The sequence below is a fragment of the Ovis aries genome, chromosome 16 (assembly GCF_016772045.2).
Source record: "Ovis aries strain OAR_USU_Benz2616 breed Rambouillet chromosome 16, ARS-UI_Ramb_v3.0, whole genome shotgun sequence".
NCBI classification, from domain to species: Eukaryota; Metazoa; Chordata; class Mammalia; order Artiodactyla; family Bovidae; genus Ovis; species Ovis aries.
Window position 1 is genome coordinate 46,060,290 of NC_056069.1, and position 72,089 is coordinate 46,132,378.

Genomic DNA, 72,089 nt, shown 5'->3' on the forward strand with positions numbered 1-72,089 from the left:
GAAGTAGTATCTCTTATTAAGAACTCTTTTGTTATTTTGAAAACTTACTGCAGGGTAGAATTGATCATATTTGGGGATTTAAATCCTAATTTTGGTGAAAGTATTGGATACCTTTCATGCAGATGATCAGGTTAGATATAGGTATATCTAACAGCATTTTTTGGAGAAGGCAATGGCACCCCACTCCAGTACTCTTGCCTGGAAAATCCCATGGACGGAGGAGCCTGGTAGGCTGCAGTCCATGTGGTCACTAAGAGTCCGACACAACTGAGCGACTTCACTTTCACTTTTCACTTTCATGCATTGGAGAAGGAAATGGCAACCCACTCCAGTGTTCTTGCCTGGAGAATCCCAGGGACGGAGGAGCCTGGTGGGCTGCTGTCTATGGGGTCACACAGAGTCAGACACGACTGAAGCGACTTAGCAGCAGTAGCAGCAATAGCATTTTTAAATGACAATATTTTTGAGTGAAATCATATGTGGTATGAACACAGAACATTTTAAACTGCATCTCTACGTGGGAAGTGAATATTGTATATTATTTTACTTATTCTATATATGCTGCAAACTGTGAAGGATTACTCTAGACTAGGTTAAAAAGTGGGTCCTTATTTTATATATATATATATATATATATATATATATTTATTTATTTATTTATTTATTTATAAACCTGTGGATATTTCTTTTAGGAATAATATGAGATTGGGGATTTTTTTTTTTACTTTTCCTCAGACTTTGATTTTGTGGTAAGACAATCACAATGAATTAAAGAGCCAGAGTTGAATTTGTTGTGGTAGTTGTTCAGTCACTAGGTCATGTCTGACTCTTTGCAACCCCATGGACTGCAGCATGCCTGGCTTCCCTGTCCGTCACCATCTCCCAGAGTTTGCTCAAACTCATGTCCATTGAATCAGTGATGCCTTCCAACCATCTCGTCCTCTGTTGCCCCCTTCTCCTCCTGCAATCTTTCGCAGCATTAAGGTCTTTGCCAATGAATCAGATAGATATGAATTGAGACCTCCAGATACTGATGCTTATGAAAGACTTTTAATATTCATGGGAGTAGCAGGGATGGTGGAAATTGTGATCAGATAACAGTCTCTGCTGGTGATCCTACATCTTCTTATACTCGTAAATCAAAATCAACTGAAGGGCTGCATATCAAAAATTATTGAGTCAGTGTCATGGGGTTTAGTGTCTCTTTTGTTGCTGTGATAATTGCTATACTCCCACATTTTACTGGCTTATGTTAAGAGATATGAAACCTTTTAACTAGTGGAATTAAGTAGGTACCCTCAGCAACAGCAGAAAAAAAAGTGCACTGCTTTATTCTGACTCATTAAGAACTGATTTTACTGAATTTTAACTGGAAGTTAGTTTTAATAATGGTGTAATTCTCTTTTTCCTATGGAATAAATTTGATTTCATTATCATCATGAATTATTTAACAGACATCTTTGTGTTATATGCCATATTCTTTGCATTACATTTGAGATTGGTCTGAGATCATTTTTAGCCCTCTATTAGTAGTAAATGTGGCAAATAAATTTTGGCTAAAGCATGTATATTGTGCTCCACTGGCATTGCCTTTTTCACTGATTTTTTTTTTCTTCATGTCACTCTTTTTTCCAAATAATTTTTTCAACACCTCTTTTTATACTGCATGTACTTAAACCACTTTAAATCATTTCTGAAACAAAGTGACACATCTATAAAAGTGTTTAAAAGTACAAAATATAAATTAAAAATCTTGAAGGAAACATATCATTTCTAACTCCAAATGATGAATACTTGACAAAAGTGTAGGGAACTGATTCCCATCCTTTTTTTTTTTTTCCCCTCTCTAGGAGTTACTCTGTCAGTAAGCACTGCTGAGTATTTTGCTTGCGTTCTAATTCTACATAAAATACTTACATTTGCCCATCTACTGCTAGTATCAACTTGTTTCCACTTGAAAAATTATCCATGCATGTTTTATATGTATATTTTAATAATTAATTGGATATATAATTTAATTTTATCTGTGGAAACATTTTAAATCTCCATTCTTTGGAAAGTTATCTATTTTCAGTGTTGGATTTAGGAAGGTGATGGGGATCTGAGAGTCAATGCATCAAGTCAAATGGCAAAAGACTCTGAAAGTAATGGAAACAGCAACAGAAGGAAAAATGATTTTCCTTCAGCACAACAATTTAAATAAATTGAATACGCTATCAGCAAGGCAGTGTGCTATTTTCGGGAGTTAGAAATTGTCAGAACAGCCCTTTCTAGATTTGCTTCAAGCTGCTGGCAGTCTCATTCCATCCCCCCATTAGGCTGAGGATAAAAAGCAAGCCAGGTGGTTTATGTATGCATTCAAAACCAAAATTGTTTTATCCAAATGTGAGAATGGACAAGAAACAAAAATAGTTCTGTGATCTACAAATGAGAATAGGACTATTTTTCAAAAGATTTCTCATGCTGAAAAAATCTTGAAAACTACAGAATTTTTTGCTGGCAAACATTTTGGCAGAAAAAGAACCTACTTGCCTGCACTGCCTTTTTAAGCTTTTGAAAGCTGAAACATGTAGACTGGACTAAAAAGTATACAGAAGTAACATTTTAAATACTTGCTAACTAACTTTCATTGTGTCCTCATGTGTGTCCATAGGAGGCAAAAGAACAATTACATCCAAATAAAATATATTTCCTGCTACCAATAACCATAACTATAAAAAGAGAGTGAACTGTGGAATTATATTAACTGTGATATGGACACTGCTAATGAGGTTAAATACTGGAAGTCATTCTTTTCCTTCACAATTTTACAAAACAAGAACTTGTCAACTATCTGGATTTTAGAAGACATTTTCACTACGAAAATATTTCATTTAAAGGCTTGTGCTTTTTGGCAACAATAGCACAGTTGAATTGTGACTGTCTTCCTTTCAAAAAGTTTATATACTGCTTGGTGTAAAAGATCACAGTGAAAATCAGGGAGGAAACTGTAGATCTAATGCCTAACTCATAAAACATAAAATGAGTTGCTCTTACAGATGTACACTTTGCAGTCCTCCCACCCTTTCCCCTGTTATACGGGCCTCAGTTATTCTTTCCAGACAGGAAATGTTCATGGCTGGTCCTCCAGGAGATGTGAGGACATATTTAATAATGTGTGGCCATCAACAAAGGGAAAAAAAGTATGCTAAACAAGAGAAAGGTGAAGAAAAAGCCAGAGGATTTGCAAACAGGAAATAATTTGTTCTGTTCACAGTTTTAGCCTTGTAAATATAAGTCACATTTGGCATTACAGCTCAGACTTTCAGTATCATCTTTGAAGGAGAGAAAAAAATTCACAGAATCTATCTCATAATATTACGTAATATTTCATATTTCATAATATTTCACAGTTGTAGAAACAAATTAAGAAGCTGAACATTTCTCTAAGAGGGCAAAATTAAACACTAGGGTTAGGTGCATTGGCATTTTAGTTGTTACAAAGTTAAATACTTAGTTGTGGGTGTGTATCTAATTCCAGGTCTGCATTGTGCAAGACATTTTATATGTCTTCTCCTGTCAGTCTTTGCCTTTTGATCTTTGATTTGCCTATCTAATTCTTGGTCAAAATAAATGCAATACCAAATAATTAGCATTGAATTGTTCAGAATTTCTATTTCCTAATGTATTATTATACATATTATGTAAAGTTTATTTCACCTCAGATTACACCACCTCATGCAGGGGGGAAGTAGAAACCCTTTATGTTTCACTGTTCTTTTCATGTCATAAAAAGGACTTGAATTTGTTTTAATTTTTTTTTTTTTTTCTGGAGTGCAGTTGCTTATTTCTACTGAATAGCAAAGTGAATCAGCTATACATATAACTTTCTGATGACACTGGAAAGTGCTGAATGTAGCATCCAGTATCCCTGGGTTTGCCTTTTAAATTTTCTCCATTAGTTTTTACCACCTTTCTAAGGCATAACCAACAAAGGTCCATATAGTCAAAGCTATGTTTTTTTCTAGTAATCACATATGAATATGAGACTTGCACCATATTGAGTGCTGAAGAATTGATGCTTTTGTGTTGTGGTGCTGGAGAAGACCTTTCAGAGTCCTTTGGACAGCAAGGAAATGAAACCAGTCAATCCTAAAGGAAATCAACCCTGAATATTCACTGGAATGACTGAGGCTGGAGCTGAAGCTCCAATACTTTGGTCACCTGATGTGAAGAGCTAATCCATTGGAAAAGACCCTGATGCTGGGAAAAATTGAGGGCAGGAGAAGGAGCTGATACAGGATGAGATGGTTGGATGGCATCGCCGACTCAATGGACATAAGTTTGAACAAACTCTGGATGATAGTAGAGGATAGAGAAGCCTGGTGTGCCATAGTCCATGGGGTCGCAAAGAGCTGGACATGAGTTGGCGACTGAACAACAACAAGGTATACCCAGGAATCAAGAATCATGTCATCACAGATGGTGGAAGTCACAGTTCATAGTCTTTTTCCTAATACTGGGAATTTCTCTTTTTGTAGTAACTTCCCCTAAACAGCCTGCTCCTCTACTCTAGGACAGCTTTCATTATTTCTGCACAGAGCTGGACATTCATAAAAAGCATTCATTTAATGTGAGCCTCTTCAAACTCTGTGACACAAAGAATTGCAAATCCCCGCTACCTGTTTAAAATGAAAAAGAGAAACTTATGAAAAAGTCAAAAATAGTTTAATATTTTAAGTAAGCCTGACACGAATATATTGCATTTTGAAAATAAGATTTTACTCTGCAGCCAAAAATTGCCACACCTCATGTTTGAAGTTTTATAGAATTATTTAGCTCTAAGAAAACTTGAAGATGCATGAATTTTACTCATTTTACTCAGAGATTTCATGAAGAAACAAAAAATGATTAAACAATATTAGTAGTAGAACCTGACTTATGTCATAACCATTGCTTTTTTCCCTACTTTTTTCTTTTTAATTTTTATATACTTTACTTCCCATGTGGTGCTAGTGGTAAAGAACCTGCCTGCCAATGCAGGAGACATGAGAGACTCCAGTTTGATCTCTGGGTCAGGAAGATTCCCTGGAGGAGGGCATGGCCACCCACTCTAGTACTCCTGCCTACAGAATCCCATGGACAAAGGAGATTGGCAGGCTGTAGTCCACAGGGTCGCACAGAGTCAGACGTGACTGAAGTGACTAAGCAGCAGCAGCAGCATACTTAACTTAAAATATTATATTAATGTCAAGTTTACAACATACTGATTCAGCATTTATATACACTACAAAATGATCACTACTGTGAGTCTAGTTAATATTTGTTGCCATTCAAAAATATCACAAAATTATTACTGTATTCTCTAAACTATAAATTACAGCCCCATGACTTATTTTAAAACTGGAATTTTTTACCTCTTAACTCCTTTCAGCTGTTTCACACAACTCCCACATTGTTTGCTGCTATTATTCATTAGTTTGCTCTTTGTATCTATGAATATGTTTCTGTTTGGTTTCATTTGTTTTGTTTTCTATGTTCTATTGTTGTTTAGTCAGTAAGTCACATCTGACTCTTTGGGACCCCATGGACTGTAGCCCATCAGGCTCCTCTGCCCATGGGATTTCCCAGGCAGAATACTGAAGTGGGTTTCCATTTCCTTCTCTGGGGATCTTTCCTACCAGGGGTCAAACCTGCAGCTCCTGCATTGGTAGATGGATTCTTTACCACTAAGCCATTAAGTGAAATCATATGACATTTGTCTTTCTCAGCAAAATACGGTCTAGACCCATTCATGTTGTTCCAGATGCCAAGACTTCATTCTTTTTTGAGTAATATTCCACTGTGAAAATGAAAGTAGCTCAATTGTGTTTGACTCTTTGTGACCCCATGGACAAAATTTCCAGGCCAGAATACTGGAGTGGGTAGCCTTGCCCTTCTCCAGGGGATCTTCCCAACCCAGGAATCAAACCCAGGTCTCCTACATGGCAGGCAGATTTTTTACCAGCTGAGCCTCAAGACGGCAGCCATGAAATTAAAAGATGTTTGCTCCTCGGAAGAAAATCTATGATCAATCTAGAGAGCAGAGACATTACTTTGCCAACAGAGGTCCATATAGTCAAAGCAACAGTTTTTTCAATAGTCATGTATGGATGTGAGAGTTGGACTATAAAGAAAGCTGACCACTGAAAAATTGATGCTTTTGAACTGTGGTGTTGGAGAAGACTCTTGAGAGTCCCTTGGACTATAGGGAGATCTAACCAGTCAGTCCTAAAGGAAATCAGTCCTGAATATTCATTGGAAGGACTGATGCTGAAGCTGAAATTCCAATATTTTGGCCACCTGATATGAAGAACTGACTTATTGGAAAAGACCCTGATGCTGGGAAAGATTGAAGGCAGAAGAAGGGGATGACAGAGGATGAGATGGTTTGATGGCATCACTGACTAGATGAACATGAGTTTGAGAAACTTCTGGGAGTTGGTGATGGACAGGGAATCCTGGTGTGCTGCAGTCTCTGGGGTCGCAAAACTGAAAGTGAAAAGTAAAAGTGAAGTCGCTCAGTCGTGTCCGAGTCTTTGCAACCCCATGGACTGTAGCCTATCAGGCTCCTCCGTCCATGAGACTTTCCAGGCAAGAGTGCTGGAGTGGATTGCCATTTCCTTCTCCAGGGGATCTTCCCGACCAAGGGATCGAACCCAGGTCTCCCACATTGCAGGCAGACAATTTACTGTCTGAGCCACCAGGGAAGCCCCATAATTAGGATTAGTGAAAGTAACTCAGTCATGTCTGACTATTTAAAAACCCATGGACTGTACAGTCCATGAATTCTCCAGGCCAGAATACTGGAATGGGTAGCCTTTCCCTTCTCCAGGGTATCTTCCCAACCCAGGGATCAAACTCAGGTCTCCCACATTGCAGTCAGATTCTCTACCAGCTGAGCCATAAGTGGCTCACACAGTTGGCCTGAAGAATTCCATCAACAGAGGTGACTGGCAGGCTACAGTCCATGGGGTTGCAAAGAGTTGGACTGAACTTAACTGACTGAATATTCCATTATGTGTGTGTGTGTATTTATAACTTCTTTATCCACTCACTTATGAGTGAGTACTTAAGCTATCTTGGCTATTGTAAATAACACTGCAATGAACATGAGGATGCATATATATCTTTTCAAAGTAGTGTTTCTGTTTTTTTTTTTTTTAATAAATATTCAGAAGTAGAATGACCTTAAGAACTGCTGAAACTTATGGTCATTCTATTTTTTTATTATTAAGGAATCCTCATGCTGTTTTCCATAGTGACTGAACCAATTTACATTTCCACCTTCAGGTGCATGGAGATCTCCTTTTCTCCACATCCTTGCCAACTTTTCTTATTTCTTGTCTTTTTGATAATACCCATTTTCACTGGTGTGGGGTGATATCTCACTGTAGTTTTGATCTCATTGTAGGATGATATATTTGATTAATTATGTTGAACATATTTTCATATGCATATTGTCATATATATGTCTTCATTAAAAAACATTTATTTAGGTCTTCTAAGTATTTTTATTCAGTTTAATATTGAGTTGTGTGGATGTTTACATATTTTAACTATCAACCTGTTAAAAGTCATATCATTTGCAAATATTTTCTCCCATTCAGTAGGTTGTCTTTTCATTTTGTCAGTGGTTTCCTGTGCTATGAAAAAGCTTTTACATTTTATTTGGCTTCATTCATATATTTTTGCCATAGCTTCTTTTGCTTTGCAACAGATCCCTCCATATGTTGCTATGATCTATGGCAAAGAGAATTCTGCCTTTGCTTTCTTCTAGAAGGTATACATTTCAAATCTTATGTCAAATCTTATGTTTAAGTCTTCTAGTTTGAGTTTATTTTTGTATAAGATATAAGAAATGGTCTAGTTTTATTCTCTTACATGCATTTGTCCAATTTTCCTAACACCATTTGCAAAAGAGATTCTCTTTTACCAACTGTACATTCTTTCCCTCTTTGTCACAGATTAATTGACCATATGTGCAAGGGTTTATCTTTGGAATCTCTGTTCTATTCCATTGGTCTACATGTATTTATTTTTGTGACAGTGGCACCTTGTTTGGATTACTATAGCTTTGCAGTATACTTTAAAATTAAAGAAGAAAATATTCATATTTTTGTTTTCTTTCTCAAGATTGTTTTGCCTATTTAATCTTCTGTGGATCCATATATATTTGTTATTTTTCTAGTTTTATGAAAAATGTTATGTATATTTTGACATCTATTCCATTAAATCTGTACATTGCTCTGAGTAGTATGAGCACTTTACTAGTAGCTCTTCTGATCCATTAGCAATGTGTACCTTTACATTTATTTCTCTTTTCTTAAATTTCTTTCAACAATATCTTATAGCTTCAATGCATTTAAAAAGTTAAAACTGTCATAATTTCTATCTCACTACAATAAATATGCAGATATAGAGGCCATGAAATAAATTGAACAAAACCAGCATCATTGTTTTCAGATAACTTTGATTATTCTCTTCATTTTTTGGTTTATTTAGGGAGCTTTTCAGGTTTTAAATTAGTTTAAAAGGCCCCTAATGCTGTGATTACATATATAAGAAAAACAAAATCTAGGCAACCACATCATTGTTTGGTTGAATAAATTATTAAAATTTTAATATACCTTGACTTATCTTGATTAATCTTTCTTATGAATTGATTTGTTTTACAAAGAACTAATTTTCCTCTTTGAAAAATTCATCCCATTATATTTTATGTTCATTTTGAAAACTTTTTCATATGCTGGCAAATTTTAAATGTATTAGTGTAAATTATCAAGAAAATGAAGATCATATTTTACTGAATGTTATATTCAAAAACATTTCTCTGATAATATTAATTGAAAGGGATTATTTATGGAAAATATTCCAGAATATCCTGATTATAATTTAAATCGATTGTTTAGCTTAGCTTGATAAGAAGGTGAAAATGCAGCTGTCTGACTGTTTGCATGCAGATCTACAAAATGATAAATCCTCAGTAGCATTTTTATTTCTGGCAGCATGTCTATTGTCAGTGATTAAAAAAAAATAGTTACAATTAAAGATGTAAATAGAATTAATAATCTGATAATTTTAGTGCTGTGATTTAAAAAAAAATACTAACAGTTGACAAAATCATGTCAGTTTAATTAATGCCATCAGGGGAAAAAAAAAGTCATGAGTCTCATTGGAATGAATACTGCTCAGTTACTATGGATAGATAGCAGAATAGAGATGGACCATTATTTATCCTGGTTCCATTCATTCTAGTTCTATTGCAATACGAATGTCCATCCAAAGTGATTTTAAATTTTCTGAGACTATTTAATTTACTGTCCTTGGATTTAGTATACAAACTGCCAGATCAGGCTCTAACCCTTCTAGCAAAGAAGGGATTTACTAGTTTAAAAGTTTGGCTATTATCAGCCATAGAGCTAAGAAAAGAATGTTTTGTATGCTCTAGGCTTTTCTTTCATTTACTGTTACTTTTTGAAGTTGATGGCTTTGTAGAATCTAAAAATAAAGAATCATCAGAATATTCAAGTAAAACTATAACTCATAGATTCATAAGGAATGAAGGAAATGTAAACATTTTCTTTTTCCTCAGTGATCAATCGAAACTAACTCCATTCTACAAACAGATATGATAAAATCCTTAAACAACTTTTTAAACACATCTGTTTGAGTGGTCAAAAACATAGTTACCTAAGTGTTCTCCACCTTGAGAATGTACAGAATAAGTATTCAAATGTGAGGATGCTTTGATAGCATCTCTGGTACACAAATTTGAATATGACTCACTTGAATCTAAGACCTCTAGATCTAGTTCATTGAAGATCATTGAACAGTAATTTCAAATGACAGGTATTGAGATGCCCCTCTTCCATTGTCTCGCTTACCATCTCCATTGTCTCATTCAGTGTTCAGCTGGTCATCAGGCCTCCAACTGGTTCCTTTACAACTGGTTCCTTTCACCAACTCTACTGACAGTGTCATTCATCAGGAGCTACCAGAGGACATTAATCAGCCAATTGACCTCATTGTACCCAGTCATCCCCATTTCAGCCCGCTCTCCATGCCATTAACCTTTGGAAATAGAAATCATATCATGCAATTCTTGACAATGGTCAGGAGGCCTTGAAAAGTTTTACTGGCTAATTGCCTAAAGGAAATGTTCAAATACCTTTAGCAGTGTCTAGAATCAACATATCTTTACTGGCTATGGATCTGTTTATCTCTATTTACCTTCATTCCAAAGTGGTTCTAAGCAGAGTCAATTTCTTTTCCTTCACATTCCACACAAAATTGCATGTCTTTTGAATTTCTAATTTCTGTGTTCAGAATAGTCTACTATTCATTCTTTAAGATCCAGATCAAATGTCACCTACTCAGTGAAGCTCTTCATTAAAGCACCCCCATAAATTAACTAATTTCAAATATGCCACTTAGGCCTTAAAAAAAAAAAAAAAAACTATGGTTAGAGTCCTTACAAGAAAATAATGATCCATTTTGATACTTTCCATGCCTTCCTTATGTCTTTTAAGACAATAGAAGTTTGGATAATTTAGTACTAAACTCCACTTTACTTTATGATCTTTTCTTCTGTAAGTCATATTTCCTTTAAAGTAATGACTACTCTATATTGTTTCTAGCTTTTTAAGATCTTCCTGAAGAACTCAAGGGATATTCATATCCTTTTAAACTTAAACATTCAGACAGGATTAATACAGTGAATTTTCTAATTGAGCTATAAATAAGAACCATGTAAACATTTATGTAAAGGTGAGAATGGATGTATGGAAGACTTGGTTAAACATCCAAGAAAAACTAACGCAGACTGCATGTGAAAACATTTGCTTAGCATATTATAATAAAAGAAGATAATTACGCACACGCACGAGTTCGTACACATGCACACTAAATGGCCCCAGAAAACCTGCTCTACTTTTTTGAACAATCTCCCACTATTTAAGGCCTATTTTACATCATTTATTTCCTGAAACCTTCACCAGCTCCTTTTGTAACATTCCTCTCAGCTGAATACCTTATTTCCAATCTCAATAGGAATCATAAGAGAGCTGCCAATTATTCCATCTCCATGCCAATTTACCTTTCTTGCTAACCACATGCTCAGTCCTCTGTCCTCTTCTCACAGATAAATGTTTGGGATTCTGCCTAAATCCACCAATTGTGTTTACATTTGAATGCCTCTCCTCAAGTTAACTCAAGCCTATCTCTTCAATAATTACCCCTCTCTCCTCTGCACCAGTTTCTCCTCTCCACTAGATCATCCCTTTCAGCATGCACATCTATTCCAATGCCTTCCATTTTAAAACAAAAAAAAAATCTCCTTTATTCTATTTATTTCTACATTTGAAAGTTGACTGAATGGACATGAGTTTGAGCAAACTCAGGGAGATAGTGAAGGACAGGGAAACCAGGTATGCTGCAGTCCATGGGGTTGAAAAGAGTCAGACACGCTGAGTGAGTGAACAACAACTCTACATTTACTCTTACCCCAATGCACCCTCACTTGTTTATAACAAGACTTTTCAAATGAATGTTCAAATCCCCTGTGCTGATTTCCTTTCTTTAATTCTGTTTGGAACACACTGTAATGGATGCGCATAACAGCAATCCACTTAGACATCAAACTGGATCACAGATAGCCTCCAAAGTCCTAAATAAATTCTATACCTTTTATTTTTCCATCTCCTATTAATGATATTTTCGCAACTTCTTCACATGTTCCCCTTACATCACCTGCAATTGGTTAACTCTTATCTCACTGAAGACTCTCTGTTTCCTAACCTGCGTCCTGCTTATCTAACTTCTTAATATTTAAATACTCATATCAGTCATACTCATTTGATGATTAATGTATGTGCTGATGACTCTACAATGGGTAAGTCCACTCAGGACTTTTCCTACTGTACTCTAAACTCATAGGCTCAAATCCATATTGGATCACTATTTCAACGTCTCAAATGTATCAGGTCCAAAACTCGATTTATACCTTCTCAACCCCCAAACTGGGCTTCCCTGATAGCTCAGTTGGTAAAGAATCCACCTGCAATGCAGAAGACCTCAGTTAGATTTCTGGGTCTGGAAGATTCTTTGGAGAAGATATAGGCTACCCACTCCAGTATTCTTGGGCTTCCCTTATGACTCAGATGATAAAGAATCTGCCTGTAATGCAGGAGATCGTGGTTCAATCCTTGAGTTGGGAAGATTCCCTGGAGAAGGGAAAGGCTACCCACTCCAGTATTCTGGCTTGGAGAACTCCAGGGACTGTATAGTCCATGGGGTCACAAGGAGTTGGACAAGACTGAGTGACTTTCACTTCCAACCAAAAACTATTACCTCTGTGTCTTTCTTAACTTAGTACACAACAACTCCAAGGAATATTTATATTCATTCAAAATTAAACTTTCAGACTTGAAATTAATATGGTAAATTTTCTAACTGAGCTATATTTGAGGACCACCTAAACACAGATGACATCACCCTTATGGCAGAAAGTGAAGAGAAACTAAAAAGCCTCTTGATGAAAGTGAAAGAGTAGAGTGAAAAAGATGGCTTAAAGCTCAACATTCAGAAAACGAAGATCATGGCATCTGGTCCCATCACTTCATGGGAAATAGATGGGGAAACAGTGGAAACAGTGTCAGACTTTTTATTTTGGGGGCTCCAAAATCACTGCAGATGGTGATTGTAGCCATGAAATTACAAGATGCTTACTCCTTGGAAGGAAAGTTATGACCAATCTAGATAGCATATCCAAAAGCAGAGACATTACGTCAAGGACTAAGGTCTGTCTAGTCAAGGCTGTGGTTTTTCCATTGGTCATGTATGGATGTGAGAGTTGGACTGTGAAGAAAGCTGAGGGCCGAAGTTTGAACTGTGGTGTTGGAGAAGACTCCTGAGAGTCCCTTGGACTGCAGGAGATCCAACCAGTCCATTCTGAAGATCAGCCCTGGGATTTCTTTGGAAGGAATGATGCTAAAGCTGAAACTCCAGTACTTTGGCCACTTCATGCGAAGAGTTGACTCATCGGAAAAGACTCTGATGCTGGGAGGGATTGGGGGCAGGAGGAGAAGGGGACGACAGAGGATGAGATGGCTGGATGGCATCACTGACTCGATGGACGTGAGTCTGAGTGAACTCCTGGAGTTGGTGATGGACAGGGAGGCCTGGCATGCTGCGATTCATGGGGTCGCAAAAAGTCGGGCATGACTAAGTGACTGAACTGAGCTGAAACATTTATATAATAGTGTGGATTTTGTAAGGACTAAAGCAAATACGTGTAAACATCTTGACTATTCTCTTTGCCTTTATTCCACATTAACAAATTCTTTAAGACTTAAGGCTTTATCTTTAAAACTTACCCAGAATTCAGCCAGTTCTCACCAATATCCAGTACTATGAAAGTCCGCAACTGCATAGTGTTTTTGAATTACTGATAAAGTTGCTACAGAATTCTCTTGTTCCCTCTCCATCCCCATCCCCCCCCCCCAACCCCTAGCCTCTTTTCTTAAAGTAACCCATTTAAAACAGTGTATATTTACTAGTGGTCATTTTGTCTCCCCTGGGGAATGTCTGAAAATGACTCTGGAGTCAAAACCGGGTTGGAGGCGGGGACTACTGACATCTAGTGGACAGAGGCCAGAGATCCTGCTATCAATATATCAATATAATCATAGGAAAGCTACCTTCAACAAAGACAGACAGCACCACAGTCACAGACTCTATTTTAAAATATATAAACAGTATATGCAACTTAGCTAAACATCTTTAAAAAACAACCCAATCACAAATAAATGGGAAGAAGACCTAAATAAGCATTTCTCCAAAGAAGAAATACAGATAGCCCCTTCCCCCCCAAAAAAAAACATGTTGAAAGATACTCAACATTACTAATTATCAGAGAAATTCAAAGAAATTCAAATTGAAACTACAATGAGATATCGCCTCACACCAGTCCTAATGGCCATCATTCAAAATCTACAAATGATAAAAATGCTGGAGAAGGTGTGGAGAAAAAAGAATCCTCCTACACTATTGGTAGGAATGTGAATTGGTATAGCTATTTTGGAAAACAGTATAGAGGTTCCCCATACTGGAACAGAGGTCCCCCAAATAAAAATAAAGCTACCATATCATCCAGCAAGTCCACTCCTGGGCATATATTCAGAGAAGATTGTAATTTATAAAGATACATGGACCTCACAGAAGCAATCAAAGTGTACATAGACAGATGAATGGATGAAGAAGACGTGGTATATACACAAAATGAAATATTACTCAACCTTAAAAATGAATGAAATAATGCCATTTGCAGTGACATGAATGTACCTAGAGATGGTCTAGGTCACATAGTGAGTGAAGTAAGTCAGACAAAGACAAGTAATATATGATACCATTTATATGTGGAATATTAAAAATACAGTGCAAATGAACTTGTTTACAAAATAGAAATAGACTCATAGATGTAGAAAACAAACACATGGTTACCAAAGAGAACTAAAGTTGGGATGGATAAATTAAGAAACTAAGACTAACATATACACAATACTATAAGGAAAATAGATAACTAATAAGAATCTACTATATAGTAGTTTTTTTTATATAGTAGTTTTTAAGAATCTATTGTATCATGAGAAATGTTGGGCTGTATGAAGCACAAGTCGAATCAAGATTGTCGGGAGAAATATCAATAATCTCATATATACAGATGACACCACCCTTATGGCAGAAAGCAAAGAACTAAAGAGCCTCTTGATGAAAGTGAAAGAGAAGAGTGAAAAAGTTGGCTTAAACTCAACATTCAGAAAACTAAGATCATGGCATATGATCCCATAACTTCATGGCAAACAGATGGGGAAACAATGGAAACAGTGTCAGACTTTATTTTCTGGGGCTCCAAAATCACTGCAGGTGGTGACTGCAGCCATGAAGTTAAAAGACACTTGCTCTTTGCAAGAAAAGTTATGACCAACCTGGACAGCATATTAAAAAGTAGAGATGTTACTTTGCCAACAATGGTCTGTCTAGTCAAAGCTATGGGTTTTCCAGTTGTCATGTATGAATGTGAGAGTTGGACTATAAAGAAAGCTGAGCACAGAAGAATTGATGCTTTGAACTGTGGTGTTGGAGAAGACTCTTGAGAGTCCCTTGGACAGCAAGGAGATCCAACCAGTCCATGCTAAAGGAGATCAGTCCTGAATATTCATTGGAAGGAGTAAAAAATGCTGAAGCTGAAACTCCAATACTTTGGCCACCTGGTGTGAAGAACTGACTTATTGGAAAAGACCCTGATGCTCGGAAAGATTGAGGACGTGATGAAAAGGGGACGACAGAGGATGAGATGGTTGGATGGCATCACAGACTCAACAGACATGACTTTAAGTAAACTCCAGGAGTTGGTGATGGACAGGGAGGCCTGGCGTGCTGTAGTCCATGGAGTCACAAAGAGTCGGACATGACTGAGCCTTACTGAACTGATTGTTTAGCACAGGGATTCCCTGGTGGCTCAAATGGTGAGGAATCAGCCTTCAATGCAGGACACCTGGATTTGAAGATCCCCTGGAGAAGGTATCTACCCACTCCAGTATTCTTGCCTGAAGAATTCCACGGACAGAGAAGCCTGCTGGGCTCCCATCCATGGGATCACAAAGAGTGGGACACAACTGAGTGACTAACACTTTCACTTTCACTGTATAGCACAGATAACTCTACTCAATACTCTTTAATGACCTTTATGGGAACGGAATATAAAAAAGTGGATATATTCATATGTATAACAGATTCACTTCCCCGTAGAGCAGAAACAAACACCAGATTATAAATCAATGATACCCCAATAAAAATTAACTTAAAAAAAAGTCTCACTCTCCTCAAAACTTTCCAATGGATTCTCATCTCACTGAGTGAAAATATTCTTGAAATTAATTGCCTACAAGGTCCCACAATACCCAGATCCCTGATATTTCTCTAATATCACTCCCTCTTATAACATCTCACTTATTTCCAACAACATTGGCCTCCTCAGAATATCTCAAGTATGTTTCTGTATCAGGGCCTTAGCATTTGCTTCTCTTCTTGAAATATACTTTAAATATATATTTTTATAATTTACCCTTTCACTTCTTTTAGATGTCTAATCAATGATGCTTTAATTGTGAGGCCTTCTCTGACCATCATTTATAAAATATAACCCCTCAATATGACATACGCATAGATAGCTAGCCTTTCCTATTCCCTTTCTATGTTTTGCTATTCTCTATAACTTCTAACTTCTTAATATAATTACTTGCATTTCAATTTCTCTTCTACAGTGTAAGTTCAATGAGGTCAGGAACAAATTTTTTTTTTCTACTTTGTTTACTTCTTGAATACTTAGAAGCCTGGGACAGAAATGGGTGTTTGATAAATATTTGTTGTATGAAGGAACTGAAAATTCTTGGTTATTTATCTATTGAAATAGCATTACATTAAACTTTGCTTAACTTGAATCAAGGGAATAAAACATACCAATTTTTAACTAAAGAGTTTTGATTCCTTTCACATTTTATGTTGATTACATGAAAGCAGAATATCTTATAAGCTCCTTCTCAGTCCAAGGAAACAGGATCACATCAGTAAGACAGAGATGAAAGGGCATGGAGACTAAGAGGAGAATTAAATGTTCTTTTATTTTCTCTCTTACTTTCAACTGATAAGTAATTATGGGTGTAAGTCTTCAGTTCTTTGATTTGCTTTAAACCAATTCAAAAAAGAACAAATTACCTGAAACCTTAAAAGACAACTTCAGTTAATCAGCAAAGTACAGTTCATAAATTCCCTATGCACATCTATGCACTGCAAAGAGCTAATTCCAGTGAGAAAGTAAATTCAGAATTATCGTTAGCTTGCTCAGGCTAACTTATCCCTTAACTCACTACAGCCTTATTTCTTGACTCACAGTGCAGGGGATATGGAGAAAGCAGGTCAGTGATTGCATTTTAGTTTGACATTAATTACATCTTGGTATTTTAGCCATGTGAATTGAGAAGAACCTAGTTTTAAAAATGTAAATATGAGTAATGAATGATAAAGCATATTTTGCTGTATCCTCCATCCAAGCCCTCTGGCAAACTGCTAAATTCATTTAAACTCAGTTTTCTCAATAAGGAATAAAATATGAAACTCTGAGTATTTTCCCATTGCATGTAAAATGCTTAGTATGATGTCTGAAGACTGCATATAATCAATGATTCTCAAACTGATCGTTTTTGCTCCTGTTATTACTGTTACCATTGCTATTATTATTTTAAAATCCCTACCATTTAGAATAGTGCTAAGACATTGTCAGACCCCAGCAAATGTGCTTTAAATGCATAAATGAATTATTTTATAGAAACAGAAGAAAAGTATTCAGTCTATAACTTGTTTTAGAATTTAGATGAAAGAAGAGAAAAACTGTTTAATCTAACCCATCCAGAAAACCATTGCCACAAATAAAGCATTTATTTATTCAATGTCCTGGCATAAGATTTCTGATTTCTAGAAATCATACATATCAGATGTACTAGTCCATGAAGTGTGAATTGTAGGAAAAAGGTTAACACAGGTCCCCAGAGAAATAAAGCTTAATAGGACCTCTATCTTATACTACTCACAAAAGTTAACACAAAATGGATTGAATACTTAAATAAAAGACCTGTAACTGTAAGTCCAAAAGAAAACCTGGGAAACATATCTTTGATAATGGTCTTGGCAAAAATTTCTTGGATAAGTCACCAAGAGCACAGGAAAAAACAGGCTAAAAAACAAGAAGAAAAAGAAGGTTACATCAAAAGATAAAAGCTTCCACACAGCACAAGAAATAATTAATAAATGGAAAAGATAACCTACAGAAAGAGAGAAGGCATTTCCAAATAATATATCTGATAAGCAGATAATATCCAAAATAATAAAGAACTCATACAACTGGATAGAAAAAAAAAAGAAAATATTTCAATTAAACATGAACAACAGACCTGAACAGGCATTTTCCTACAGAAAATGTACGATTGATCACTCAGTTCAGTTCAGTTCAGTTCAGTTGCTCAGTCGTGTCCAACTTTTTGTGACCCCATGAATCACAGCACGCCAGGCCTCCCTGTCCATCACCAACTCCCGGAGTTCACTCAAACTTACGTCCATCGAGTCAGTGATGCCATCCAGCCACCTCATCCTCTGTCGTCCCCTTCTCCTCCTGTCCCCAGTCCCTTCCAGCATCAGAGTCTTTTCCAATGAGTCAACTCTTCGCATGAGGTGGCCAAAGTACTGGAGTTTCAGCTTCACCATCATTCCTTCCAAAGAACACCCAGGGCTGATCTCCTTTAGAATGGACTGGTTGGATCTCCTTGCAGTCCAAGGGACTCTCAGAGTCTTCTCCAACACCACAGTTCAAAAGCATCAATTCTTCAGTGCTCAGCTTTCTTCACATCCCAACTCTCACATCTATACATGACCACTGGAAAGACCATAGCCTTGACTAGATGGACTTTTGTTGGCAAAGTAATGTCTCTGCTTTTCAATATGCTATCTAGGTTGGTCACAACTTTTCTTTCAAGGAGTAAGCATCTTTTAATTTCATGGCTGCAGTCACCATCGGCAGTGATTTTGGAGCCCAAAAAATAAAGTCTGACACTGTTTCCACTGTTTCCCTATCTATTGATGAGACCAGATGCCATGATCTTTGTTTTCTGAATGTTGAGCTTTAAGCCAACTTTTTCACTCTCCTCTTTCACTTTCATCAAGAGGCTTTTTAGTTCCTCTTCACTTTCTGCCATAAGGGTGGTGTCATCTGCATATCTGAGGTTATTGATATTTCTCCCAGCAATTTTGATTCCAGCTTGTGCTTCTTCTAGCCCAGCGTTTCTCATGATACACTCTACATATAAGTTAAATAAGCAGGGTTCCAATATACAGCCTTGACGTACTCCTTTTCCTATTTGGAATCACTCTGTTGTTCACGAGGTATATAAAAAAGTCATCAACTTCACTAATCATCAGGGAACCCTAAGCCTGTGAGCCTGCAGGACAAGTCTTACAAGGCCCCAAACAGAGACTAGTCAGGGCGACTCTAAGTAGAGAACCCGTTTGAGCTTTTCTATACTTCTGAGTTAAGAACTCTGAGATATGAAATAGGCTTTGTTTTAATTTTTTAACTCTATAGTAACTTGTTACTCAACAGAAAACGAATACATCTGAGTTCAGCAATGAAGTGATTTCTCACCATTCACAACAGAAGATAGGGGTTTATATTTTGGAAGAAAAAAATGTTGAACTCATGGAAATGGACTAAATAAGTGAACTTGGACGTATTAAATAGTTTAGATACCAACTCCCTCATAATATTCCATGACCAAAATTTAATCACATAGCTAAGTATATTCTGCCATAATGGGATGAGGAAAAGAAGGAAAACATATATTTGGGTGCCTCAGGGTGAAATGATTATATTGCTCCCTCATTACCACAAAGTGAGTCTCACAATTCAGCAAAACTGGTCAACTCACAGAGGAAATTTTTATTGGGAAATGAGGTCTTTTCCACTCAAGCTCAAGACTTATAGTCTACTACCAATTCTGGTTGGGCAGGAGTGCATTTGTTCCTTACCCTTGGCTTCGTTCCACTTGGAGAGAACACTGGTACACCAACCGTCTTCCCCTCTGTCCTCTTGTTTGCTCATTCATCTCTGAGTACATGACATGATTTATTCTCAACTATAGATTTAGAAGAAATGGTGTGTGAGTCTCATTTTTCCTCTTTGGGAATCACACTGCCAATGTATTAGGAATCATGCAACTCTGTCTTGTCAACTTCAAAGAGTCAACCACCAGGGAGGGGACCTGGGGCTTTCTTAGCAGACTGCCTGGGCCTGAGGATGATATGTGAAATGGGAGGGGGGAATCTTTCCAAATACAAAATTTACTCTTAGGAAGCCCATTGGAAAGGGATGTAAGACCCAGTTTCTTCAGTTAAACTTCAGTAAATAGGAAATTTGGGCTTCCCTAGTGGCTCAGCCATAAAGAATCCACCTGCAATGTAGGAGACGCAGGAGATGCAGCTTTGATCTCCGAGTTGGGAAGATCCCCTGGAGGAGGGCATGACAACCCACTCCAGTATTCTTGCCTGGAGAATCCCATGGACAGAGGAGCCTGGAGGGCTACAGTTCATAGAGCTGCAAAGTGTCTGACATGACAGGATAGACTGAGCACACACACACTGCACAAGTAGAATATTTAGATCCTCCAAGTGTTGCCTCCAAGTGTTAAATCTGAGTAAATTTTAAATGATTTCAGCACTAAGTGTGAAAATGAATATTATTTAGTTACATGAAGCCACTAATGAGTAATCTACAAACTTAATTAACTATGTATGTAGACCAAAGAATCAGACAAAACTTGAAGAAAAGAAATAGCATGAAATAGGAGAAAATTGCAATATTTATAATTTTACTTGTACCTGATCATCATATACTACCCTTATATTTCAATTTCATTATTATGAACTCCCTTTGTTTTATTGCTTATTTTTAGTACTTAAAAATATATATTACTTATTACTTATTTTTTCTATTCTTATTTTTTAAATTGTTTATCTCAAAGTATTCTTGGAAGATCATTTGGGCTCTGTCAAGGAAAAAACTCTCAGATAAGAGAAGGTGAAAGCAAGCAAATTATTCAAACTACCATAGTAGGAAACAACCAAGAGTGATTTCCTGAGAAAATTTAAATTTCTTTTTTACCGGGCATGGTGCAAGATAAACTTATATTGAGAGTAATCTTGCTGGTTCAGAGAGCGTCATTTACAACTTATTTCAACATGCCTGTGATTTTCGTGATCAGTCTAAAGAAGCCCACAAAATCTGCTTTTAGCTATCTGCTCCTTAGAACTAATTGCTGCATTTTTCTTGCTAAAAACCAATGGAACAAAATATGGGCTTGCCTAAATTTTTGACAAGTGATGTTATATCAACAGAAAACATAAAACAGATACTTTGTTTCAAGTTAAGCAATAGATATAAAATTAAGATCATATTAAGCAAAAGAAATAAGTAATAGAAAGATCATATTAAGCAATAGAAATAAAACAGCACTATTTTGTCCATTATATGATATGTATATATCAGAAAGGTAAAATCACAAGTTATTTCTAAAATAAATCAACACAAATAGCATTTACTGATGTTTCATTCACGTCAGTCACTCAGTCCTGTCCGACTCTAGGAGATCCCATGGACTGCAGCACGCCATCCTTGTCCATCACCAACCCCCAGAGTTTACTCAAACTCAGGTCCCTTTGTCAGTGATGTCATCCAACCATCTCATCCTCTGTCATCCCCTTTTCATCCCACCCTCAATCTTTCCTAGTATCAGGGTCTTTTCAAGAGTCAGTTATTTGCATAAGGTAGTCAAAGTATTGGAGTTTCAACTTCAGGATCAGTCCTTCTGATGAACATTCAGGACTGATTTCCTTTAGGATGGACTGGTTGGATCTCCTTGCTGTCCAAGGGACTCTCAAGAGTCTTCTCCAACACCACAATTCAAAAGCGCCAATATTTCAGCTCTCAGTTTTCTTTATAGTACAACTCTCACATCCATACATGACTACTGGACAAACCATAGCTTTGATGAGACGGACATTTGTTGGCAAAGTAATGTCTCTGTTTTTCAATATGCTATCTAGGTGGGTCATAACTTTTCTTCCAAGGAGCAAGCGTCTTTTAATTTCATGGCTGCAGTCACAGTCTCCAGTGATTTTGGAGCCCCCCCAAATAAATTCTGTCACTGTTTCCCCATCTGTTTGCCATGAAATGATGGGATCAGATGCCATGATCTTAGTTTTCTGAATGTTGAGTTCTAAGTCAACTTTTTCACTCTCCTGTTTCACTTTCATCAAGAGGCTCTTTAGTTCTTTGCTTTCTGCCATAAGGGTGGTGTCATCTGCATATCTGAGGTTATTGATATTTCTCCCAGCAGTCTTGATTCCAGCTTATGTTTCTTCCAGTTCAGTGTTTCTCATGATGTACTCCGCATATAAGTTAAATAAATAGGGTGGCAATATACAGCCTTGATGGACTCCTTTTCCTATTTGGAACCAGTCTGTTATTTCATGTCCAGTTCTAACTGTTGCTTCCTGACCTGCATACATATTTCTCAAGAGGCAGGTTAGGTGGTCTGGTATTACCATCTCTTTTAGAATTTTCCACAGTTTGTTGTGATCCATATAGTCAAAGGCTTTGGCATAGCCAACAAAGCAGAAATAGATGTTTTTCTGGAACTCTCGTGCTTTTTCAATGATCCATCGAATGCTAGAAATTTGATCTCTGTTTCCTCTACCTTTTATAAATCCAGCTTGAACATCAGGAAGTTCACGGTCCACGTACTGTTGAATTCTTGCTTGGAGAATTTTGAGCATTACTTTTTAGTGCGTGAAATGAGTGCAATTGTTTGGTAGTTTGAACATTCTTTGGTATTGTCTCTTTGAAATTGAGATGAAAACTGACCTTTTCCAGTCCTGTGGCCACTGCTGAGTTTGCCAAATTTGCTAGCATATTGAGTGCAGCACTTTCACAGCATCATCTTTTAGGATTTGAAACGGTTCAGCTGGAATCCATTACCTCCACTAGTTTTGTTAGTAGTGATGCTTCCTAAGGCCCACTTGATTTTACATTCCAGGATGTCTGGCTCTAGGTGAGTGATCACACCATCATGATTATGTGGGTTGTGAAGATCTTTTTGGTATAGTTTTTGTGGGTTTTCTTCCTACCTCTTCTGCTTCTGTTAGGTCCATAACATTTCTATTCTTTATTGAGCCCATCTTTGCCTGAAATGTTCCCTTTGTATCTTTAATTTTCTTGAGGAGATCTCTAGTTTTTCCTATTCTATTGTTTTCTTCTATTTCTTTGCATTGATCACTGAGGAAGGCTTTCCTATCTCTCTTTTGTCTTCTTTGGAATTCTGTATTCACATGGGTATATCTTTCCTTTTATCCTTGCATTTTGCTTCTCTTATTTTCACAGATATTTGTAAGGCCTCCTCAGACAACCGTTTTGCCTTTTTTGCATTTTTTTTTTCCCTTGGGGATGGTCTTGATCCCTGCCTTCTGAACAGTGTCATGAACCTCTGCCCATAGTTCTTCAGGCAGTTTATCAGATCTAATCCCTTGGATCTTTCTCACTTCCACTGTATAATTGTAAGGGATTTTATTTAGGTCATACCTGAATGGTCTAATGGTTTTTCCTACTTTCTTCAAGTTAAGTCTGAATTTGGCAATAAGGAGTTCATGATCTGAGCCACTGTCAGCTCCTGGTCTTGTTTTTGTTGACTGTATAGATATTCTCCATCTTTGGCTGCAAAGAATATAATCAATCTGATTTCGGTATTAACCATTTGCAGATATCCATGTGTAGACTCTTCTCTTGTGTTTTTGTAAGAGGGTGTTTGCTAGGACCAGTGCATTCTCTTGGCAAAATTCTATTCGCCTTTGCCCTGCTTCATGCTATACTCCAAGGCTGAATTAGCATGTAACTCTAGGTATTTCTAGACTTCCTACCTTTGCATTTCAGTCCCTTAATGATGAAAAGGACATATTTTGGGGGTGTTATTTCTAGATGGTTTTGTAGGTCTTCATAGAACCATTCAACTTCAGCTTCTTCAGCATTACTGATTGGATCATAGACTTGGATTACTGTGATATTTCATGGTTTATCTTGGAAATGAACAGAGATCATTCTGTCATTTTTGAGATTGCATCCAAGTACTGCATTTTGGACTCATTTTTTGAGTACAATGACTATTCCATTTCTTCTAAGGGATTCTTGCCCACAGTAGTAGATGTAATGTCCATCTGAGTTCAGTTCACCCATTCCAGTCCATTTTACTTCGCTGATTCCTAAAATGTCTATGTTCACTCTTGCCATCACCTGTATGACCACTTCCAATTTGCCTCGATTCATGGACCTAACATTCCAGGTTCCTATGCAATATTGCTCTTTATAGCATCGGACTTTACTTCCACCACCAGTCACAGCCACAACTGGGTGCTGTTTTTGCTTTGGATCCAACTCTTCCCTCTTTCTGGAGTTATTTCTCCACTGATCTCCAGTAGCATAGTGGGCACCTACCAATCTGGTAAGTTCATCTTTCAGTGTCCTTTTGCCTTTTCATACTGTTTATGAGGTTCTCAAAAGAATACTGAGGTGGTTTGCCATTCCCTTCTCCAGCGGGATGTTTCACTACCTTAGTTCAAGTACAGAAAACAATTCAATGCAGATATGATAGTAAACACCTAGGAAACAGTTCCAGCCCCAAGAGCTCACTTTGTTCCAAATAGCTATGTTGGATTTTATTATGTATTTTATATAGTTTAGTTAGACTCTTTTCAGTTTTTAGTATGATGGATCTTTTGTGTTATTTGCCACATTTCTCTACTGTGATTGAGATTTTACAGCCAGTGATTGTCATTCATAATCATGTTCTCATGTGATTCTAGTGATAACTCTGTAATTTTATCTTGTTATCCCCATTTTATAGATGAAGAAACTTAAATCGCAAGACTTTAAGTAGCTTGCCTAGAATCTCTTAGCTTGAAAATTATTGAATTAGGGTTTTAAATTGGTGGCTCAGACGGTAAAGAGTCTGTCTACAATGCAGGAGACCTGGGTTCGATCCCTGGGTAAGGAAGATCCCCTGGAGAAGGAAATGGCAATCCACTCCAGTACTATTGCCTGGAAAATCCCATAGACAGAGGAGCCAGGAAGGCTACAGTCCATAAGGTCGCAAAGACTCGGACACAACTGAGTAACTTCACTTTCACTTTTCACTTTTATTTAACTTAAACCCTCAAGAACTTTCCTTTCTACTATGTTCAAGAAATCAGAATCCTACTTTCCCTTTAAACAATTTCACAAGTTCTACCTACACTAAAGTTTTAAAGATTTCAGATCACGAGAAACATAAAGCACAAGAAATAGGATTCCTTATGAAAGTACTCATCTAATCCACTTTAACCAGTGTTTAAGAACATTCCTCCACGCAATATTTGGAGAAATAGTCAATTAGTCTCTCACTCATCAATTTAAATTATAGGTTTCTCAAATTATTACTTCTAAGAACAACTCAATATAATCTTGTTACTAGAATGTTTATTTCAAAACAAATTATCGATAGAAATTTTGCATTGTACTTCTTAGGATCGAAGATATTATGTCTCAATAGTCTAAATAGCTTTTATTTCAACTTTCTTCTTAATATATTGAGTGTGTACATGTTCAGTTGCTCAGTTATATCTGACTCATTGTGACTCCATTGATTGCAACCCACCAGGCTCCTCTGCCCATGAGATTCTTAAGGCAATACTGAAGTGGGTTGCCATTTTCTACTCCAGGGGATCTTTCCAACCCAGAGACCAAACCAGCAACTCTTTCATCTCCTGAATTGGCAGACAAATTTTTACCTCTGAGCCACTTGGGAAACATTCTAAATATATCAGGCCCCATTTAAATTAGTGAGAACCTTTGTTGTGCAGAAGCTTTTAAGTTTAATTAGGTCCCATTTGTTTATTTTTGCTACAGCAAAAGAGACACAGATGTATAGAACAGCCTTTTGGACTCTGTGGGAGAGGGAGAGGATGGGATGATCTGGGAAAATGGCATTGAAACATGTATAATATCATATATGAAACAAACCACCAGTCCAGGTTCGATGCATGATACTGGATGCTTGGGGCTGGTGCACTGAGACGACCCAGAGGGATAGTAAGGGGAGGGAGGAGGGAGGGGTGTTCAGGATGGGGACACGTGTATACCTGTGGCAGATTCATGTTGATGTATGGCAACACCAATACAATATTGTAAAATAATCAACCTCCAATTAAAATAAATAAATTTGTATTAAAAAAAGAAAAAAAATTAAATGAGAACCAAAAAATTTGATTCTTTAAAATTTTTGTTTGTGACTTCCTGAGATTTAATGAAAATCTAGAGAGAATCCAGGGAGCTCAAGTGTTCCAGAGGTTGCTCTGGGTAATAAAAATGTTTCTGGTTCCTATGGCTAGTTGAAGCTCTAAGATGAACCCAAGAACTGTACCATTATTTCAGGCCATTTTCATGGTTTGATTGAAACTGCACTGAAACAATAAGATCAGTATAGTCTTCTGTTTTAAAAATATACCTAAAGGGACTCTCAGAGAAGGCAATGGCACCCCACTCCGGTACTCCTGCCTGGAAAATCCCATGGATCGAGGAGCCTGGTAGGCTGCAGTCCATGGGGTAGCACAGAGTCGGACACGACTGAAGTGACTTAGCAGCAGCAGCAGCAACAAAGGGACTCTGGGACCATCTCACTGCCTTGTGAACATTCAAGATGAAATTCCCAAGAAGAACATGTTTCCTGACCTTGCTTATTCATACTTGTGTCTTTCTCAATATTACCCCCAAATAAGAGCATTATCCTGGTCCCTAGAGAAGTGGCTAGGTGGATGAGTGGGGTCCTAATGACATTTTATTACAATTTGAATTCTTATAATGTTTTACTCTACTTTAGACATGATATGGCTAGCACAAGATGATGGTCAACTGCCTATCCATCCTTAATGTACATGAAATAATTAGTAATTTTTTTATCTTATAATGATAATCCATAGTAATGGTTCAATTAAATGACTGTTCTATTCAGATTTTTCTAATATTCCTTTATATTATTATTTATATTACAATGATATCAAGGATGTCAGTTAATATATTTCATTCAAATAAAGTACATGATTTTACTTAGAAATAAAACAAAATAAATGGATTTATTTCTCTTAAAAATCTTGATTTAGCCTGTCATCAAAATATTTTTGGATTCTGAAAAATTTTAATTTATACTCTCTACATATTTCATTTACTTTATTTTTTGGTATACATTTATTTATTTTAATTGGAGGTTAATTACTTTACAATATTGTATTGGTTTTGCCGTACATCAACATGAATCCACCACAGATATACACGTGTTCCCCATCCTGAACCCTCCTCCCTCCTCCCTCCCCATATCATCCTTCTAGGTCATCTCAGTGCACTAGCTCCAAGCATCCAGTATCATGCATCGAACCTGGACTGGTGGTTCGTTTCATATATGATATTACACATGTTTCAATGCCATTCTCCCAGATCATCCCACCCTCTTCCTCTCCCACAGAGTCCAAAAGACTGTTCTATACATCTGTGTTTCTTTTGCTGTCTCACATTCATTTACTTAAGAAAATTTAAATTTATTCAGTAAATTTCCTCACAAAGGAAAATTTGCAAAACATATTCATGGAAATTTTTACAAAAGAAAAGAAGCAGTTGATCAACAGAAAGGCCGCTGTGCAACATTCACTCACAGATCAAAAAAACTGGATCAGTAGATTTAAATTTAAAGCTGGTGGGAGAGTCCCAAGTATATAGATTTGCTCTGGTATGGCCCAATAAGTTGGATAGAGACAAAGAAACAGCAATGGTCAGCAATAGGTACTGAACACAGAACATATGGCAGAAATTCCTCCAACAACAACAGCAAAAATTATAGATAATGTCAGTTTCACACTTTTCTTTTTTTTTTTTTTTTTTTCTTCTTAAAAATTGCAATGCAAAATACACCAGAAAACTGCTATTCTATAGTCTGGTTAGCAGGTCAGCTGTACTGTAAGCTCACTGTTTGTCAAAGGCCATTCATTTTCTATAGCACTTTCCAGTCAATCCTAAAGGAAATCAACCCTGAGTATTCATTGGAAAGAATGATGTTGAAGCTGAAGCTCCAGTATTTTGGCTACCTGATGCGAAGAACTGACTCACTGGAAAAGACCTTGATGCTGGGGAAAAAATTGAAGGCAAAAAGAGAAGGCGGTGGCAGAGGATGAGATGGTTGATAACATCGCCAACTCAATGAACATAAATTTTAGCAAACTCCAGGAGACAGTGGAGGACAAAGGAGCCAAGTGTGCTGCATTTCATGTGATCTCAAAGAATCAGATAAGACCAAGCAACTGAACAGCAACAACAACACAGCATTCTTCAATTATACAGTATACTTTTAGCTGACCTGTAGCATGCATAGAAGCTGATACTACTGCATCAAACAGCCTAATTTGAAGGAAACACATGTTGCTTTGATGGCCAATCCATGTTTATTTCACAGTCTGTTTATGAGATGGACACATTTTAAATATATTGATCTTCAGTAGACTAGCGTCTGTAAATATATCTTTGGATATCTCAACATATCATATTCAAATTAATAATCTACTTTTAAAATTTACATTTTTATGTAGGTTAATTTTCATTACTGGGAGTTCAAAATAGTTTTTAGTAAGTTATTAAAATATGAATTTATTCCTAGCCACTATTTTTTAATAGATTGTTTATTTATTAATAGATTGTTAGGAAATGGATTCTTTTCCATGAAGTTTGAAGTTCCAGAATACTGGGCACATAAATTTTCTGATTAAATGTTTGGTCTGGGCTGTGTGGTGGATGGGCAGTGCAGTTTCCAAGCAGCTTTTGAATTTTCCACTTGGTGTATTCCTGATGCATATGCGTGCGTGCTAAGTTGTGTCCAAATCTTTTGTGATCCAAAGGACTGCAGCTCAGCAGACTCCTCTGCCTATGGAATTTTTCAGGTAAGAATATTGGAGTAGGTTTCCATTTCCTACTCCAGGGATTCTTCCAGAACCAGGGATCGAACCCACATCTCCGGCATTGGCAGGTGGATTCTTTACCACTGCATCACCTGGGAAGCCTATATTTTTGATGCTTGCTCCTAAATTTGCCCTACACATGTGACCTTTCCCACTCTACAATTTTCCTTCTCCTACCAAGCAGCTTTATAAGATCTATTTGGACTCAGGGTGTTATAGACCTTATGATGACTGAAACAAATCAACTTTTTTATTAAACCCATTTGCATCACTGATTATCAAGAAAGATATGAAACAATGATATGAAAACAATTACCAAACAATGATATGAAAACAAAGATATGAAAACAATTACCTCCCACATGTTATACTTTAGCATGGACACAAACCCATACACACACACACACATAATTATTATGTATACAAGTGTACTGATTTCCTATTGCTTCACAATCACCATAACACAAACTTGGTGGCTTAGAACAACACAAGGTTTCTGTTTCATGGTGGTTCAGGAGTCCCGGCACAGCTTTTGTAGGCACTCAGCTAAGGATCTCACAAAGCAACTGAGCTATGTTTTCAACCATAGGCTTGACTAGGAAAGAGTTTGCCTCCAAGCTTATTCAAATTCCTGGCACAACCCATTTACCTGTGGCTGAATGACACAGAGCCTTGAATTGTACTGGCTGCTGACTGGAGGTCACCTTCAGGTCCCAGAGACTGCTCAGAAGTCCTTGCAGCCAACTTTCTTCTTGTGTGACCTTCATCAACATGGCCTTTTCCTTCATTAACCCAGCAAGAAGAATATTCCATTATGGTCACTGAGATGGAGTCTTATTTATAACATAATGAAATTATAGGCATGCATGCATGCTAAGTTGCTTCAGTCATGTCCCACTCTTTGTCATCCTATGGACTGTGGCCCACCACATTCCTCTGTCCATGTGATTCTCCATGCAATAATACTGGAGTGGGTTGTCATGACCTCATCCAAGGGACCTTCCCAAGGGTCGAACTTGTGTCTCTTACATCTCTTGCCCTGGCAGTCAGATTCTTTACCACTGGCACCACCTGAGAAGCCCTAGTTTCTTTGTTATATAATGTAAAATCAAATTGAAGGACTCTAGAAGGAAGTGATTTTGCTCATAACCCAGAGGATGAAATTACACAAAGGGTGGATGCTAGAAGATGGGACATTCAAGATCACTTTGGATTCTGGGCACCACGACATGTGATAGAATTATTTTACTAACTCAGTTAGTGTTGCTATTTTTTTTTTTTTAACCAGCTCTTGCCCATGAAAAAAACTACAGAAAGATTATGAATCAACCAATTCCAGGAAGTGTGCCATCTTCTGCTATGTCAACCTTTTGATAATTTCTTGTGAGTTTCCAATACCACAAAAAGATGAGAGTCAAGAACCATCATAACAAAAATGTCCTTAACTGCAGTACCCTCATTCTTTGTAGATTTATAGACATGCACTGGCTTCCTTGGTGGCTCAGAGGGTAAAGAATCTGCCTGCAATGCACGAGACCCGGGTTCGATCCCTGGGTTGGGAAGATCCCCTGGAGAAGGAAATGGCAACCACTCCAGTATTCTTGCCTGGAGAATCCCATGGACAGAGGAGCCTGGCGGGCTACAGTCCATGGGGTCGCAAAGAGTCAGACAGGACTGAGCGACTTCATACACACACACACACACACACACACACACACACACACACACACACACACACTGACCACTTTACAGAAGTGCAGAAATAGCTTTGCCGCAAAAATATGGATGTCATTATTAGTTTAGTCAAATTTTATTCAAATATAAGGTACTATCATGGTCAGAGAAATGTGAGCAAACTTTTGAATAAACTTTTACATGCTGGTATTTCCTTTGTACTAAAAGAAGACACACTGCATATTTTTTTATGCAATTGGACCTATTTCAAGGTATCTACAAACCTCAAAACAACAAAAGGTAAACAATAAAAAAGTATTTTTCATTTCAGAAGACATTTCATTGAACTTAATTTTGTGATTCACCATAAATTTGGAGATATGATTATGTAGAAATAACATAATTGAGATAATGATGATGGATACACTTAAATAACACAAATTGCTATTGAAAATAATGTCAGAAGTGTAACACCAATTAGTTATTCTCAGCGCTCTTAGTAGTTCATATTTTTCCCTAGAGTTTTTATTTTATGTAAAGCCATACTTTTTATTCTAGCTGTCTGAAATTGAATTAATTCATTGATTACAAATTCATTTGTTAACATAATTAGAATAATGCACCTCTACACTTATTGCTCAGTTCGACTCATAAACATGTTCCCTTAAGAAGTTTAGGTCAGCCAGCCTTTGAAATTCTAAATATAGAAAAAGGTTTTAGCAGAAAAATGCACTTAGCAAAACCAGACAAAAATCTATGTAATTGCTCTTAATTGAGACCAGGGATGCTTACCTCTTTACAGATACAAGTGTGAATACATAAAGCGTTAAAGTACTAATGAGCAATCAGAAAGCAGGGGAGAAGAAAATGAGACAGGTTTCCTTTCTATGTGCTCCTGACAGAGAGTAATATTCAAATGACCACTCTGCAAATCTGAAAAGGCATTTGCACATGTGCTTGAAGGTGACTGAGTACAGTAAATAGATGGCTATAGCCATCTATATGACTATAGCCTTCTCAAACTAGGCATATCACATTTTCAGATAGAAATAGTCTTTCAAAAAAACATTCCTTCAATTTAAAATATGACCAATTATAAATTACCCTCACAGTGTTACTCAGATGAGAGAGAAGGACTTTCCCAATGGTATCAGATCATGTGTGAAAAATCTCTTATTTACCCATCAAGGATAAATAAATATTTGTCTAAATGTGCCCATGTTCCAGCATCACAGAAAACCTCCACAAATGATCCAGTGAAGTTAAGCATATAGGATTTTCTCCATAGTTGGTAAAGGTAACAATTGAATATAAAGTTTCCATGCTTTGACTGCCTTCTCTACAGGCTTTATGGTCTTGCTTTCAATTTTCTTAAATTGTTTCATTCAGCCTTAGTAAGTCCAATCAGTGTATAACCTTTGACTAGATGCTATTTTGAGTTTATGCATCATTTGAATTCCCATATCCTTTTTCTCCTTCCTGCGAACTTCCCTCCTGTCTGAACTCCCCCAATATATACTCATCAAAGATCTACTTCTAGCTAATTAGAAGCGTCTAGAATTGCCTTGTCTGCTTACTCAGTAAGATATTTCTAAGAGGTCACAAGGAATATCAAAAGATATAGACAATAACCCTAGAACAGGTTGAATAAAATGTTGCTGAGATGAAACTATCTGGATACATTTCCATTATCTTTAACAAATTCATTACCAAACCATAGAGAAGGCTTGGAGTTTGTGAGAATTTTTGACCTGTGATGGGAGGTTTCATTTAATAGAAGAGTCAGTGAAAGCAATGTTTAAGGAGACAGAATAATAACTCAAATGGTTCTATATCTGTGGTTCAGAATCATCATCACTATATTCTAAAACAATACTAAATTTCTAAATAATGCACAAGTTCTTATTCCTTATACATATGGAAAGAATATATTATGGCCTTACTTTAGATAAGCAAAATGTAGCACAAGACTCCCACTTTTGTGCTGAATGTGATCTTTAACCTGTATTCACTCAACAATATGCATCTGACATTTATTGACCTTCCTTATGCAAAATACTTTATCTATTGTTCCTGAGAATACAAGGATGAATACATTATTACACTAAACTAAATCATCTCACAAACTTACATGGGTATAGAAAATTATATAAAGAACTATTGCATTAAACAAAATTCATTAAGTATACAGCACTGCATGCTTTGGGAGTCTAAATGAGGCAGTGAAACTTTAGCCTGTAATTGTTAAGACAGACTTATGGAGAAACTGATGCTTGCTTTTATTCCAGATAATCAGTTTTAACTGTTTAATAATCACTTTCAACTGATAGTGGAAGGTTAAATATGAATACAAAATGAAATACTAGCTTAGATCTTTAAAGAAGGAAATTTACTAGCCTATTTATGTGTATCCTCCCTATGTAAATGGTCTTAAAGGTAAGCTATGGTTAAAGGGATAACAGTCAATTATTACAGACATTTTTGCTGTGGGTCTGAGCAAGGTTTTAACTTTATTTCTTTTCCTAAATGTTGTCTTTAACAACAACAACAACAAAGAGCTAGTGACAAGAGAATTGAAAGATACTCAAAGCATTATAATGCTCGGTTAGCCCTGAATATTGATATACTTAATAGACTTTGGCTCTGAAATTTTATATCAGGACAATTGTTTTAGGTATTTTTTATTACTTGATTTGCTATGAAGTTAACAACAAATGAAGGTTCGAAACAAATGATGTATGACTGTGTGTGTCAAAGTACTTTTTCCGAATTTTTCTTCATTTTGGAAAAACCCACGAACCACTGTTATGAATTAATCTGAATAAAATTATCTTCATATTAATACTCTGAAACATTACAAACATAAAAGAAAAAAAAAAAGCTAAGATGCTCATACATTTTGGGTTTCCAGGGATGATTCTGATTTAGGACTGTGATTTATGAGTAATGGTTAACCATATCCATTTCACTCCTTGAAGTGGCCTAGTTTGGACAATAAATTATTTGATCAGCCTAAATAAAATGAATGTATATTCAGTTAATGGATAACCATACAGTTAATGATAAACATTAGAAATACCTTGGTCACTCTCAAATCCTAACTTCCTCTCTTTTCTAAATTTGGAGTTTATACATGTTATTGTAGACTCAGTTGTGTCCCTCAAAATTGATACAGGAACCTCCTTTTCCCGTGAATGAGACCTTTTGGGGAAATAAGGTCTTTGAGATGTTTGAATCAAGTTAATACGAGATTAGGGTGGACTGTAAATGTAATGACTTGTTCCTTTTAAAGAGAAAAACACACACAAACATACAAATACAACAGACCATGTGATGATCAAGGCAGAAACTGGTGTGATGCAGTTCCAATAAATGTCAAGGACTGCGTTCAATGACCAGAAGATAGAAGACATGAAGTATTCCTCTCTAGAGTTTGCGGAAGGGACATAGCCTGCTAACAACTTGAGTTTGGAGTTCTAGTTATCACTTTTGCAAGAGAATAATTTTTTGTTATTTTATCTCAGTTTGTGATACTTTGCTGCAGCATCCCTAGGAATATAAAAAAGAGATTATTTCCATGAATTTCTTTATAGTCTGACATATGTATATATTGATCAGATAGAATAGATTATTAGTATTTTTCATATATTAATACTTTATATAAATGGAATCAGGAGCAAAAATGTTTCTATATTTAAGCTATTCATTTCTCTAAATACATTGTAGATTTCTTTTAGCTTGACTGTGGAATACTATCCCATTCCAAATACACATGCATACAGCTGTATATATATAGCTTCCGTTGTTAATGGACATTAATGTTGTTTGCAATTTTCAACTATTACAAATGTATCTTGTACTTGCCTTTTCGTATGTGAGAGTGTTAGTCTATCAGTCGTGTCTGACTCTTTGTGACCCCATGAACTTCAGCCCACAAGGCTCCTCTCTCCATGGTATTCTCCAGGCAAGAATACTAGAGTGGGTTGCCATTCCTATCTCCAGAGAATCTTCTTGACCCAGGGATCAAACCCAGGTCTCCTGCATTGCAGGCAGATTATCATTTGAGCCACCAGGGAAGCCTAAATGAGTAGGTAATACAATTCTCCAACTTAATGTGGTATTGTTAAGTTCTCCTCGAATTAGTAATTTTCAAACTCATCAGGAATGCATAGAAAGTCACTTTGCTTCTTGTTACTGCCACAGTTAGTATTAGTAAAGCAACATTTCTGTTGTCAACTTTTTTGTTGTTGGTGGGTGGTTGATTGTTTTTGCTAATCAGTTAAGTGAGAAATTATACTTCTTCCTGTTTTAATTTGCAATTCCCTGATTACTAGGGAAGTTCATTTATTCCTATGTTCACTGGGATTTCAGATATTCTCTCCTGTGCATTATGTGATCATAATTTTTGCCCTGTAGGTGGGTTTATTTGTTTCTCCTCAGTAATATGTAGTAGATATTATTAGTTTTTGGATCATGGTTCTTGATTGATTTTACATGGTTTAAATATCTTTTTTCCAGATAGAGGCTTCTATGCACTGAAAAATATAATTTGTTAAGGCAAAGTTATTTTTTGTCCTCTTTAGGCTACCCTTATTATCATGAATATCACAATGTTTTATGACTTGATTGTATATATGATTTCCTATGAAATTTTGAGTTCTTTACCAACAGGAACAGTGTTTCTTCTCATCTCTAGCTAATGACACACATAAGACACTACAACAATAAGCATTAAGTGATAATAAAATAATTTTAGTCTTGAGAAGTAGTTAAACCCATTACCAGAGAGCACCAGACAATCACTGCTGGTAAAAGTTTAGAAATACAGTACATATAATATGACTCTTGAGACTACAGGATTAAAGAAACAAATTGATGGAAAAGATTTCTTGGTTATTTATTCCCTCCAATCATCTAACACACAATACAGCCAGGCTATATTTTCTTTATTTGATTGCCCATAGTGTGTCCAAATACACTATACAATGAAGAAAATTATTTGAGGCAACAAATATAAGAACATGAAATTACCAAAAAAATCTATGATACTCTGAGCTAGGAGAAACACTGACTATATATATTCTGATCAAGAAGCCCACCAAGTCTTACTACTAAATTTTGAAGCACATTTAAATCTCATTAACATAGAAATTATATTTATTTTTATTATTTTCTTTTAAGCATCCTCATAATCTCCCATATTATGGTTCAGTTTTCTTTCTTATATATCACGAGTATATTAACATATAAGCCTAAATATGCTAATGAGCAAAATTTATAAAGATGCTCACATAAGAGCTGAGGATTGTAATTTAGCCTTTCCAATCCAAATTAATGTGTTGATGTAGAATAGAAGCTACTTTGTATTTATTTATAAATTTAAGTTGCACAATTCCTCCAAGAACATTGGAATTATTATTAACCCTAGTCTTTCTTAATTAGCCTCTTTATATCTTTTAATGACTAGCCCATGTAGCAATCAGAGACAATAGATTATGCCTTACTACTTAATTCTACATTTTGAAATGCATTCATGGTTCTTGTCATTCATATTATGTGAGTGTCACTTCCTTGGCAACATGCTGACAACATGTCAATAAGACTGAAGATGCAGGATTAATTCCCAAGAGTGATGATCTGAACAGATTCATTTATCTACAAACAAGTAAATATTTCACCCTTTCTTTTAAGTTTCTATGTGACAGCATCATTGTCATACATGACTTTTATAATATAAAAATTAAAAATAACTTATCTGAACACACTTAAATATAATGAAATATTTTAAAATAATTCAATTAAAATAATATATTATATATATATATATGCTGAGTAAAGGAAATTGTAAATAATTTATATGAGTGGTTAGTTTGAAACATTACTGCAGATAGAGACTAGCTGTCTTTATGTTGGGTGAGTCACTTATGTTGACAATCAGTTGCAAGTGACTTTTAGAAACAGTTTAAATGTGAAACAACAACAACAACAACAACAAAAACCCACTATGTTCAACTAGAGATCAAAGTTCCCTGAGGAACCAAGAAAAAATATTCAAATCATGTGCTCATCGATACATCTGTTGGGTGATCTTTAAAGTTCTACTTTCTCCTGTAATATTATTTTGCTTTTTGCCTACATACCTATTTGCAAATAGGATGAGCATATGCTTCACATTTACCAGGATACTCCCATTTAACTACTGTCTATTTGGTGTATGTTTTATCAACCTCATCTCCCTCTCAAAAGAACCTTGGCTTAGGCAACAAATTATGTACTTACCCTACAAATACTTTCCACTTTTAGTCATTTTTTATAGCAATCAAAGGGAACTTTCTGTATCTTCTGCATGTGAACAATATCGAAAGCAGTTTACTAACCCTGAAATTTCACTAAAAAAGAAAAGTTCTCATTTATAGTATATGACAAGAAATTGTTCGAAGGATGTATATTTTCCAACATATTATAGTTTGGTTAACAAACAAAAATAAAAGTCAAGGAATTTCAAGCACATCTAATGTTTTTGAATGTCTTCTGTTATATATCACATGAGGGATAAAATGGATTAGCCCTTGAGAGGTGCTGAAGTGTGATACAGAACTAATATTTTGGAAATGAAACAGTTTGGGAGAAATCAAGTGACACATCCGGCCAGTTGTACCAATGAAGATTAGAAGTCAATTAACTTGAACTGGTCAATTTACTTTTACTACAGCACACAGCCTTTAATTATTAGAGTAGCTGGGCCATAGCTATTTGCATAGTTTCAGGATATAAAATCTATATTCTCCAAAAGTGTTAAAGATAAGCAAAAGAAGTAATCAAAATTAAATTCAAAGTTAAAATAAAGGAATTAAAGGGATGTATATCTATATCTGTCTATATATATATACACGTATGTATGTATCAATATACATGTGTGCATGCTAAGTCACTCCAATAGTGTCTGATCTGCAACGCTATGGACTGTAGCTTGCCAGGCTCCTCTGTCCATAGGAATCGCCAGGCAAGAATGCTGGGGTGAGTGGTCATGCCCTCCTTCAGGGGATCTTTTTGTATGTAGCATGGTAACCTATAGCCCACAATTTAGAAAGAATACAAATTAGTCTTTTTTCTTCCTAAATGTAATTACTTCTAAATACTATTCTTTCTTGCTGCTGCTGCTGCTGCTAAGTCGCTTTAGTTGTGTCCGACTCTGTGCGACCCCATAGACGCCAGCCCACCAGGCTTCCCTGTCCCTGGGATTCTCCAGGCAAGAACAGTGGAGTGGGTTGCCATTTCCTTCTCCAATGCGTGAAAGTGAAAAGCGAAAGTGAAGTCGGTCAGTAGTGTCTGACTCTAGCGACCCCATGAACTGCAGCCTACCAGGCTCCTCCATCCATGGGATTTTCCAGGTAAAAGTACTGAAGTGGGATGCCATTGCCTTTCTTAGGAAGCTGTATAATTTTGATATGTGTTTTAATTTAAATTACTCCCAATCTGCTTCTAATTACTTTTAAATGTTGTATTGAGAATAACTTCAGTGGTATTAATGTATATAATTTAAATAAAAACATGAAATTAAATTACCATTGGCTTATGCAACATTTAAGAAAATCAGCTTAAATGGGGGAATAGTGGAATTAAGTACTGCGTATTATTGAATGTATAAGTTAATGCTTTCCTATTGTGTTAAGTAAAGGGATTGGCACAGAATCTTTAGTTGTGAATTAAAGTGCTGGGACAGAGGTGTTACATCAGTAGCAACATGAATGAGCAAGGAAGGATTGCCACAGAAAAGAAACAACAGCTGTTCTTTAGGGAGCTCTAAATAAGGTTTAGTAAGTACAATCAAATTTTTCCTGTTCCTTTCCTATTATATTTTACTGCTTGCTATTTTATTTTTATAGCAATTATATTTACCTATTTCTCCTTGTATATAAAAGAGCATATTTTTTCTTTTATGTAGAATGATAAAATGGTGCCAATTTGATTTAGTGAAGTGACTTTCTTTGGATTCTATTGAAATAATCTTTGAATAAAATCCAGTGGTAAGAAAAGGTTTAAATTAATAGCAAGGCCACACAAGTGAAATGTCCAGAATAGGCAAATCCATAGACAGAAGGGCTTCCCAGTTGGCGCCACCAGTAAAGAACCTGCCTGTGAATGCAGAAGACATAGAGACTAGGATTCAATCTCTGGATTGGGAAGATCCCCTGGTGTAGGAAATGGCAACCCACTCCAGTAGTCTTCCCTGGAGAACCCCATGGACAGAGGAGCCTGGTGGGCTACAGTCCATGGATTAGCAAAGATTTGGATATGACTGAAGCAACTTTGCAGCAGCAGCATACACATACAAACAGTTCATAGAACACAGTATTAAAAAAAAAAAAAAAGATAAAATGCACAGAAGACCTAAAGGTCATTTTCCCAAAGAAAACATACAGATGGCTAACAGGAACATGATAAGGTATTCAATGTTGCTAATTTTTAGCAAAATGCAAATCAAAATCACAATGGGCTATCATTTCACACCAGTCATGATGACCATGATCATATAGTTCATAAATAAAAAAAATATTAAGGGTGTAGAGAAAAGGGAACCCTCCAACCCTGTTGGTGGGAATATCAATTGTTGTAACCACTCTGAATAATATAGAGATTCATTAAACAACTAAAAATAGAACTACCATATGACACAGTAATCTCACTCCTGGACATATGCCCAGAAAAAAAAAATTAATTCAAAAAGATACATGCATCTAAATGTAAAATTAACAATAGCCAAGACATGGAAAGCACTGAAGTGCAGATCAATAGACAATTGGCTTAAAATGATGATGTGGTATATATACAGACACAGACAAACACATACCCACACACAATGGAACATCACTTAGCCATAAGAAAGAATGAAATATTGCCATTTGCAGCAACATGAATAGACCTAGGCAATATTACACTTGGTGAAATGAAAATCAAATACTATATGATATGATTCTTATGTGGAATCTAAGAAGCTAATACAAACAAATCTATATACAAAACAGAAATAGACTCGCAGACATAAAAATCAAAATTATGGTTACCAAAGAGGAGAGGGAGGTAAAGGGACAAATTAAGAGTATAGTATTAATATATATAAACTTTGGCCACCTCATGCGAAGAGTTGACTCATTGGACAAGACCCTGATGCTTGGAGGGATTGGGGGCAGGAGGAGAAGGGGACGACAGAGGATGAGATGGCTGGATGGCATCACCGACTCGATGGCCATGAGTTTGAGTGAACTCTGGGAGTTAGTGATGTACAGGAAGGCCTGGCAGGCTGCAATTCATGGGGTCGCAAAGAGTCGGACATGACTGAGAGACTGAACTGAACTAAACCGATAAATAAAACAGATCAGCAACAAGGATGTACTGCATAGAGCATGGCATTATATTCAATATCTAATAACCTATCATGGAATGTAATCTGAAAAGGAAAAAAAGAACTTAATCACCAATTCCTGTACTTAAAACTAACATAGTATTGTAAATCAACTCACTTCAATAAGAAAAAAAAAAAAGTAGCTTGTAAGTACAAAGATAAATATGGAAGTGTTTAAGAAGAGACAGATATAAAGGTGTGCTTCCAATAATCTCATATAGGGTAGCATCTAAGAGTAGAGAAATCCTATGTTAATATTTGTCTTCCTTATTTCTCTAGTAAGCCTGCTTTTTTCTGTAATTTCCTATCCTTTTTGGTAATAGCAATGAAAGCAAAAAACTGTACTTGCTAGTTAAGACACAATCTGTGTATAAAACACAATGTGTGTGCGCATGCTCAGCCTCTAAGTCATGTCTGACTCTTTGCGACCCAATGATACTGTAGCCTGCCAGGCTCCTCTGTCCATGGGATTTTCCAGGCAAGAATACTAGAGTGGGTAGACATTTCCTTGTTCAGGGTATCTTCCCAACCCAGGTATCCAACCCGTGTCTCCTGCGGGAGACACATCTTGCATTGCATAAAACTTTGGGCCTTTAACAATTCACACAATAATTTAAATGAAATAGCAATCTTTTGGAAAAGCACTTAGTATATGGAGAGAAAAATTAAAATATCTGTCATATTTATAAAATGTAGATATTCTGTTACCTTTGATGTAAATGCCTGAAATCATATTGATCTTGATAATCACAAACTCATGGCATTATTGTCAAATCAGTCTCAATCCAACTTTAAGATGTGATGTCTATTGCTCTGTTATCCATAATATTTGGTACCCGGCAAAGTATATCATTTTCTTTCCCTTCTTTCTGCCAGTGTTTACCTTTTTCACTCCACTGGTAAATTCTCCAAGACATAGTGGCAAGGTAGTCTGAAATCTAATTTTCTTGAGTTTTTACTTCAACTCATACAGCTTGGATAAGTCATTTAATCTTTCAAAGATTAGAATTCTCATGTACATAAAGGGAATAAAAACAGTAATAACACAGGTACCACCAAAATAATATAAAATATTTGGTAAAAGACCCTGATGCTGGGAAAGATTGAAGCAGGAGATAAAGGGAACAACAGAGGATGAGATGGTTGGATGGCATCATCGACTCAATAGACATGAGTTTGAGCATGGGAGTTGGTGATGGGCAGGGAAGCCTAGCATTCTGCAGTCCATGAGGTCACAAATAGTCAGATAAGACAGAAGGACTGAACTGCAGGATTCAATAAATACTAGATAGACATTGTTACTTTTTTATTTTTTTACTAAAATCTTACCTGGAATATATCCTTCAATCCCTTTTAGAGTTGGATACATATTTTATCTCCTTAGATCTCCAAATCAAACTGCACTTTTAAAAAATAGTTTATTTTTACCTTCCATCTCTAATACCTAATTCATTGCTAATGTTCATTTATTCTATATGATTTATTTACTTTTTTTCATAAATTCAAGTAGTGTAGTTATCAGTAGCATTTTCTGGTGAATGAAACCTATCCAGAACATACTAAATAAACTGTAATATTCACTTAAACTACAAAGTTAACAATTTGAGAGAGTGGGGAAAAGTTGTTATTCAACAATGAGAGACGGGACTTTGAAAGTAATTCAAGTATGACCCAGTGGTGGCCTTTGTTCAGATGCTCTCTCCTGACAGTCAGAGATGTGTTGTTGATCAACCTAGAATACTAATGCCAGAATGTTGAAATCAAGATACCTGCCTCTCATGGTATAAATTCAAAGAGAGATTGCAAGCCATATCAAGGTTTGCAAAATGAACCTAAACACATTTGCCAATCATGGGAAAAAGTAACACTAGGTACTCCTACAAAGCCATCATGTTTGTAAAAAAGATTAAAGTAATAACCAGAGAACAGAGAACAGGGAGATTTGGCAAAGAGATCGGCCTCTGGATCACAAATCTTTCTTTTTTTTCTCTTGAAACCATAAATGATCTTTTATACTTGACACATTTTTCAAGTTGACCTCTAAAACTTTTATCATTGATGAAAATAGTACCAACAATGTATCTCCCACCACATTTTAAATTATTTGAGTTTTATGTCCCGCCTAAACATATTGAATTTACTCAAATAATTTTGAGTCTGTAATCACTCATTGAAAGAATAAATAAACTTTTTAAAAGTCATATACTTTGCATTTTTTCCTTTGAACTTCAATTTCAATTCCACTTCTCCAAAGAATTCCTACAATAAATATTTTTATACGTAAGTTTATATACATATTTCAAACAAAGCATACTGTGTATATTTAGATTGTTTATAATTTACATATAATTTAAAACATATTTCCTTTGCCAGTTAGGCTTTACTTTATTAAAACATTTATTCTAGCCTGAGAGCATTTCATTTATTAGTGGTTCGTTGTCGGCCATAATAACATTATATATTACAACTTTTAAAAATGTTTAATTATAAAATAAATTTTATTGAAATTGCAGTTAATTAAGATGTGTGGCATGGTTATAAAGCTTATATAAGGATGTCCTTAGATATTATATTTATAATTACCTTCTTGCTTAATGGTCCTGAGATTTTTACATTATAGGGCAATGCATCTTATTGGGATGTAAGGTGCACTTATTCTTATGAAAATGAGAAGCATAATTGTGAAGGAGGAGGTTAGAAAAAGAAAATAGTTGTCAAGAAGGTCATGCTAGGAAAAAAGTTTAGACAGAGGTAAAGGATCTGGAAAAATAATCCACTGAAAGAATCTGTGCATGAGTTTTTAAAAAGTTTTCCTGTGATGCCAAATGTACACATATCACAGGATAGAAACCATATGATCTGTGAGATTTTCCTCAATTCATTCATGAGGGTTAGCCAGCTCACATTAGAGGAACATAGGAGTATGGGATGGAAACTGAAAGAACACAAATGCAAAGGTATGCATTAGATGCTGTAGGCAATCAATGATCACCCTCCCCATTTTGACTCAAGAGGCCTCTGGTTTCCATGTGAAGGAGTCCCTCCACACTCTGCTCCTTGCTGGATTCAGAAGTGTAGGCATACTAATGAACATGCCCTTTGTGGATACACTTTAATTACGTAAGTTCATTTCTTAAAATTTCCTGGATAATCTTGGAAATCATAATTAACTAAGACACTCCAGTGTCATTTAATGAAGAACTGTCTTTGGTCACTATGGTCAGACTTTCGCAGCAACTTCAGTTCAGTTCAGTTCAGTCGCTCAATCTTGTCTGACTCTTTGCGACCCCATGAATCACAGTACGCCAGTCCTCCTTGTCCATCACCAACTCCCAGAGTTCGCTCAGACTCACTTCCATCGAGTCAGTGATGCCATCCAGCCAGCTCATCCTCTGTCGTCCCCTTCTCCTCCTGCCCGCAATCCCTCCCAGCATCAGTCTTTTCCAATGAGTCAACCCTTCGCATGAGGTGGCCAAAGTACTGGAGTTTCAGCTTTAGCATCATTCCTTCCAAAGAAATCCCAGGGCTGATCTCCTTCAGAATGGACTGGTTGGATCTCCTTGCAGTCCAAGGGACTCTCAAGAGTCTTCTCCAACACCAGTTTGAAACTTAGTATGTTTCAAAAGTAATGGGAAAATTTAAATACTTCATGGATAATTATATGCCACAGATAATAACTTACACTTTAACTCTTTCAGTATATTTAGCTTTAATTTAAAAAAATAAAGTGTTTGGTCCATTTATTTATTTTTTATATTGTAGGTTCTTGGACTGTGTAATTGTTTGGAGAGTTTATACTAATCATTGTAGACATTTCCAAAAACAGAAATGAGTACAAAACTGGGCTTCTAAAAATACTGAATATGCTCTGAAGTAAGAATCCTTGTCTGGCTCAACAGTTTACTGAAAACATAGGGACATTGTACTCTAAAAATCAAACTTCTTATTCATGTAAGCATTATTCATTGGGGTTGTTGGGTCTTCCAAAACATTCTTTCTTATACTTTATAGATCATCCATTTTAAAAACATCTTTTTTCATATTCCACCAGACTCCAGTTGGTAATACTGAATGAAAATTCTCTAAAATATCACTTTTACTTAGAGTGCTGATGTCAAACATTCAAGCAAACAAGGCTATCAGGTTGGTTGTCTTCTAATTAAACTCAAGGAGATTTTAGAAATTGAACACAATCACTTTTGTATGTAGCACACAGAAAGTAAATGTGTTTCTTTTTTATGTTTATTTTTATTGGAGCATAATTGCTTCACCAGAAAGTAAATTTGAATAGAAATCTTACTTTTCTGTCCCAATAATATATTCTTTAGAATATTCTACTAGTGTCTTACCTAAAATCTTCCAACCATTTGAAATTGTATTCTATAGTATCATTCTTTTAAAGAGTATATAGAACCCTTAGGATTTAAACTCAATGTAATTTACTTACTTTTTAAGAAAAATGACACTGTGGAAAAATAGTATTTTCATTAATATGAACAATGCCAATTTGTTAATTTCAAAATCAAAATATTTATCTCAATTATCTCTATTACTTCATTTATAATTACTTTAAGGACATTTTCCTCACTAGATATTATTATAAAGTTTTATCACTAAAAATACTGAGTTATCAGAGAAATAAGAAAGTATACTTGAGATGACAGAAAATTTTAAAGTTTCATCCTCACTTTGCATACTTAATCCTAAGTGAAGAAAAACTGAATGGAAAAAACAAACAAACAAAGGGATAGACTCTGCCTTATCTGCTGTGATATATTCCATTTCCCTAAATATGACCTATGTCTTGAATAGCATAGGTTTAATGGGTTTAGTGATGAATATCACCTCTGACTGTTTAAATTTTGTTTCCTCAATCTTCACAAAATTTATTTATGGTTTTATTTTCTTTTATTATGAATAAGTCTCTACAATTTCTGTAAATCAATTATGAAAATCAGTGCTTAAGAGAAAAAAGAAGCAAAAGGGATGTGAAGGATGGAGCATTTTACTTGGAGTGTCTGAATAAGGACCACCGAAATGTTGGTGGCGTGGATCAAAATGGCACTGTGATTTGAGGAAAGTAGTAGGTTATATTTTTGTTGAAACAGATGACTGATGCAATGAAATTAAAAGGCTTTCTTTTTTCTTGGAAGGAAAGCTATGAGACAGCATATTAAAAACCAGAGACATTACTTTGCCAACAAAAGTCCATCTAGTAAAAGTTATGGTTTTTCCATCAGTTATGTACAGATGTGAGAGTTGGACCAAAGGCTGAGAGCTGAAGAATTATGCTTTTGAATTGCAGAGCTGGAGAAGACTCTTGAGAGTCCCTTGGACAACAAGGAAATCACACCAGTCAATCCTAAAGGGAATCAATCCTGACTATTCGTTGGAAAGACTGATGCTGAAGCTGAAGCTCCAATACTTTGGGCAACTGAGGCAAAGAGCTGACTCACTGGGAAAAAACCTTGATGATGGGAAAGACTGAAGGCAAAAGGAAAAGAGGGTGGCAGAGGGTGAATTGGTTAGATAGCAACACTGACTCAATGGACAATTTGAGCAAACTGTGGGAGATAGTGAAGAACAAGGAAGCCTGGCGTGGTGCAGTCCATGGGCTAGCAATGACAGAAACAATGGAGTGATAGAACAACAATAAAGGCAGAAGTAGTTCCAACATAACTTAAAAACTGTGACTTTAGAATCAGAAAGACTAGGGATAAATATTAAGAATCAAATTTCAATATCAATAAGAGCTAAATTCCTACAAGAAAAGAAGTATAAGGAAATAGTTTAGAGTATAATTAGGAACAGAGGACCACCCAGATATACATGGACCAAACCTTGAAGCGGCAATCATACTCCAAATCTATTTTCTTATTCCAGTTAAAATAATTCAGTCACATGGTCATACTAACATCAAAGGATGCTGCAAAATCTAATCTGGTTACGTTCTAGTTAGAAAAGGAAATCAGGGAGGCCAATTCCAATAGAGTATGTCTATCATTTAGCTTTAGTTTCCTCTGTTCCACTGTATAATCTCTTCTGATTATACAGTGGAAGTGAGAAATAGATTTAAGGGACTAGATTTGATAGAATGTCTGATGAACTATGGATGGAGCTTTGAGATATTGTACAGGAGACAGGGATCAAGACCATCCCCATGGAAAAGGAATGCAAAAAAGCAAAATGGCTGTCTGACGAGAGCTCACAAATAGCTGTGAAAAAAGGAGAAGTGAAAAGCAAAGGAGAAAAGGAAACATGTACCCATGTGAATGCAGAGTTCCAAAGAATAGCAAGGAGAGACAAGAAACCCTTCCTCAGCAATCAATGCAAAGAAATACAGGAAAACAATAGAATGGAAAAAACTAGAGATCTCTTCAAGAAAATTAGAGATACCAAGGGAACATTTCATGCAAAGATGGGCTTGATGAAGGACAGAAATGGTATGGACTTTATAGAAGCAGAAGAGATTAAGAAGAGGTGGCAGAAATACACATAACTGTACAAAAAAGATCTTCATGATCCAGATAATCACGATGGTGTGATCACTCACCTAGAGCCGGACATCTTGGAATGTGAAGTCAAGCAGGCATTAGGAAGCATCACTACGAACAAAGATAGTGGAGGTGATGAAATTCCAGTGGAGTTATTTCAAATCCTCAAAAATGATACTGTAAAAGTGCTGCACTCAATATGCCAGCAAATTTGGGAAACTCAGCATTGGTCACAAGACTGGAAAAGGTCAGTTTTCAATCCAATTCCAAAGAAATGCAATGCCAAAAAATGCTCAAACTACCATACAATTGCACTCATCTCACATGCTAGTAAAGTAATCCTCAAAATTCTCCAAGCCAGGCTTCAGCAATACATGAACCGTGAACTTCCAGATGTTAAGATGGCTTTAGAAAAGGCAGAGGAACCAGAGATCAAATTGCCAACATCTGCTGGATTATCAAAAAAGCAAGAGAGTTCCAGAAAAACATCTATTTCTGATTTATTGACTATGCCAAAGCCTTTGACTGTGTGGATCACAATAAACTGTGGAAAATTCTGAAAGAGATGGGCATACCAGAACAACCTGACCTGCCTCTTGAGAAACATATATGCAGGTCAGGAAGCAACAGTTACAACTGGACATGGAACAACAGACTGGTTCCAAATAGGAAAAGGAACACGTGAAGGCTGTACATTGTCACCCTGCTTATTTAACTTCTATGCAGAGTACATAGTGAAAAACGCTGGACTGGAAGAAGCACAAGCTGGAATCAAGATTGCCAGGAGAAATATCAGTAAGCTCAGATATGCAGATGACACCACCCTTATGGCAGAAAGTAAAGAGGAACTAAAAATCCTTGTGATGAAAGTGAAAGAGGAGAATGAAAAGTTGGCTTAAAGCTCAACATTCAGAAAACAAAGGTCGTGGCATCCGGTCCCATCACTTCATGGCAGATAGACGGGGAAACAGTGGAAACAGCGATGAACTTTATTTTTGGGGCTCCAAAATCACTGCAGATGGTGATTGCAGCCATGAAATTAAAAGACACTTACTCCTTGGATGAAAACTTATGACCAATTTAGATAGCATATTAAGAAGCAGAGACATATTACCTTATCAATGAAAGTCCATCTAGTCAAGGCTATGGTTTTTCCAGTAGTCATGTGTGGATGTCAGAGTTGGACCATAAAGAAAACTGAGCACTGAAGAACTGGTGCTTTTGAACTGCGGTATTGGAGAAGACCCTTGAGAGTCCCCTGGACTTCAAGGAGATCCAACCAGTCCATCCTAAAGGCGATCAGTCCTGCGTGTTCGTTGGAATGGAAGAACTGACATTGAAGCTGAATCTCCTATACTTTGGCCACCTGATGTGGAAAGCTGACTCATTTGAAAAGGCCCTGATGCCTGAGAGATTGAGGGCAGGAGGAGAAGGGGACAACAGAGGATGAGACAGTTGGATAGAATCACCGACTCAATGGACATTGGTTTGGGTAGACTCTGCCAGTTGGTGATGGACAGGGAGGCTTGGCTTGCTGTGGTTCATGGGGTCACAAAGAGTCAGACATGACTGAGCGACTAAACTGAACTGATGTCGGGGAGTTGGTGATGGACAGGGAAGCCTGACGTGCTGCAGTTCATGGGGTCACAAAGAGTCAGACACGCCTGAAGGACTGAACTGACTGAACTTAAGTCTTATTGGTGACTTATGTATCCCCACTCAGAGAGCAAATTCCAAGTGTGAAAAGAAATTGCAATGGAAATCCAACTCACTAGATTTGAGAAGAAAGAGATTTTTCTTCTGAACATTTGCTCCAGGATTGGAGAAGATTTGGACTCAGCATTGCAAAAGCTTTTTTCTATGCACTGTCTTAATCTTTTCCCACTCCAACATCATATTTCTTTCCATATTCATGCTCTGGAGAGAGATACAAGATCAACTGAACTGACTTTTCAACATTATTTTGAACATTTTCCCAAGAAACAAGAGCTTTACACTCTAGTATCTGATAGCTGTTATGATTTCTATTTAAGGAAGGTAATAATCTGGATTCTTTATTTAACATCCTTGATAGTGGATTTTTGAATTTTTTTTAATAAGTAAGATGTCAATTTCAGAATTCAAACTAGCTATAAATTTCACATTTCATGGAAAGAACTCAGCTCACTAACCATCTTTATGATACCTATGGCAACTCCACACATGCCAAAAATAAACAAGATTATAAGGACCAATTTATTATCAGTGTTCTTAACAGTTAACGAAACATAGAAAGTAAGGTGCCTAGGACACAAATTGAAGGAGGTATTCACCTTCACTCTAACCTTCATTTTTTTTTATTGCTTTCCAATTTAAAAATAAGTACCATCACCTCACAGACAACAAAGTTAGAAGTACTGTCCAAGACACATGCCTATTATTCCCCCATCCACGTATTAATGATGCTACAATAGTCAAATTTCCTGATCTCATTCATAAATGCACCCTTCCCTCAATCCACAGTGTTTCAGCATGATTATTCCTTATACTATTCAGTTCAGTCGCTCAGTAGTGTCCAGCTCTTTGCCACCCCATGAATCGCAGCACGTCAGGCCTCCCTGTCCATCACCAACTCCCAGAGTTCACTCAAACTTAGGTCCATCGAGTCGGTGATGCCAACTAGCCATCTCATCCTCTGTCATCCCCTTCTCCTCCTGCCTATAATCCCTTCCAGCATCAGAGTCTTTTCCAATGAGTCAGCTCTTCCCATGAGGTGGCCAAAGTACTGGAGTTTCAGCTTTAGCATCATTCCTTCCAAAGAAATCCCAGGGCTGATCTCCTTCAGAATGGACTGGTTGGATCTCCTTGCAGTCCAAGGGACTCTCAAGAGTCTTCTCCAACACCACAGTTCAAAAGCATCAATTGTTCGGTGCTCAGCTTTCTTCACAGTCCAACTCTCACATCCATACATGACCACAGGAAAAACCATAGCCTTGACTAGACGAACCTTTGTTGGCAAAATCATGTCTCTGCTTTTGAATATGTTATCTAGGTTGGTCATAACTTTCCTTCCAAGGAGTAAGCATCTTTTAATTTCATGGCTGCAGTCACCAACTGCAGTGATTTTGGAGCCCAAAAAAATAAAGTCTATCCCAGAACGGGCAGGTCATGATGGAAACGTCTGACAGAATGTGGTCCACTGGAGAAGGGAATGGCAAACCACTTCAGTATTCTTGCCTTGAGAACCCCATGAACAGTATGAAAAGGCAAAATGATAGGATACTGAAAGAGGAACTCCCCAGGTCAGTAGGTGCCCAATATGCTACTGGAGATCAGTGGCATAGATCCAGAAAGAATGAAGGGATGGAGCCAAAGCAAAAACAATACCCAGCTGTGGATGTGACTGGTGATAGAAGCAAGGTCTGATGCTGTAAAGTGCAATATTTCTTATACAGACTACATTAAATCATCTCTTAATTTATCTTACTATATTAAATCATTCTGCTAAAATTAGCTATACTTACTCCTTCCTCCTGGTCTGATCTTTCTAAAATTCAAAACTAGTTTTTCTGTGCCTGTGTTCAAATAGCTCATTGTTGCTCAGTCAAGAAATGACATTCACACTATAATCTACTACTATTTACATCTACTACCTTATGTCTCTCAGCCTATCTGGGAAGTTTTCAAATGCATCATAATGTTTTGTTAGTACATATATTTGTTCTCTTACTAGACCTTGTCTGACATTCAATTCTTTTTGGAAGGAACTCCCTAATGTCTCGAGCCCAGGCCAAGCATTATTTATTTTATGAAGATTTCTCTCACCTTTCCCAAGGACAACTGAAACACTTTCATTTATTCCATAGCTTGTACAAATGTCTGCTATAGCATTTGCTATGGCATTTATTTTAAAACTCAAAGCTTGGAGTCAGTATATACATGCTCCTACTCTCTATTCACAGTTCTGATAGAAGAATTAAACATATGGCACTTTTTTAGTACATGTATTTTGAATGAATAAAGCCATAAAATATAATTCATCTACCCATCACATGTTCAGTCATGCCCAGTTCTTTGCAACTCCATGTACTGTAGCTCACCAGAATTCTCTATCCATGGGATTCCCTGAGCAAGAATACTGGAGTGGGTTGTCATTTCCTCCTCCAGGGGATCTCCTTAACCCTGGGGTTGAACCTGCATCTCCTGCCCCTCATGCATTGCAGGTGGACATTTTATTGCTTGGGCCATCAGGGAAGCCCAAACAATATAATAAGAACAATGAAAAGTACATCCTTCCATTTATAAAAATTTTAATTCATTCTTCATTCTTCCAGAATCTCCTAAACATTAAAAACTTAACATAAGCTCTGACACTCTAAAGTTAGGATCAGAAGAACACAGTGTAGTGTAACAAATTCTTTCTTCCCAAAAGGTGTCTAAATATTTGCAATCCTGACTTCAATTCCCAAGGGTCCTTTTAGCTCCTTAAGATGAATATCTCACTTCAAGCCCATGAGATGCAACATGGGCTTGAAGGTCACATCTGAAATCACCTCTGCTCATGACTCAGCTCGGCTGAAGGCTAACAGTTTTCCCAAAGATAGCTGTAAACCCAGTTCCCAAGATAGGTTTGAAGACTTACCAGAACTGTTTCCATTTTTCTTGCTTCTCCTTCTGTGTCTACATAAATTCTATAGCGAGCATCGTAAATTTTAAATTATATAATTTCTTGATTTCAGCTTAGAGTGAAATTTAGAGAACGTTGGCTTTTTATATGCAAGGGTCTCCCCTATTCCAATTCAATCCCTCTACAATTCAGTGGCATGTGCTTAAAACAATCAAAACTGAGGATACATGACTAAAATTTACTCCTGAACAACTTACAGTCAAATTAACCTGAAACATTCAATTATACAGATATAACTGCTTTTCCATTTCAAGGTAATCAGGAATAAACAGCAAGCTATTTTCACAAATGACAATGATGCTATTTTAAATCAACAAAAATGACTTCTTTCTCAATATAGTATTGCTCTTTTATCTATAATTAACATCTATAGCAGATACTCCTTGGAGAAATATAGCATTTAGTTAACATCCAAATGATTAAACATCAACACACATTACGCAGATACAGATAAAAACACATACACATATTGAAAAGTAATACCCACTGCCTGACATAATGTTGAATTTGCCTTGTTCTGGCAGACTTACAATGTCAACAGGGAAATAGACAAAATAGACTAAGAAACACATTTTTTAAAAGAAATGTACATTTTGTTTGGCAAAGACATGCATTTCTGTTTGACAAAAGTCTGCTAGAGGTAGTTGTAGTAAAATGAAAGTCTGAAGCTGGTAGAAACCAACTTTACAGCTGAATATTTTTAGGGTGAAAGAAATAAGGTGGGCTTGCTTCAAGTAGAAGAAAAAGATTGAGATATAAAAGAATAGCAAAGAAGGATTGAGAAAATAAGTAGTATAATGAGGTTGAGAAGACAAGATAAAAGTTGCAGGCAAATCTGAAAATGGGATGAAGACCTCAAGATTCAAAGGGAAACAAACAAACAAACAAAAAAATAAAACTGAGTTAGCAAGTAACTAATAAGCTAATACAAATCCAACTCCACCACAGATACATAACATTAAATAATAAATATTTTATCTGTGTACAGAGAAGGATGCTTTAATACACAAGTGTAAGCTTTCTATCAGTGGGTTATGGTAGAAGTGCAGAGATGACAAGTTTCTGCTGGCATCTAGAGTCAAAGGAAGGAGATTATACCCCCTTCTTTGTTGGCCACATTGCATGCAGACCCTGCTAAATAGGGATTGAATGATGCCTTGACTGAATGAGGAAAGTTTCAGCAATCCACATAATGCAAATTATCATTAAATGAGAAGCAGATTCTACTAAGAGATTTATTTCCCTTCCAAATTTAATGTTATCTTTATAGTATCATCGACTTCTCAAAATGATTTTAATCATTAAAAAAATAAGAATGTTACATTGTTTCTGATTTCTTTTTGTTTTCCTTCCTTCCCTAGAAGCAAATTTTATTATAAAGTGATATTCCATTCCTATTAAATAAATTTTAAAAAATTTCACAGAAAAGTGGACAGATATCTAAATATAGAGAAAATGTATTTAAAATATTTCATAGATTTGTCCAATGAATGCATGTATGCTTGACTCACTCAGTTGTGTCCAACTCATTGTGACTTCAAGGACTGTAGCCCACCAGGCTTCTCGGTCCATGGAATTTCCCAGGTAAGAATACAACAGTGGGTTGTCATTTCCTCCTCCAAAGATCTTCCCAATCCAGGGATCAAACCCGTGTCTTATTTCCTATGTCTCCTGCATTGGCATGAGGGTTCCATTTTTTCAAAAAGGCATAGTGGAGTATTTTTTAAAATTAAAACCTGGTACATATAAACTTAGCAAAATTATTTAAAATCATATGAGATAGAGCTGGATAATCCTTTCACTTAAGGTATAAAAGTAGAAATTATACCCAAATACTCACCAATTAAGATACAAATGTCATGCTGAATTACCACTCATATGTGTGTATATATGTTAGTTGCTTAGTTGTGTAGGACTCTTTGCTACTCCATGGACTGTAGTCTGCCATGGAACTACTCATCTGTCCATGAAATTTTCCGGACAAGAATACTGGTGCCATTTCCTTCTCCATGTCACTCATATACTTTTAAATTAATTTTTAAACACTATTGTATACAATGATTTTAACTATATGGTATAATTAAATGGAACAATGGAACAAACATTTCAGGCACAAATAAGATGTATCTAATGAAGAAGTTTTATTTTTCATTTAAATATATTATATCAACTGTTAAAGAAAATATAATTTCTGGATAATTTCTTAGCCTCCTATTTCAATCTTCCTCTGCATACAAAGCCATGATGTTAAAAACACTTTCTCAAACTTTTTAAGTTGCCACCAATCTTTGATTAACAGAAGTAATGGAACTTGGAAAAGACTATTTATTGAATGATACTAGAATACTTGGTAATCCACATAAGAAAATAATTTAACATTATCTTACCTCACAAACAGAAGCCAGTTCTAAGTATATTAAGAACTTCAGTAAAGAAGGCAAAACACCAAGGAAACCAAAATTGAAAGAGACACGTGTACCCCAATGTTCATCTCAGCAGAGTTTATAATAGCCAGAAAATGGAAGCAACCTAGATATCCATCAGCAGATGAATGGATAAGAATGCTGTGGTACATATATACAATGGAGTGTTACTAAGCCATTAAAAAGAATACATTTGAATCAGTTCTAATGAGGTGGATGAAACTGGAGCCTATTATACAGAGAAGTAAGCCAGAAAGAAAAAACACCAATACAGTATACTAGCCCATATATATGGAATTTAGAAAGATGGTAATGATAACCCTGTATGCAAGACAGAAAAAGAGATACAGATGCATAGAACAGTCATTTGGACTCTGTAGGAGAGGGAGAGGGAGAGGGTGGGATTATTTGGGAGAATGGCATTGAAGCATGTATAATATCATGTAAGAAAAGAATCGCCAGTCTAGGTTCGACGCAGGATACAGGATGCTTGGTGCTGGTGCACTGGGATGACCCAGAGAGATGGTATGGGGAGGGAGGTGGGAGGAGGGTTCAGGATTGGGAATACGTGTACACCCATGGCCGATTCATAATGATGTATGGCAAAACCAATACAATATTGTAAAGTAATTCAGTTCAGTTCAGTTCAGTAGCTCAGTCGTGTCCGACTCTTTGCAACCCCATGAATCACAGCACGCCAGGCCTCCCTGTCCATCACTAACTCCTGGAGTTCACTCAGACTCATGTCCATCGAGTCAGTGATGCCATCCAGCCAGCTCATCCTCTGTTGTCCCCTTCTCCTCCTGCCCCCAATCCCTCCCAGCATCAGAGTCTTTTCCAATGAGTCAACTCTTTGCATGAGGTGGCCAAAGTACTGGAGATTCAGCTTTAGCATCATTCCTTCCAAAGAAATCCCAGGGCTGATCTCCTTCAGAATGGACTGGTTGGATCTCCTTGCAATCCAAGGGACTCCCAAGAGTCTTCTCCAACACCACAGTTCAAAAGCATCGATTCTTCGGCACTCAGCCTTCTTCACAGTCCAACACTCACATCCATACATGACCACAGGAAAACCCATAGCCTTGACTAGACGGACCTTAGTTGGCAAAGTAATGTCTCTGCTTTTGAATATGCTATCTAGGTTGGTCATAACTTTTCTTCCAAGGAGTAAGCGTCTTTAAATTTCATGGTTGCAGTCACCATCTGCAGTGATTTTGGAGCCCGAAAAATAAAGCCTGACACTGTTTCCACTCTTTCCCCATCTATTTCCCATGAAGTGATGGGACCAGATGCCATGATCTTCGTTTTCTGAGTGCTGAGCTTTAAGACAACTTTTTCACTCTCCTCTTTCACTTTCATTTCTGCCATCAGGGTGGTGTCATCTACATATCTGAGGTTATTGATATTTCTCCCAGCAATCTTGATTCCAGCTTGTACTTCTTCCAGCCCAGCATTTCTCATGATGTACTCTGCATATAAGTTAAATAAGCAGGGTGACAATATACAGCCTTGACACACTCATTTTCCTATTTGGAACCAGTCTGCTGTTCCATGTCCAGTTCTAACTGTTGCTTCCTCACCTGCATACAGATTTCTCAAGAGGCAGGTCAGGTGCTCTCGTATTCCCATCTCTTTCAGAAGTTTCCACAGTTTCTTGTGATCCACACAGTCAAAGGCATTGGCATAGTCAATAAAGCAGAAATAGATGTTTTTCTGGAACTCCTTGGCTTTTTCCATGATCCAGCAGATGTTGGCAATTTGATCTCTGGTTCCTCTGCCTCTCCTAAAACCAGCTTGAACATCAGGAAGTTTATGGTTCATGTATTGCTGAAGCTTGGCTTGGAGAATTTTGAGCATTACTTTACTAGCATGTGAGATGAGTGCAATTGTGCAGTAGTTTGAGCATTCTTTGGCATTGCCTTTCTTTGGGATTGGAATGAAAACTGACCTTTTCCAGTCCTGTGGCCACTGCTGAGTTTCTAAATTTCCTGCAAAATTAGTTAATTTTAAAAAAACAACTTCATTATAGGTTATACATTTATGACCTAAGAAAAGAAAGCCCTAAAACAAGGCAAAGAAAGGGAGTCTTAAAAGACAAAAAATAGAAAAATAAAAAACCTAGAAGACAGAAAAAAAGAATAACCCTTAAAAATTGGCATGATTCACTAAGAATTCAGTTTATTAGAGTTCATATACAGAAAGTGAAACACAGCTAACTACACAGAAGAAAATATATTAAATTTTATACTGGTAAAACTTTGAACCCCAAAATATATAAAGAATGCCTGCTAAATTATAGTATCACAATAAACAATGAAATAAAAAAAATATGCCAAATTCTTAGGCAGTCATTTTTGTGAAGAGGAAAATCTGAGTAGCCAGCAATCTTCTGTTATAATACTAATAATATCAGCAATGTGGAACATAGAAATTAAAAAACACACTGCATGGTCCAGTAGAGCAAAATTTTCAGCTCTGATAATTTCAGCAACTTAAATGGTTGAAAACTAAAAAGATGACTTCATAGACTGAAACAATGGAAATCTCATATATTGCTGGAGAATACATAATTTTTTTGCATCCATTGGAAAATAATTTATCTTTTTGTATTGATGAAATAAGAAATATTCTTTAAATATGGAATTTGCATAAGAAACAACTCAGTAATTCCACTGCTAACTATCAACTCAAGAGAGATCCTTGCACAAACAAACCTGAAGACAGTTTAACAAATTCATAACAGCAATGCTTTTATAGCAAAAACTTGGAGTCAACCTAAATGTCCAATTAGATCATGGAAAATAATATTTTTATCTATTCATTAAATATGTATAAACACACTACCATTAAATAACTTTAAAAGGTATAGAAAGTTCAAGAGTATATTGTTTGAAGCTACCTGTTTATATGACATGTTTAAATAAACAATTAAATAATTAACATAAATTTTAACAATACTGTTAGCACATGGATAGGAGAGAGTGACAGCACATAATTGATTTCAACTCTTCAAATTTTTTCTACATGTTGGATTTACCTGTGTTTATTTTACTACTATTTATCTAATAGCCATTTGAATGTATTCTAGTCCAAACAAACAAGCAAAAAAAAAAAAAAACTCAAAAATTTTAAATTGAAAAGGACATTATGGGATCTAGTACACAGATATAATCACCACAACTATTTACCTACCTACCACCATCTATATTTTAATGCACCAAATTTGGGCAACTACTCTTACTTGAACTGAATTTTTTAAAAAATACATTTATTTGGCTGTGTAGGGTCTTAGTCGCAGCATGCTTGATTTTTTGTTGTGACACTTAGGCTCTCTAGTTATGGCACGTGTGCTCTGGAGTGCATGGGTTCAGTAGTTGTGGTGCATAGGCTTAACTGTTCTGCAGCAAGTGAGGCCTTACATTTGCAACCAGGGACCAAACTGGTGTCCCTTGCATTGTAAGGCATATTCTTAACCCTGAACAATCAGAGAAATCCCTCAAGTGAATATATTCAATAAAAATGATTACAAACTAGACAGACTTAATACATAAATAAAAGCATAAACCACCTAAGTGAAAGTCATTCTTACACATTTAGGATTTTCTACAGTCTTTCTGCAGCTTTCTTGGTAGTTCAGTGATAAAGAACCTGCCTACCAATGCAGGAGCAATGGGTCCAATCTGGATCCAGGAAGATCCCCTGGAAAAAGGAATGGTAACCCACTCCACTATTCTTGCCTAGGAAATCCCATGGAGAGAGGAGCCTGGTGGGCTATAGTTCATGGGGTCACAGAGTCAGACAAGACTGAGGAACTAAAACAACAACATTTTTTCTGATGTCTGACATTTGAAAATTTAAATCTATTATCTAATGTTTTGAAAAGCAAACATCTCAAGTAGGAGGAAATATAAATCTGTGTTACTTCTTCCATACATTAAGTGCTTTAGGAGACCATTTTCTTAGAGAAATATTTTATTTATTTTATATAGCCCTTCCATAATATTTATGAAATTATTAACTTGTACAGGCATTTGTATGTAGCTATGAGCAATCATCTCATATATTTTTAAACAGCTATAATGGAAAGTTCACACTAGCAATGGACAGTTACATTAAAGTGTGGTTTGGGCACTGAAATAAGAAAATTCAATATTCTTCTAGAGTAAAAATGATACTGAGGAATTGTCTTAATTCTGTCTAGTAGAAATAAATAAGTTCTGAACTAATTTCTGAGTTAGATACAGTACTTAACTATGATAAGTCAAGGTAGACCATTTCTGGATTATTTTAAGAAGAGTGCATATAACATTTGAAGGCCTAGATATATGGAAGAGAAGAACGTACATTGGGAAAGCTATAAGTAATTCTGTTTGTCTATAGAATAAAAGGAAAAGAAGCAGTCATAAGAGAAGATGCTAAAGACGTAAGGGTCAGTTACATACAGGAATTGGGAAGCCAACATGGTGTGCTTGGGTTTTATCCTGAAAGTAGTAGAGATATTTCATAGTTCTTTAAATAATAGAGATTCATTTTCAAACTTCAGCTGTAAATCACACTGTATATGTAGAGTGGTGGGACAGCATGGTGAACACAGAGCAGAAGGTAAAAGACTTTGATTGTAACCCAGGCACACTTATGATAAACAAGGAAGATGGAAGTAGTGTGAACTCCCACCAAAAAAAAAAAAAAAAGAATGAAAAATTAGTAAGAAATACTGACTAAACACCTGGAGTAACAGGGAAATTTGGCCTTGGAATGCTGAATGACGCAGGGCAAAGACAAATAGAGTTATGCCAAAAAAATGCACTGGTCATAGCAAACGCCCTCTTGCAACAACACAAGAGAAGACTCTACACATGGACATCACCAGATGGTCAACACCAAAATCAGATTGATTATATTCTTTGCAGCCAAAGATGGAGAAGCTCTATGCAGTCAACAAAAACAAGACCAGGAGCTGACTGTGGCTCAGATCTTGAACTCCTTATTACCAATTCAGACTTAAATTGAAGAAAGTAGGGAAAACCGCTAGACCATTCAGGTATGACCTAAATCAAATCCCTTATGATTATACAGTGGAAGTGAGAAATAGATTTAAGGGCCTAGATCTGATAGACATAGTGCCTGATGAACTATGGAATGAGGTTCGTGACATTGTACAGGAGACAGGCATCAAGACCATCCCCATGGAAAAGAAATGCAAAAAAGCAAAATGGCTGTCTGGGCAGGCCTTACAAATAGCTGTGAAAAGAAGAGAGGCGAAAAGCAAAGGAGAAAAGGAAAGATATAAGCATCTGAATGCAGAGTTCCAAAGAATAGTAAAAAGAGATAAGAAAGCCTTCTTCAGCGATCAATGCAAATAAATAGAGGAAAAGAACAGAATGGGAAAGACTAGAGATCTCTTCAAGAAAATTAGAGATACTAAGGGAAGATTTCATGCAAAGATGGGCTCGATAAAGGACAGAAAGGGTCTGGGCCTAACAGAAGCAGAAGATATTAAGAAGAGGTGTCAAGAATACACAGAAGAACTGTACAAAAAAGATCTTCACTACCCGGATAATCACGATGATATGATCACTCATCTAGAGCCAGACATCCTGGAATGTGGAGTCAAGTGGGTCTTAGAACGCATCACTACGAACAAAGCTTGTGGAGGTGATGGAATTCCAGTTGAGCTATTTCAAATCCTGAAAGATGATGCTGTGAAAGTGCTGCACTCAATATGCCAGCAAATTTGGAAAACTCAGCAGTGGCCACAGGACTGGAAAAGGTCAGTTTTCACTCCAATCCCAAAGAAAGACAATGCCAAAGAATGCTCAAGGTACTGCACAATTGCACTCATCTCACATGCTAGTAAAGGAATGATCAAAATTCTCCAAGCCAGGCTTCAGCAATACGTGAACCATAAACTTCCTGATGTTCATGCTGGTTTTAGGAAAGGCACAGGAACCAGAGATCAAATTGCCAACATCTGCTGGATCATGGAAAAGCAAGAGAGTTCCAGAAAAACATCTATTTCTGCTTTATTGACTATGCCAACGCCTTTGACTGTGTGGATCACAAGAAACTGTGGAAACTTCTGAAAGAGATGGGAATACTAGACTACCTGGCCTGCCTCTTTAGAACTCGGTATGCAGTTCAGGAAGCAAAAGTTAGAACTGGACATGGAACAACAGACTGGTTCCAAATAGGAAAATGAGTGTGTCAAGGCTGTATATTGTCACCCTGCTTATTTAACTTATATGCAGAGTACATCATGAGAAATGCTAGGCTGGAAGAAGCACAAGCTGGAATCAAAATTGCGGAGAAATATCAATAACCTCAGATATGCAGATGACACCACCCTTATGGCAGAAAGTGAAAAGGAACTAAAAAGCCTCTTGATGAAAGTGAAAGAGGAGAGTGAAAAAGTTGGCTTAAAACTCAACATTCAGAAAATGAAGATCATGGCATCCGGTCCCATCACTTCATGGGAAATAGATGGGAAAGAGTGGAAACAGTGTCAGGCTTTATTTTGGGGGGCTCCAAAATCACTGCAGATGGTGATTGCAGCCATGAAAATAAAAGACGCTTACTCCTTGGAAGGAAAGTTATGACCAACCTAGACAGCATATTCAAAAGCAGAGACATTACTTTGCCAACTAAGGTCCGTCTAGTCATGGCTATGGGTTTTCCTGTGGTCATGTATGGATGTTACAGTTGGACTATGAAGAAGGCTGAGCACAGAAGAATTGATGCTTTTGAACTGTGGTGTTGGAGAAGACTCTTGAGAGTCCCTTGGACTGCAAGGAGATCCAACCAGTCCATTCTGAAGGAGATCAGCCCTGGGATTTCTTTGGAAGAAATGATGCTAAAGCTGAATATCCAATACTTTGGCCACCTCATGCGAAGAGTTGACTCACTGGAAAAGACTCTGATGTTTGGAGGGATTGGGGGCAGGAGGAGAAGGGGACAACAGAGGATGAGCTGCCTGGATGTCATCACTGACTTGATGGATGTGAGTCTGAGTGAACTCCGGGAGTTGGTGATGGATAGGGAGGCTTGGCATGCTGCGATTCACGGGGTCGCAAAGAGTTGGACAGGACTGAGTGACTGAACTGAACTGAACTGAACCTATAGAACTTGTATATTAAATCAATGTGGGGATGTTGAGCAGTAGGAAGTGTAATGTTTCTGGCTTACATGAAGTTGATAATCTGGTTTCAATAATTTACATGAGGATTGGACACTGGAGATAAATGTGGGTTATTTAACAAAAATTAGATATTTTATGGGTAGAATATACAAATAACTATTTCAGAAAGAATGTAACAATAATGGCTTGGATTTCAAGGTAGAGATTTGATCAGAACAAAAAAAAGATTAAGTATTAAAATTGGCAATAAGGAGTAAATATATCAAGTAAAGAAATAACTTTAGAAAATGTGACATGATGGGGTAGGCAGAGGAAAAACAGTATATATAAAAAAGACTACACAACAAATAGTATATAAGAAAAGTGAAGTGAAGTGGCTCAGTTATGTCTGACTCTTTGCAACTCCATAGACTATAGCCTACCATGCTTCTCCATCCTTGTGATTATCCAGGCAAGACTACTGAAGTGGGTTGCCATTTCCTTCTCTAGGAGATCTTCCCGACCCAGGGATCAAACCGGGATCTCCTGCATTGTAGGGAGACGCTTTACTGCCTGAACCACCAGGGAAGTCCATTTATAAGAAAAGGCTACTCAACAAAGAGTTAGGCTGTAAAAGAGGGATCATAAATGCAACACAAAGTATGTAGAAGGGAGATGGGCAATAATGCCAAATGTCTTCAAAGTTGAAGAGTGGTAGGGATTTTGGAATCCTTCAACACTAAAGATGGTCTCAGAGAGGGAATTTTCAGGGGACTGAATGAAGATGGAGACTGAAGTCCAACAACAGTAAATTGAGAGGCATTAAGAAGTAAGTCACTGGATTTAGATGCCCCAAAATTTAGACAGTAAAGGAGAGAACAATTATTTTGCATCTAAAGGGGTTTTAGAGTTGCAGAAGCTTCGTCTATGAGAACTGAGCAGGGTCTGAACACAAGTTTGAAGGATTCATGAGTGAGAAAGAATTTGAAGAGAGATAGGAGCTGATGATAAAGAGAATGAAACCTCTGTAAATTCTGTATAACATGGACTCCACATATAGATGAAAGTTTAGTCTTTCCTGGTCTCTCTTTCTGTGTACTTGTGGAAGGGGAAGAGGGGGAAGTATATACACAGCTAGGTATTCAAATGAGGAAATGGAAACTGTCAAATTAACTGACTTGCATGTAGTAGAACCAGCTTGATACTTAGTGTATGAATTATGCATTCAACTGTCACATGGGGAGCTCTACAATGAACAGCCATTATGCTTGCTACATCGAAAAGGAAGGAGGATGAGTGACGTGTACTGACCACAACATTTATGCCTCAGAAATGCTCCCTAGAGACTTGGATAATATGTACTTTTACCTTAGGATACCAAGCTATCAAAATCACTGTGGACTGTAACTATAGCCATGAAATTAAAAGACACTAGCTCCTTGGAAGGAAAGCTATGACAAATCTAGACAATGTATTAAAAAACAGAGATATCACTTTGCAAACAAAAATCCATATACATACAGTTAAAGTTATGGTTTTTCCAGTAGTCATTTAAGGATGTGAGAGTTGAACTATAAAGAATATTGAGCACCAAAGAATTGATGCTTTTGAACTGTGATGCTGAAGAAGACTCTTGAGAGTCTCTTGAATAGCAAGAAGATCAACCAGGCAATCCTAAAGGAAATCAAACCTTAATATTCCTTGGAAGAACTGATGCTAAAGCTAAATCTCCAGTACTTGGGCCACCTGATGTGAAAAGACAACTCATTGGCAAAGACCCTGATGCTGGGAAAGATGGAGAGCAGGAGGAGAAGGGGGTGACAAAGGATGAGATGGTTAGATGGCATCAATGGCTCAATGGACATGAGTTTGAGCAAACACAAGCAGGTAGTGAAGGACAGGGAAGCCTGTTGTGGTGCAGTCCATGGGGTCTAAAGGAGTCAGACACGACTTAGCGACTAAACAACAAAAGGTGCATCTGAGGACAAGTCTTTGCACAACACTTTCAGCAACTTAATGTTTGACTACAAATACTTCACTGCTGTTAGAGCTCTTGATAGATGTCTGGATAAGAGGATAATGAGTCTCTCATGATTTGCTTTTTATTTTCATTAAACAAATTATTCAAAGATTAGAGTTATGCTTCATCAAAAAATCACATTTTAAACATGTTTAAAATGTATTTTTGAGATAACTTAGGACAAATAAAATTCAGAAATATTATTACAAACACATATATGGAATTTGAGGTCATAGAAAGTAACATCATAAACCATCAGCAAGCTTTGTTAATAACACCTCAATGCTGAATCTATTTTACCTAGATATTGTAATTTTCTTTTATTTTATAAAATCCTACTTAATTTTGTGTAATGTATTTAAAGCAATCTGAATGAAAAAGCTGTAGGGCAAATGCTATTTTTGATAAGCTAACAAAATGTTAAGGTCTATTAGCAGTTACTAGCTACTTTAGTGATTTACTGATATTTTTAAAAAGCAAAATTATCAGTTCATGTCCAAACAGGGGAATATTTTCAAATATAATTTAGAGAGGTAATAGGTTTAGTTTTCACTTTAAAATGACACTAGTGTATTAGATTTTTTTTTTAGTTTTTTATTTTTTAAATTTTAAAATCTTTAATTCTTACATGCGTTCCCAAACATGAACCCCCCTCCCACATCCCTCCCCATAACATCTCTCTGGGTCATCCCCATGCACCAGCCCCAAGCATGCTGCATCCTGCGTCAGACATAGACTGGCGATTCAATTCTTACATGATAGTATAGATTTTTGATACCCCACATTTTTCTAACGTTTTCAGGATATATTAATTTAGAATATATAAAATACAAAGACATTTATAAGTTAATTAATAAATACAAAATTTGACCAAAAAAAAAAAAGGTGTTAGAAATTCTATTCTGGTAATTGCCTAAAACAGTGTGTGTTAGTCATTCAGTCATGTCCAACTCTTTGCAACTGCATGGACTGTAGCCTGCCAGGTTCCTCTGTTCATGGGGTTCTCCAGGCAAGAATACTGGAGTGGGTTGCCAACAGTGTAGGTAAATAAATGTATGTTCTTTATGCAAGCATTTAAGAAAATCTATATTTCTATATGTTTATAATCATTTTATAAATTTTAAATGACACTGTACTTATATAGTAAAATATATTACTTGTTGACATTTTAGTTTTTCCTCCACTTACCTAATAAAATTTAACTACAATTATAAATGTTGGGCAAAAATTATTTTATCTCCTAGTAACTTTCGACAAGTTAAATAATTAGGAAGCAAAATATAGGACAGAGGATTATTCAGAAACTCAGTATATATATGAAAATGATAGTCACTAAGGAAAAAAGCAGATCTTATAAAATATTAAACAGAATATCAAAAGAAGTCTGAAACTAACTTTCTAACTTGCTACTGTTATTAGTGCAAATATATTTTTGTCTTATGAATGAATTATCTTGATATCTTATTTGTATTTTCAACAGCTCAATTATATATATACAAATATATTTAAGCATTTACCAGTGTTTACATTTTGCACAGCTCAGAAACTCCCAGAATTGACCTTGATAAATGAAAGTCAATAAAAGTAATGATAAACTTCCAATTAAACCCAAAACCATGCACTATTGAATGATGTCAAATACTTAACAACTAGGACTCTGTGCACCGGCCTATCTACCCAAAAAGAACAACAACAACAAAAAAGGGAAAATCAAAGAAAGAAAATAAAAAGAAAAACAAGTGCTGAATTAAACTAGGTAAATTATACCCTTGAACAAACAATATGTATTGAGCACATTTGTCTACACACTGCCCTACCTTCTGACAATAAAGAAGCAATAAGATGTAAGCTCCCAATGATAAACTGAATAGGAAAGGAGGAAAAAAAAATACAGTCTGCTAATTTTAGGAAAATGAAAATGGACAGAATCATGAAAAGAATAAGTCAGATGCTTTGATATCTACCATAAAGTGTAGTGAAAGTCGCTCAGTTGTGCCCAACTCTTTGCAACCCCATGTACAACGTAGTCCATGGAATTCTCCAGGCTAGTATACTGGAGTAGGTAGCCTTTCCCTTCTCCAAAGAAGCTTCCCAACCCAAGGATCAAACCCAGGTCTCCAGGTCTCCTATACTGTAGGAATATTCTTTGCCTGCTGAGCCACAAGGGAAGCCAAAGAATACTGGAGTGAGTAGCCTTTCCCTTCTCCAGGGGAGCTTCCCAATAAGGGATAGAACCCAGGCCTCCAGGTCTCCTGAATTGCAGGCATATTCTTTACTAACTGAGTTACTAGGGAAGCCCTTCTTTGTATACCATAAAGAAGGATACAAATGAGAAGTGAGCTGCTTCATACTGTAGGAGACAGTTCATCCACAGAAATTATAGGGACCAGATACTTCAAAAGGAGCAAGGAAGAAATGGGGTTAATAACAAATTATTTATTAAAAGTCTCTATGAGGATTATTTAGAAACCCCATTCTCCTTCCCTACTTAGGCAGATTTATTCCCTAAAAACCTGAAACATATTATTTCTGGGCTTGAGAGATGTGATGAGATGCTTAAAAAGTAAACTGACACTTTCCTTAAATCTCAATCCATTATCTCTCAGAATGCTGCCAGAAAGGACTGTGCAATCACCTTTGAGCCATAATCCCAAAGAGAATAAAGTGGAATATCTAGATGCAGACATCTGGTGTCCTTTGTAAAGCAGCAAGTCATTCCTGATCAACAGAAAACCCCTCCAAAACCACCTCTACTCCCATGCAATCCACTCCAGTGTTCTTGCCTGGAGAATTCCATGAACAGAAGAACCTGGTGGACTACAATCCATTGGGTCACAAAGGATTGGACATGACTAAGTGACTAACACACACACATACACTCCCACCAGAGCTTTCAATTAATTTCTGAGTTTCATGAAATTTTATATTTGGAGAATTAAGTATCATGATATATTGTAGAAAATCCTTAAACATTGTTAGTGTAACAGAAAAAAAATTTAAAAAGAAAGAAAAACACCAAAATATTACTTAGAGAAATTGGAAGAAAAATACAGGAGGTAAATGAAATTAACATTAAAACTACTCAGTTCAGTCACTCAGTTGTGCCCGACTCTTTGAGACTTCATGAACTGCAGCACGCTAGGCCTCTCTGTCCATCACCAACTCCGGGAGTTCACTCAAACTCACGTCCATCGAGTGGGTGATGCCATCCAGCCATCTCATCCTCTGTCGTCCCCTTCTCATCCTGCCCCCAATCCCTTCCAGCATCAGAGTCTTTCCAAGAGTCAACTCTTTGCATGAGGTGGCCAAAGTACTGGAGTTTCAGCTTTAGCATCATTCCTTCCAAAGAAATCCCAGGGCTGATCTCCTTTAGAATGGATTGGTTGGATCTCCTTGCAGTCCAAGGGACTCTCAAGAGTCTTCTCCAACACCACAGTTCAAAAGCATCAATTCTTCAGTGCTCAGCTTTCTTCACAGTCCAACTCTCATATCCATACACGACTACTGGAAAAACCATAGCCTTGACTAGACGGACCTTAGTTGGCAAAGTAATGTCTCTGCTTTTGAATATGCTGTCTATGTTGGTCAAAACTTTCCTTCCAAGGAGTAAGCGTCTTTTAATTTCATGGCTGCTTTCACCATCTGCAGTGATGGTGACAAAAAAATCTGACACTGTTTCCACTGTTTCCCCATCTATTTGCCATGAAGTGATGGGACCAGATGCCATGATCTTCGTTTTCTGAATGTTGAGCTTTAAGCCAACTTTTTCGCTCTCCTCTTTCACTTTCATCAAGAGGCTTTTTAGTTCCTCTTCACTTTCTGCTATAAGGGTGGTGTCCTTTGCATATCTGAGGTTATTGAGATTTCTCCCAGCAAGCTTGATTCCAGCTTGTGCTTCTTCCAGCCCAGCGTTATCTCATGATGTACTCTGTGTATAAGTTCAATAAGCTTGGTGACAATATACAGCCTTGACTACCCAAATGTATCCTAAAGAGATGAGAAAAAATACTGCTTTCATAATTCAAAGGATGGAGTTGATAAAAAGTGAGGGAAAGGGGATAGAAACAGACATAAAAAGAAAAAGGGATCTTATAAACAAGAAAATAGGAGAGCATATCATTTAAATTTATTTTTTTATTTTTTTTTATTTTTTTTTATTTTTTTTTTTTTTAGTTTTTTATTTTTTAAATTTTAAAATCTTTAATTCTTACATGCATTCCCAAACATGAACCCCCCTCCCACCTCCCCTCCCCATAACATCTTTCTGGGTCATCCCCATGCACCAGCCCCAAGCATGCTGCATCCTGCGTCAGACATAGACTGGCGATTCAATTCACATGATAGTATACATGTTAGAATGTCATTCTCCCAAATCATCCCACCCTCTCCCTCTCCCTCTGAGTCCAAAAGTCCGTTATACACATCTGTGTCTCTTTCCCTGTCTTGCATACAGGGTCGTCATTGCCATCTTCCTAAATTCCATATATATGTGTTAGTATACTGTATTGGTGTTTTTCTTTCTGGCTTACTTCACTCAGTATAATCGGCTCCAGTTTCATCCATCTCATCAGAACTGATTCAAATGAATTCTTTTTAACGGCTGAGTAATACTCCATTGTGTATATGTACCACAAATTTAGATTAACTGGAAATAAGATTGAAGAAATATCTGGCTAATGCAAGGAGATCCAACCAATCCATTCTGAAGGAGATCAGCTCTGGGTGTTCTTTGGAAGGAATGATGCTAAAGCTGAAACTCCAGTACTTTGGCCACCTCATGCAAAGAGTTAACTCACTGGAAAAGACTTTGATTCTGGAGGGATTGGGGGCATGAGAATAAGGGGATGACAGAGGATGAGATGGCTGGATGGCGTCACTGGCTGGATGGCATCACTGACTGGATGGACGTGAGTCTGAGTGAACTCCGGGAGTTGGTGATGGACAGGGAGGCCTGGTGTGCTGCGATTCATGGGGTCGCAAAGAGTTGGACACAACTGAGCGACTGAACTGAACTGAACTGACGTAGATTAGAAAACATAGAAATAGAAAATAGGTTAGAAAATGTAAGGAAATTAGATTGCTAATTCATAAATTCTGGTATATGACAAACAGGGCTTTCTGAAATAGAAAATGGAAAAAATGTGGAAGCTTGTAAGAAACTTTCTATAAGTATAGGGTATGAGTTTTCATACTAAATGGGCCAATCAATTGTCCAATGAAAGAAAACATACACATATACACATATATAAAGAGATATGCACATAGATAGAATCATGATTATGAATTTTCTGAACAGCAACAAATAGAAGATCATAAAACTTCCAAGAAGAGGGAAACTGTGACTTCTGTATGGAAAATTAGAGTAACTGTTTGTTTTTTTTTTTTAACTTTACTATAATAAAGGACTTTATAAAGGAATAAAGAACTTTTATTTTACTTTAATAAGCAAAACTTTATAATAGGATGCAATATTCTTACTGAAACATTAACTTTTTGTTGCATTTATCTACTTGTCCAATTTCAACTCTGAAAGTCAAGTTAAGAAAGTCATCTCAATAAAAATGGGGTTAAACTCATGAACAGATAATTCATATAAAAAACTACTATCCACAAAAAACTGTCAAACACATATGTGAAGAGATGTTTCTATCATGATTAATCATAAATAGACATAAATTAAAAGTATAAATTTCACCTGTGATGATGGTTTGGTCGCTAAGTCATGTCCGACTCTTGCAACCCCATGGACTATAGCCCATCAGGCTCCTCTGTCCATGGGATTCTCTACGCAATACTGGATTGGGTTGCCATTTTCTTCTCCAAAATTTCACCTGTAATGGTGCCCAAAATAAAAAAAAGAAGAATACTACCAGGGAGCCTGAATAAAGAGAAGAATAAATATGCATTGTAATTTTCTTCTGGTAGAAATATTATTTTTTAAAAATCATCCTGGAAAGTACTTTATTAATATACATCAACTGAAATCAATATGCACAACTTGACAAACATTTCCACTTTGAGCATTATTCCCTAATGAAACAACTTTATAAACATGAGAATAGGTTTACCACGTACAAAATTAAACTCATAAATCCCTTTTGCATGATAAATATGAATTTGTATAGCTGCATTGTACAAAATATAAATAATTAAAACAATTTAAATAACCATAAAGTTATGGTTAAATAATCTTGTTAAATAAGCCTTGGTTTACTTAATATGTACAATGTAGTACTAAGAAACTCAGTTATGATAAAGTTATATCTGTGTCTTGCTGCTGCTAAGTGTCTTCAGTCATGTCCGACTCTGTGCGACCCCATAGACAGCAGCCCACTAGGCTCCCCTGTCCCTGGGATCCTCCAGGCAAGAATACTGGAATGGGTTGCCATTTTCCTCTCCAATGTATGGAAGTGAAAAGTGAAAGGGAAGTCGCTCAGTCCTGTCTGACTCTTAGCGACCCCATGGACTGCAACCTACCAGGCTCCTCCGTCCATGGGATTTTCCAGGCAAGAGTACTGGAGTGAGGTGCCATTCTTTATCCAATTGATTAAGTCAAATATATTTTAAAATTAGGTCAAATATATTTAAAAATTTGCTAATTTAAATATATTTAAAAATTTTTACGGGAACTGTTTTTTCTAAGGGCCATAGTTTACTATACAAACGATTTTCTTCCACATGTGAAAATGTATAAGTTGTCAACAGCCATTTTCAATATAGAATTATTTTTAAATGAAAACAAATATATTTAAAATTTTTAATTTTTTTAACTTATTGTGACCTGCAGTGGTATTTTGAAAATATTAAATCAGGTTAACAGAATTTTCATTGCAAGTAATTTTGACAAAATTTGTAATGATAAATTTTAAAGGAAAATGACAAAATAAAATTTGTATATATATTAATAGATTAAAATATAGATAAATGTATAATCATATTAATAGTGTCTATCTCTGCTTCTTAATTATTGGTTGTTGTTGTTCAGTCTCTAATCATGTCCAACTCTTTGTGACCCCATGAACTGCAGCAAAACAGGATTCCCTCTCCTTCACTGTCTCCCTGACTTTTCTCAAACTCATGTCCATTGAGTCAATGATGGCAGCCAAACATATCATCCTCTGTTGCCACCTTCTCTTCTTGCTCTCAGTCTTTTCAGGCATCTGGGTCTTTTCCAATGAGTTAGCTCTTCACATCAATAGGCCAAACTATTGGAGCTTCAGCTTGAGCATCAGTCCTTTAAAGTAATACTCAGGGTTGATTTCCTTTAGGATTGGCAGACTTGATCTTGCAGTCCAAGGGACTCTCAAGAATCTTCTCCAGCACCACAATTCAAAACCATCAATTCTTTGATGCTCGGCCTTCTTCATGGTCCAAGTCTCACATCCATAAATGACTACTGGAAAAACCAAAGCTTTGACTAGATGGATCTTTGTTGGCAAAATGATATCTCTGCTTCTTTATACACTGTGTAGGTGGGTCATAACTTTTCTTCCAAGGACCAAGAGTCTTTTAATTCCATGGCTGCAGTCATGGTCTGCAGTGACTTTGGAGCCCATGAAAATAAAATCTGTCACTGTTTCCATTTTTTCTCCCTCCTGTTTGCCATGAAGTGATGGGACTGAATGCCATGATCTTTGTATTTTAAAGGTTGAGTTTTAAGCCAGCCTTTTCACTATCCTGTTTCACCTTCATCAAGAAGCTCTTTAGTTCCTCTTTGCTTTCTGCCATTACAGTGGTATCATCTCCATATCTAAAGTCATTGATATTTCTCCTGGCTTTCTTTATTCTAGCTTGTGATTCATCCACTCTGGCATTTCCCATGATATACTCTGCATATAAGTTAAATAAGCAGGGTGATAATGTATAGTGTTGACATATTCTTTTCCGAATTTCTAACCAGTTCATTGTTCCATGTCTGGCTTTAACTGTTGTTTCTTGACTTGCATACAAGTTTTCAGGAGGCAGTAAGGTGGTAGGGTATTCCCATTTCTTTAAGAATTTCCCACAGTTTGTTGTGATCCACACAGTCAAAGGCTTTAACATAGTCAATGAAGCAGAAGTAATTTTTTTTTTAATTCCCTTGCCTTTTGTATGATCCAAAGGATGTTGGCAATTTGATCTTCGGTTCCTCTGTCTTTTCTAAATCCAGTGTGTATGTACGGAAGTTCTTAGTTCAAGAACAGTTGAAGCCTAGCTTGAAGGATTTTGAACATTACCTTGCTAGCATGTGAAATGAACACAATTGAGCGGTACTTTTGACATCCTTTGGCATTGCCTTTCTTTGGGATTGAAATGAAAAATGACCTTTTCCTATCCTGTGGCCACTGCTGAGTTTTTCAAATTTGCTGGCATATTGAGTGCAGCACTTTAACAGCATTATCTTTTAGGGTTTTAAATAGTTCAGCTGGCATTCCTTATCTCCACTAGCTTTTTTCATAGTAATGCTTCCTAAGACTCACTTGACTTCACATTTTGGATCTAGGTGAGTGATCATACCATCGTGGCTGTGCAACCATAAAAGATTGTCTAGACTCTTTTTGTGCAGTTCTTCTATATACTTGCCACCTCGTCTTAATTTCTTCTGCTTCTGTTAAGTTCTTGCCATATCTGTCCTTTATTGTGACCATCTTTACATGAAATATTTACTTGGAAAAGTGAATGTGAAAGTCACTCAGTCATGTCTGACTCTTTGCGACACCATGGACTATACAGTGTATGAAATTCTCCAGGCCAGAGTACTGAAGTTGGTAGACTTTCCCTTTTCAAGGGGATCTTCCCAACCCAGGGATCGAATCCAGGTCTCCTGCATTGCAAGCAGATTTTTTTTACCAACTAAGCTACCAGGGAAGCACTTGGAAACAAACTGAAATCATTATGTCAGTTTTGAGATTTAACCCAAATATTGCATTTCAGACTGTCTCATTGACAATGAGGGGCTACTCCATTTCTTCTCAGGGATTCTTGCCCACAGTAGTAGATATAATGGCCTATTTAAATTTGTTCATACCTATCCATTTTAGTTCACTGATTCCTAAAATGTCTATGTTCATTCTTGCCATCTCCTTCTTGACTACACACAATTTACCTTGATTCACGGACTTAACATTCCAGAATTCTATGCACTACTGTCCTCTGCAGCATTGGACTTTATTTTCACTACCAGACACACTCACAACTGAGGGTTCTTTCTCCTTTGGCCCAGCTCTCTTTCTGGAGCTATTTCTCCATTCTTCCCCAGTAGCATATTGGACATCTACCAACCTGGGTGACTCATTTTATGGTGTCATATGTTTTTGTCTTTTCATACTGTTCATGGAGTTCTCAAAGCAAGAATCCTGATGTGGTTTGCCATTTCTTTCTCTAGTATCAATTGTTTTTCATAAACTTTATTTTTTTCCTGTAGTCTACAATATAGTGCAATGACTATGACATATTTTCTATTAAAAAAAGATGTAAATGGTTAAATGTATATATTTTTATTTATTTTTATTTTCTACATTTATTTTTTAATTGGAGGGAAATTGCTCTATAATGTTGTGTTGTGATTTCTGCTATACAACAATGTAAATCAGTCATAATTTTACATATGCC